This window comes from Rhea americana, unplaced genomic scaffold, assembly GCF_003343005.1.
Source record: "Rhea americana isolate MKP2758 unplaced genomic scaffold, rheAme1 scaffold_2, whole genome shotgun sequence".
NCBI lineage: Eukaryota > Metazoa > Chordata > Aves > Rheiformes > Rheidae > Rhea > Rhea americana.
Window position 1 is genome coordinate 12,172,380 of NW_028186149.1, and position 72,089 is coordinate 12,244,468.

General features: G+C 37.8%; 3 protein-coding genes across 3 annotated transcripts in view; 1 reads left to right on the top strand and 2 right to left on the bottom strand.

The window, feature by feature from the left end:
- MCOLN3 (mucolipin TRP cation channel 3) overlaps positions 1 to 4,049 on the bottom strand; it is a 14,273-nt gene extending 10,224 nt beyond the window's left edge. Inside the window, exons 1-2 of the mRNA XM_085303721.1 lie at positions 3,822 to 4,049; positions 1,855 to 2,022 (exon numbers count right to left, since the gene is read on the bottom strand). Coding sequence (XP_085159847.1) covers positions 1,855 to 2,022; positions 3,822 to 4,049 — 396 coding nt within the window. The remainder of the gene's footprint in view (positions 1 to 1,854; positions 2,023 to 3,821) is intronic.
- A 3,766-nt stretch (positions 4,050 to 7,815) lies between these two features.
- DNAI3 (dynein axonemal intermediate chain 3) lies at positions 7,816 to 36,797 on the top strand. The gene is made up of 23 exons (XM_085303504.1): positions 7,816 to 7,829; positions 13,689 to 13,822; positions 15,104 to 15,145; positions 18,388 to 18,569; positions 19,102 to 19,206; positions 20,059 to 20,217; positions 22,001 to 22,200; positions 22,494 to 22,610; positions 23,298 to 23,488; positions 24,435 to 24,559; positions 24,660 to 24,749; positions 25,347 to 25,436; positions 26,077 to 26,205; positions 28,055 to 28,128; positions 29,792 to 29,939; positions 30,692 to 30,779; positions 31,720 to 31,844; positions 32,624 to 32,687; positions 33,127 to 33,257; positions 33,916 to 34,120; positions 34,667 to 34,758; positions 35,827 to 35,949; positions 36,532 to 36,797. Exons 2-23 carry the CDS (start codon positions 13,705 to 13,707, stop codon positions 36,676 to 36,678), a joined length of 2,745 nt encoding a protein of 914 aa, XP_085159630.1. The 5' UTR covers positions 7,816 to 7,829; positions 13,689 to 13,704; the 3' UTR covers positions 36,679 to 36,797.
- A 4,447-nt stretch (positions 36,798 to 41,244) lies between these two features.
- Positions 41,245 to 72,089, bottom strand: part of SYDE2 (synapse defective Rho GTPase homolog 2) — a 36,908-nt gene continuing 6,063 nt past the window's right edge. Inside the window, exons 2-7 of the mRNA XM_085303498.1 lie at positions 69,867 to 70,595; positions 59,512 to 60,614; positions 56,723 to 56,849; positions 50,734 to 50,915; positions 48,816 to 49,047; positions 41,245 to 44,109 (exon numbers count right to left, since the gene is read on the bottom strand). Coding sequence (XP_085159624.1) covers positions 43,607 to 44,109; positions 48,816 to 49,047; positions 50,734 to 50,915; positions 56,723 to 56,849; positions 59,512 to 60,614; positions 69,867 to 70,506 — 2,787 coding nt within the window. The 5' untranslated portion in view covers positions 70,507 to 70,595 and the 3' untranslated portion in view covers positions 41,245 to 43,606. The remainder of the gene's footprint in view (positions 44,110 to 48,815; positions 49,048 to 50,733; positions 50,916 to 56,722; positions 56,850 to 59,511; positions 60,615 to 69,866; positions 70,596 to 72,089) is intronic.

Here is a 72,089-nt window from a genome sequence, read left to right on the forward strand (position 1 = left end):
CCTTAACACACCAGACCCTCGGTATATTAGAGCTCATATGGTAGTACATACTTAATTGCCTTCCTGCTTCTAGTATAGGCAAAATAGTAAGATCAAAGTCTCTTTAGGCTTTACCTAGTCTTCCATTAATTCTCCGCTCTATTTAAAACCTTATTAGTTTAGCCCCTGTCTGTAGGCTTCAGTCCCCTGCACAACAATCAAAGACACAGTATAGGAAAAGTAGAAAAACATTCCATTCTACCTGCATTGCATGTTCCCAGACTAAAGCCAAATTTTYACTAAGTTTAATTTATTCTTTAACAATTTTTGAGTTTGTCCCATATTCAGTGATAGCTGGAAAGTCAGTACAATAAAATTTGTATTATTTAATATCAAGAATAAAGTAGTAGCTTGTATCCTCTCCTTCCAAATGGCTGTAAAAATTTTTGTCTGTCAGATACCATTTTTTCCATTTGTGTGTTTTGTAACTCTGGAAGAAATATATTTTTGTGTTTAATAATTTAGTAATTTACTGTATCTTACTCTGCTGTCCTCACAGGAGTCTATGTGTATGTAAGCTCTTCATACATCCAGATCTTTGCATTAAATCCTCACCTCTCTTTCCCTGAAGTAAGACAGTATTGTTATCCTTATCTGTGAAATGAGGAACTGATGTACAGATTTTTGTATTTACCTCCCTAGGACTTTAAGACAAATAAATATTTAGGTTTAAGAGAGGTCTGTGCAGAAGTAGCACATCTCCATATGATGGTATATTCTGGTGCTGTAGCACCTGGGATGATTGTCTTCTTTTTCAATCCAGCAATATCCACTTCAAAATTTAAGGAAGATGAGCTAAATTACATGTTCTATAAGGTATTAAAGTCACAGTTTAGATACCTATCTGACAACTGCCAGGAAGCTTGGGATTAGAGAAGCATTCTCTGGCAGCTGAGTGCTTCACATGAATGTCACGGTAAGATGCAGGTCTGCTTGTTACAGACCAGCCTTTYGCATTTGTGATTAGAAGTCACTTGAGCAACAAATTAGCCATCAAAGAGTTTTATGCTTTATTAAGCACGGAGATTTGACAGTATAAATCAGGTTTGTTCACTAAATAGAACCAGATTATATTTTTTCTTTACACAAGTACCACAAGCATTGACTGTTAACAGGTTRTCTAATGATACACACCACACAAAAACTCTGTAGTGTGTAGGCCAAGTAGGAAGATCTGTATTACTGAATCTTTGCTTATGTAATAACATGCTCTGACCTGTAGTACTAATTTCTAGACAACTCAGTGAAATAGCTTAAGAGAAAAAGCATTACTGATTTGTTTGTATCTAAGACAACAGAGGCTGAATCGTTTGCACCATCAAAAAAAAGGAGRAGCAATCCAGAGCTATAGCTTTGTGTGTAACTGGTGCTATTCATTATCTGGTATCCATTTTATTTGTTTGTTCAAGTTTGAGTGTGGTTCCTTTGACAAATGTCTCTAGATGGTCCCCCTTTGGAAAGAAGGAAGATAAGACTGCTCAAGCCCAGGAAGAGTCAGCTCTGGAGCAAAGATGTGGCATGAAAAGTTCAAAGTTCCTGCAAGGAGTCATTCTGACTTTCTTCTTTGTTTCTTTTCCTTTTTTTTTTTTTTTTTTAATTAGTTATTCTAGTTTTTATTCCAAAAAAGCCTAGCTTATTTGGAATTTAAAACTTTTCTTTGAGGAGTCCTCTATAAAAAAAACTGAACAAGTCAACGTTCTTGTTTTAAGAGACTGGTACAAGCTCAGTTTGAGACATAGTCGAAGAAGRAGGAAGAAGAAAACGTTCAGGGGTAAAGAGCATGTGTATTATATACATTGTAGCGACAACTCTTACCTGGTTTATTGCAAAGAATATCTGGTCATAAACATCTATTTGTGTGTATACAGCATATGTRTCATCCATTCTGTCCATGTATCCTTTCAAGAAGAGATGTTTGAATGCTACAGTGTTCTCTTCCTTGAAAGCAACCACCATTTGATTGCTCAATCCAAAAACCACCAGCTGAAAAAGACATTTATATTTCCTGTTTGAAGACAAAGTTGGCTTCTGGATTAAAATTCAAATACTGTCCCACAAACAGTCCCTCTTTCATCACACTAATAGACACAGCACTTACTTACATGCATGCTACTCCATTTCACAGCAGGTCAAAAAACTTCAAGGAAACACCAAGTGTCAAGAATGTTTCTTTAACACATTTAACGGTAGCTTAGCCAAAGACTCACCTTTTAAAAAAGAAAAGGATACCACCTCAAATCCAAGCTACCCAAATACTGTTACATATGGTTTGTTAGTTCCGCCTGACATTAAAATGACTTGCCTCAGGGAGTATCAGTGTTCCTCAGCCAAAAAGGTAGAACAGGACATAACCAGATCCCACTTTGAAGTCCTAACTCCAGTGTAGAAAAACAAAATTAAGAACATCTCAGAAAAGCAAACATCTCTCCCTCAAGTTTGGGTGAAAGGTGCTTTGAGACTGATGAACTGATGAACACTGTGCTTGTAACAGGCTAACCTTTGTAGCTGTTAAAAAATATACTGCAGCTGTTCATGAAAAGTTAGCGTAAAACCCTGCTAAATATTATCCAAGACRGAAAAGGTCTCTAGAAGAATGTGAGGTATTGTTTGTGGAGACTCACAATTCTCTTTAGTGACCACTGTTTCATACCTATTATCAGAAGTATTATAAAAAAAAATGCATCAGGAGATAAGTTTGAACCAGTAGTCTACAGACTGGTTTTAAGGCCTTGATGCAAACTGGCTTTTCATAAGGATAACTCACTYATAGAGATACTGAAATGCTCTGTGGCAAGTTCAGTGTTGTAGGGACACCAGACTACACTAGTATTCGATAGTGCTAAGATTTAATTACTTACTGGCAAATTTTCTCTGAAAAAGATAAATCAACATTAGTTTCTTTCTTATTTACATTCTTCTACCATCAGATTTTATTTCTAGTTACAAAAAGGAACAGATGAAGATCAGAGGATGTCTATATATTTAAAACAACAGTGGTTAAGTAGAGAACACAAACATACTGCCTGATGTATCACAAGAGAATTAGTATACCTGTGATTCTTCACATCATTCATGCAACTATGGAAAACACATGTTCCTTATGTTCATACTTTCACAGCACTGACACCACCATAAATCTAAATAACATGCAGACAGTTCTGAAGGACTGTTATCTGAGTCATTATAAAGATTATATGAAAAAATTTCTTCTTCCTTAGCCAAGAACTTTGAGACAAATAATTGCATTTTAAGCATCAGATAAATTTGTTAGCTTAWATACRTGGTACAAGGCTGGSTGAGAGGAAGAGTGGGGCAGAATTGCAGGTTTATTCAGAACAAGAGAGTTGATATACCATATGCAAGACACAAGTAAACATCATGAAACAGCTACCAAATTCTCTTTTTTATGACCATGATATTGTAATACAAGCCACTGTTCCTTTCCCACCAACACACACACTYAGAACAAAGAAGGTGCTGCGGGAGAATAGACATGCAAGACATCCTTAAAAAATAAAGTAAAAAGTAAGGTAAAATCCTTAAACATGGTTACCATAATCTCCACTCTTAGGAAAGCCATTTTTCAGTCAATATTTTTACGAGAAAATTATACCGTCTCATATCCATTATACCATCTAAACTGCATATATGCAGCTAGGATGATAGTTTTGCAGTCTGTCCTCTCCCTCTTTCCACAGCAGACCAAGAATAGCATTTTTCATTTGCATTCCTTATTCGAATTCTCATAGACTAAGAACAATCCCGCTTCCAGAGTCACTCACCTGGATAGTCACCATTGCTATTTTGAGCAGCTGAATCCCAAGTTTCCAAGGTTTCCTGCCTCGGGCCCAGAATTTTTCGCATGGGTTCATGAAGAAGAATTTTAACTTCCTTCTAAGYTGGTCTTCCAAAAGCAGCTCCTGTGATACTGATGGATTTTGTTTGTAGCTGCAAAGATTTTCATTATCATGAGCACTGCAGCTGCTCACAAGCACTTCACGATTTTCCATTTCTGGAATGAAAAAAGTCTATGTCAGTTGGAAAATCATGCAAGCATTAATATAGCAACATCAGATCAGTCTGCACTGACTACCTGGACTCCAGGGACGTTCATCTTCTGTGAGGAGTAACTTAAATGTTACACTGAAGTAACACCAAGACTTGACCCATATTGCACATGTTCTGCCAAATGCCTATCAGTAAAAGGTAATTTTGACTAGTCCTTAGATTTACAGAGAGAAGGTCAGGACATTTATTTAATAGTGGAATTTCTGTCTCTTCGGAATTATAGACTCACCTCTGAAAACCACTTCCTCTCACTTCCTAACATCAAGATCATATTTGTAAGACATTCTGACTCATTTCCTTTCGYGTCTAGAAGAGTACCAAAAGTCTCTTATTAGTGTTGACTCTTCTGGAAACTTACTACTTCTATGGCTTCTATGTAGTTTACCCCTGTATCTACAAGACTTCTATCTAATAATAGAAAGAGATGGAATTTTAAAGTCAAACAGCATTTTTCTTAGACATTAGTATTAGCATCGATAGCTCTTGGCAGTGGAGGTCTAGCATGTCAAACTGCAAATCAGATAGATTACCTGAGCATATTAACCTTCATCTAACAAGATTACGTCTATTTCTACAGCTACACAGTTGAATACAAATCAATGACAACCATGAACCAGACAGAAAAAAACCAAAAGGTAATTGTTTTCAAGCCTCATGATTAGGAGAAGAGATTGACATTTTAGGTGAATCTGAAGGAAAAGATTGTAAAATRATCTTATAAACACAGTTTGAGATATTTCTCTCCATAGTATCCAACATGTTTAGGCACTAATCTGTTACTRACTTCACTGATTCCCAGCTATTTTRCAAATGCTTTATAAAGCAAGAACAATTATTTCAAAGAAAAAATTGCWGATACTGGGAACAGAGGAGACAGCCTGAATAAACTGGAATATGTGCCATATTAGACAAATTAATTTTTAAGATGCATGACTGAAGTTTCTTATATGACTCACACAGAAAATCACCAAGCTTGATTTAAAAGAATAGTACAGCTCACATCCACTCTCCTTGAGTGCTGTCATTGTACGCAGTAGAACATCAGTCTGTTTTCAARTACTGTTATGGACCTTTAATTTCCCCAGGTGTTAGACATGCTAAGAAAATTTTTGCATCACCAATTTAACACTAAGAATGTGCCCCTATATAGGTTAAAAAAAAAAGCCCAAACACTTCAGATGCTATTTTATGAAATCTCCATTTCCYAACATGCAAAGGTTTTGAGTCTTCTTCATTACAGTTGATCAATCATTTCTAAGTTAARACTACTCAATCCTGCTATGATATTGCAATACTCCTGTAATGTTAYGCCTAATTTAAAATACATACATGTACTTCTTGATCTCGTGGTATCAGCTTCAGAAATGGTTCAAGATAAACCTGAAACACAGCAAGTATTTTCTTGTTAACCTGCACATAGACAATAGCTTCATATATGAGCTCCAAACCAATGATATCACAGTATCTAGTCTCTGAACCAGGCAGTTACCTTCTTACAGCACAAACACTGTGTTCCCTTCTTCCTCTCTTCTGAGGCGTTACAAGCAGTTAAAAAGCAGTCTTGTCCATTAGTCCATTAAGACCTGCCTATGCAGGTCACAGGAAACAGACAATGGTGGAAAAGGGGGGGGCCCTACGCCGCACGCCTGGTTGCCTCCTACAGTCTTGAGTTACAAGCAGACAGTGTCAATGACTAGACATGTCAGAGACTTGCTTCTGCTGTCATATGCCAACAGTGTTGGCTTYTAGGAAAAAGGCACCTATTTTTATTAAATAAAACTGGTGACCACCTGACCAGTACTGGGCCCTGAACACCGGAATACAAACTGCGCCCGCAGGATCCCCCGAGCCGAGGGCAAGGGCTGCACTCGGTACGTGCACCCGGCACCACCTGCAGCGGGAAGTGGCTGCAGACCACCGAGGAGCACRAGCCCCCGGGGCTGACCCGGCACAGCCCCAGCTGGGTACCGGGTCCCGCAGAGCTCCCCTTGTTGCTTCAACAACTGTCCTCCAGCACCAGCATGGGGGGGGCACCGAGCTGGGAACCGACTGGGATGGCAAATGGGCAGGGAGTCTGCGAGGCTGCCCCCGGCCTCCCGCACAAGCCTCGCTGGAGGTGACGCACCACCACCCTGCCCGCCCGGCCCGGCAGCACCGCTTAGCGCTCACAAGCAAAAGGCTGCGAGAGCTGCGGGCTGCGGGGCCTCCCGCRAGCAGCCACGGTGCGCGCACACGCACATGCAYGCACACACACCTACCTACATACCATCTGTGTGTCTACATATACACACACACATATATAATTGTTTTACATATCTCTCCTGTCATACATGTCACACATCCCTCTGTGCTGTATCTATACTACAGTAATACTGTTTTCAGATTAATTTAGGTTTTTTCATTAGCAGGGTAAAAAAAACTGATTTGATATAACTAGCTGTTTCCAATCTTTATCAACCCCCCCCCACACACACAGGTCACAAAATCATAATTATGAAGGGCAGCCAACAGTGCAGTGAACTAAGGGAACAGCTCGCACTGAAGTAAGGAAGGGCAGCGTGGGGTAGTGATTATCGTCAGATATAATTAAGTTATTAAAGTTATTACCTGGACTTCAAAGAAGTGGTCTCTTTTCCTGAGTCTTTGCCAGTTCCATTGCACGGCAGAAATACTGCTTAGGTATTGCTGCCTCACGTGAGCTACTGCTGGGATAAATCCAGGGATATAATTGCACCCAGGCTCCAGCTAGCCCGTCTAACTCGTGGTACAAGCAGCAATGGCTACAAAGACAGAAGGTAAAATACGGACAAGGTAAAAATAGGGAGAGTAGCAGGATTTTTAAGAAAGAAGTGTGGGAGCTTCCTGGCTGCAGGGAGGGAAAGGGAAGATAGCGAGGGTCCCTGAGCCGTGGACCAGGACTGGCACGTCCCTCCTCAGAGCACCCCTGAGGAACAGTGCTGCAGCTCTACACACACACACAAAGAAACACGGTCTTGTATGTTTTACAATAAAGTAAGGCAAATTAAACTACTTTTAAGCATCTATAACATGGAACACGTGTAATAAAAAATCTCGAATGCTAAAACATGAGGCATCTCCAGGCGCGGGGGCAGAGGTAGGTGGACTCGGGGGGAGCTCGTGTGCTGAAGCAGGGTGCCAGCCTTGGCAAACAAAACTCGTCGCCTTAACCTGCAAAGGGCGCCCACGAAACCGCGTCGCGGGCGGGCGGGCAGCCCGCAGCGCAGCGCCAGCCCCCGCGTCCCCCGGCCGCGCGGCACAGGGGGCACCGGGTGCGGGGCTACAGCGGCCAGAGCCCCCTGAGGGCCAACGCCACCAGTGGCCGCGGGCCCCGGAGAAGCGGGACAAGGTGAACCTGGACCACCTCACCCACCGCCCGCGCTCCCTCCCAGCCAAGAGCTCCGCCACTCCTCCAGCCCGCGCCGCCCCCGCTGGCGGGCCTGGGGCRCGGCCGCCTACAAGCCCCACCATGCTCCGCTCCCCGCGTTCCCYGCCAGCGTGCCGCCCTCCGCGCAGGGCATACTGGGAAGTGTAGTTTTGCTGACCACGTCCTCGCGCAAAGACGTCCAATAGCCGCTTCCCGCCCTGGCGGGGAGAGGGAGAGGCGGGGTTGAAAAGCAGAGCGCTGATTGCCTGCCGGCAACGTCAATCCTGGCCGCCCCGTCGCCATAGCAACAGCCGCCTGCTGGCGACGCGGCGGGCAGGTAGGGGCGGCTTGACGGGGCAGCCGAAATGGCGGGCGCGAGCGGCGCCACCCGAGCGGGCTTGGGCAGGCAGCAGAGGCGGGAGGCTGCACCGGGGACACAAGGCCGGCGCCGGCAGCAACGGGCGGGGTGGGGAGGGCGCTTGCGAGGAGCGGAGAGACTCGGGAGGCTGCTCAGGATAGAGCAAAGCATTCCCAGGGCTGTAGTCGGACCCCTGCGCTTCTGAAAATAACCCACAAATCTCCCCCCTGCCCCTGCCCGCTTACATGATTYTGTTGCAGAAGCTTAGCTTTCACATTTAAAAGATGAGACTTGTGTTTTAACCTCAGCTCACTGCAAAAACTGGAAAAAGCCTGTCTGGTGTAAATCTTCTAAAGTTTCTGGACATGTYGATGGTTCAGAAAACCGTAACCGTAGCTACTGTTTGCTTCCTGCCAGGATCATGCTATGGCAATTTAAGTAGCACATTTATTAACTGTTAACAAATTTGGGGAACACAGCCCAGCCGTCCCGCATCACACCAGCAGGTCTGTCCAGTCCAGCGCCGCCTCTTCAGCTCAGACAGCAGCAAGGTTACAGMTGTGCCAAGCTCTTCCACATTGGTGCGCCCTCTTTCTTGGGTTTATGGCTTGGTACTTCCACAGCCAGATGCATCATGGTTGTTTTCAGAAGCCCTGAGTTGTTTTTTTTTTTCCCTCTTCTATTAATTTGTCCTGTTACGGCTTGAAATTGTGCACTTTTGGCAACTGCCATGCCCAGTGATGGTCTGCTCCACAATTTGACTGACTATTGTGCAATGAAGTACTTCTGTACTGCTTCTGTTTGCTTTYGGACTGTGCCTTGATAGTCACATATGATGCCAGCTAGATCTTGTATTGGGAAAGACCATGAATAATCATTCCCTGTTCATGTTCCCCATCCCTCCCATGATTTTATTGATTTCTATCAGATCCTCTTCAATCATGTCTTTCCCAGGCTACAGAAAGAGCCCTAGTTTATTCAGTCATTCCTGGTACAAAAGATGTTCTATATACTTGATCATCGAGGTTGTCCTATTTTGTACCTTTTCCAGTATTATATTATTTTTGAATGGAAGAAAAGAGAGAAACAGAAGGCAGTATTATACAATGTTATAAGGAAGTTTCCATTTTCTTCTGTATTTCTCAGTAATTCTAAACCTATTTTCCCCATATTGTATTTATCCCAGAGTCTTCTAACTATCTCTGGGTTTTGGTTTTTTAATAACAAAATCTGCAGCTAGTTTATTTAGGCCTAGTTTCATGGAAACTTGCATGTGTGAAATCAGGTACATTCAAACAGAACTATCCATATGTCAAACTGATTTGGCATTTGCCAAAAATCCATCTTTACTTCCTGCAACTTATACAGTGAAGCTGTATTCAAATATGAACAAGCATTATTAAAAATACAAACTTTAGTTTTTTGTATTATTTGCTCTTTGTATAGAACAAAGTATGATATATTTAATTAAAGTGAATACCATATATTAATATATGTACAGATTAGGTCATTTTGAGGATGATACTTTTAACAAGAGCACCTCAATGTTTATAGGTAGAAATGTGACTTTTAGATTGATGGCAACAAAAAAAAAAAAGAAAAGGAAAGCGTGTTTTTGATTATTTGCTTGTAGTGTTTTTGTTAAACGGAAGTGCACTCAATTTTTCAATTATTCTAAATTGTAGTAAATTACAGTCCTAAATTAGTAATGTATACAAACTTGACCTTAAATTATTCACGTGGGCAACTAATGAATCTTTCTGCCTCCTCAGTTCAGACAGCATCTTTTACATTACTGTTAACTAATTAACTTTCTGCTTCTGCAGTACCTAGCAACTTTGTGGATTTATTTCATAACTCATGTAAATGTTTCAGTCCATTAAATAATTAGGAGAACACTCTGATGTTCACTTTTCCCTTTAGCTGAAGGCCCATCTATGAAATAAATGAAGCTACAAAAAGACAAACAAAGTTTTCAAACATTTGCAGATCTACTTGGGCTTTACCAGTTAATGAATGTAACATTGCATTCTCTGAAAATTTGATGAAAATTTTGACTCAACATATTTATTGAAAATTTTTAATGTAATACATTTACTTTTTTTTTTTAATAAAACACAAGGCAGTGTGTGTGGCAAGGACTTTCAATGTATTTTCAAGGACTTTTTTGTATTTTTGCACTCCTAATTGTGTTAATTTAAATGCTGTTTTCAACCTCATTTGTCAATCACAAAATCATGAATTTATACAAATGTTAATTGAAATAAAATAATAATTTGCATGTTTATGAACAAATGTGCATATTAGAATCATTTCTAAATAAACAAAGTAGAAACGTCCCTGAGGATAGGAACAAACCATAGCTGAAAAATTTCCCTTAAAATTTAAGACTTTACAGTATTCTATAGAAGCCACAAAAAGAAACCACTTATTTTCCTGCATCTCGCTTGTTGATCATTGTCTAAAAGCTTAACAAAAGGTGCCTCGTAACATTATGCATAATTAATTTTCTCTTTGAACTAAAAGAGGGCATATTTAGTAGGATGGTGCCGGTGCCTAGCATTATGATATGAGGCGTTATTAAAAATGAGGTGGCTCCTAGCCCATGGCTCTTGCTTACAGTGTGTTCTGTGTTGTGTCAGTGTAGTCAGCCACAGGCACTGGGGTCTGCATGCTCTGTCCCACCACTGGTAGGGACAGCAAAGTATGATGTTACCCACAGCCTGTTACTGGCTTACTAATGTTGCCCAGGAGCTAATGAAGGTTGGGACCACTGGTCTGGTTTAGGAATGACAAACCGTTAGTTCAGTTAGCTGTTATTCTGCCAAAGGCTCAGTTTTGTTAGCTGTTATTCTGCCAACGGCTCAGTTTTGTAACCTAAGATAATTTAGCAGTGGCCACATTTTCAGAGAGCCCTCTTATCTAGGAGCCTTGTTTTCCATGGTTCTTCCTGATATTATTTGGTACTGTGTGTTATAACTTAAGTAACTTCTGAAACTACTAGCTTTTATCTTAAACATTAGGAACTGTTAGAGTTTTTCTTTATTAATTTCCTTTTTGAAGGAGGTGGGGTACAAAAGATTGCTGTTTAGTATCTATTTTAGTTTTTGTTTCAGGGCAGTTTCCCACAGAGAAGCACAGGGAGGTTAGTAGTGTAATTCTGTGTAAAAAGCAACCAAGTCAAACAGCTTTGCATATATACTTAGTAAATGCTATAGGCTTGAATGTGCTTCCACTGAACATTTGGAAGTTCTGCCCTTGCTTTCTTTGGAGGCCTTAACTGTTTTCTAACCACTGACAATTGTGTGCCCACAAGACGACAAATGGGCAGAGCCGATATGTTATTTGGAATATTGCAGGAGATAATAAGTACTTTTCTAACCGTTCTGGATATATCTGTCTGTTTTCTAGTTAGCTAGGTTCTATGCTCACAGATGGAACCATAAACAGTCCTTAATGACTACTGTATTAATTTACAGTGCTTAAAAAGGGACACTTTCTGTATAAATATATGCACACACACCCACAGTCTCCCACTGCCTTCATGAGCACTCCTGTTATCCATATACTACTATATATACCTCTACACCTGATTCTTTCAGTTAAAGAAATTACTTGGAAACCATTTTCACTATTTTTTTTTAAGGAAAAAGCTTTAACTGTTTTTATAGGTAAAATATTTTTAAGTCAGTCAAAGGAAAGGGGATGTTTTTACTTGCCAGTTGTTATTCTACTAAAAATAGCCATGTGATTTATCTCAGGCCTTTCAATGTTTCCTCTATTCATATGACTTTGGGTTTATATTACTCAGTAAAAATAACTCAGAATTTCCAAATTTGCTTTGCTTTGGTATATAATAGGGAAATAGTAAAGTAGGAATATGACTGTAATTTACATAACGAGATGGTTCATATTGTCCTCCAACTAATTTCTAAAATAGCGGATCTCTCCTATCCTAGCAGCATCAACTAGCAGCATCAAGGTCTTCTTTCAAGGTAGAGTAGTCACAGAATTCCTTTATAAAATGGGCCACGAGGTTTTATTTGAAATATACAATGAGGTGGATAGGAAATAGCATCAAGGGGAAGAGAAAAAAGCGAGAACACAAAAATTAGCCTCTTTGAGCCATCTGAAGGGATATGCAGTCTCTAAGTTAGATAGCCCTAAGTTTATTCCAAACAAGTGTGTCAGAATTTTAAAATAAGCATATTGTTCAGTGTAGAGGCTCCCTTTAAATACTATAATTTGACAAATATTAAATGTGAATGTTAAACATAATAAATTTATTGTCAATGTTTGTAGTCTCACATCTTCGCAAAAAGGCTGAGAACAAGGGGGAAGACCTCCTAACTTTCTCCTTACAGTCATTAACATGATTTACTTGAATATTTTTTATTAATCTTCCAAAATCTCTTGCAAGTTTCAGAATGTTGAAACATTAATCTGTTTTGTGCTGGGGTTTTCCTTTTTAGCAAAAACAGGAAGTCTAAGTTGATACAGTTCATGAGATGGAATAATCAAGGGGATCATATTTGCCATAATCACTAGTGAAAAAGACTGTCTGATTCTGCTCTCATTAAAGTCAATAGCAAAACTTATCTTGAATTTATTAGTTATTATTATTTTAATAATATTATTTATTAAATAAATAAATTAATAATATTTTTATAATATTAGCTATTATTAATTTAGGTCCCAGATTGAGGCTATTACATAATCAGTATCTTGTCATCAGTGACCATCTCTAAACTAAAATTTAGATTGGGAGCTAAAATTATACTGCTTACTTCTTGAGTATTTTACAAATGTGTTATAAAACATAGAAATGCCATGTTTCTCAGTCTGGGAATGAAAGACCAACCTGAGCCAGAAAGACTATTGAAATTGCAGATGCACAGACCATGCTGTATTTGCTTTAACGTTCACACTTCTTTTAAGCCTTTTCAATGCGAAGTCTCTCAAGATACAACACTTTCTATAAACTCACCCTTCTGCCTGAAGCCTTTTAATGGTAAATGCACTATCCACATGTCCAAGACCAACTGTAGCTCCTGTTGGAGTTCATCAGAAATAGCTGTTATATGACTTCAGACTGTTTCTGTGCTATAAGTGCAGCCTTGTTATTGCTGTTAAAATTCTAATAGTGTTTGGAATACTGTAAGTGCATTGTAGATTTTAAATGGGAGGCTCCTCTCCCAGTCTGCTTATAGTCTTCACAAAAAGAGTAGGGGACATGGGAGAGGAGGAGGGAAGGGTCACGTCCCTAGAGAAGCCTGTGGCAGAGACCAAGAATCTCGTGTCCTAGTTAACTGCATCTAGGTATTCTACAATAATACCAAAGGAATTTCAGTACTCTCCGTAACAAAATTGGGACCATTCCTATTTAGTTGTTTTATTGGATGCTATACGTTTATCTTCCACATGATGGTGCTGGAGCTGTATTTTGTGGTGGGGTCCTGTCCAGTTGCACAGCTGGCAGGCTGCATTGAGTATTTGCGTGTGGCAAATATTTACAACTACAGAATTTTCACATCTACTCTTTATACAGTAGCTCAGGTTCTTAGWTTTTTTTTCAAGTAATCTATCTTATTTAAAACTTTCACTGTTCTGGATTATCAAATCATACTTAATCACCTTGGATATGAGGAGTGCTTCCATGTGTTACATAGCCTATCTAATTAGATTAAGTTTGGGAGTTAAAATTCTGCAGCATACCTCTGGCTTTAGATGAAAATAATATTTTAATGATGAACTACAGAAAGTTGTGGGCCCAATTTTCACGTATGCTAGGTGTATTATACTATGTTTACAACTCATTGATGATATCTATATTTTTAGGAAGAAGTCTGAAAAAATGTCAAAAAATCTCATATCCAGCAAGCCCTCCTTAAAAAGTCCAAAAGGCTCAGCAAAGAAACAGAAAGATGAAAACAAAGCTAAGGAATCCTCCAAAGGAAAACGAAAACAGATTGGTATGTACGATATTGCAGTAATGAAGCAGTGATCTGGTTTCACATGACAGATACCGTGATATTTTTGCCTCAAATATTTAATTAAATGTAAGAAAAATTAGAATATGCTTCTTTCTTTATATAAACTGAGAGATCTGTGATTACTGATTGTGATTTTGTAACCAATACATGGAACATAACAAAGCTACATTATATATTTACACTTTTTCTTGGTAATTTAAATTTAATAGTTTGTGGTATATGGAAAGAATATGAATGGAGTTGGAAAGCTTAATACGTAAGTGTGAGGAGATTCAAAAATTAACTTAGTCAAGGGAGCTGAGCATCAGACACAGAGAGGTATCCCCAGGAGCAGGAGTTTAGGTGATCACGATCGCACTAGGAAGGTCAGTGGTAGATTTTGAAAACAAACCTCACAATTTAATTGCAGTGCATTTTATTACATTTTTATGAGACATGATGAGATACCACCTCAGTTGTGCCATTTATAAATCATAGTTAATGAAGTGTAAGCTAATGCAGCTTTGCTATATATATTTTTTCCAATTATTCATGCACATTCACAGAAAGGGCAGGAATATACTCTTGCTGTTCCCTCTCTTTCCCCTACAGTGGCAGCCACTTCCCTGAAGCCTGGTGTCTCTTTTCGTTCCAGTTGATTACTAGCTGTTGTGCTGCAGAGAGCACTCYGCACCTCAGTGTTAATCTCCTATCCTACCTCACTGTGGAGTTTGCAGACCCTCTCTCAGGGGCTGGAGCATGCATGACTCCTGCAGCTCCCTGCCATCCCGACCAAGCCCGCCACTGTCAGAAAGGCGTAACATCTGCTCCCTTCTGCACAACTGTCAGTTCTGCTACTGTATGTTACTGAGCCCTGTCCATTTATCACCTCTTTACATGACACATTTTGCATGGTAAGTAAGTGCCCCAGGCAGATGCTATTAGGTAACAGTCAATTGCACTCTTCAAAGCACAGAAACTGCAGTGCGCTACACGAAATGAGAGTTCTTATGTTCAGCATCTGCTCACAACATAAATGAGTTTTAAATCTCTGTAGTTTCAGAGAAATTCTAGCACGTTCTTAACGTACACGCTTTATTTTACAAGGGTTCACTCTTTTCTTGCATTAAACTTGAACAGAATATTTTTTCCTCTTCACAGATCAGTTTTAAATATATATAAATATTTCAAACACTCTCCTGACAAGGAAAGGATTGTATATTGACAGTTAGTTTGTTAGGAAGAAAAATTACTGATTTAAAATCATGTTGTTTATTTCAGATAAAAAAGATGAAGAAGTTAATCTATCTATGGCTAGTATAGGTAAGTGCTATGATGATTTGGGTTTATAGTAATAGTTTTGTAGAGGAACTGGGATGAGGGGAATAAAGATCATTACAACAGAATTATAGGATTGCTTGCATTTAGTAATAGTTAAACAATTGAAAGAGAACTTTGAAATACTTCTCTCATTTAAAATTTTTCTTTAATCTTTGTCAAACCATTGTTAAAGCTGATAAGAAAATGTAGATGATTTGTTTTTTAATCGTATATATCCAATACACATTGATTCAGTAGGATGGCACTTTGTAGAACAAAATAACATCTGCCACAAGATATCAAATGCTTCTTGCCAGTTATCAGCAAGAAAAATGTGGTTTTATTTTAAGTGTGGCCAAAGTTGAGATAAAATATGAAATTATCGGAATTGAAATATATTGCTTTACCTTAAACAGCATTTTTAAAATGTTTCTTCACATTTCCAGTTAGGCTTTTTGTCTGACCTGATTTTTGCAATTTATCCTTATGTATAAAATATAATTTATATTGACATCAATGTAAAATTTATATACAATTTACAAAAACAGCTCAAAGTGTTATCTTCTTAACTAGCTTTTAATGGGGTAGCTTTTGTTGCTAAAAGCAATAATGTGGCAAATGAGGAATATACAAACCAGGTAATTTTTAAAGAAAACACAAATCGCTCTTGCCTGAGTGAAAATTGCACTCTCTAATTAGGTTAATCCAAACAGAAAGGCTGCAAATAATGGAAATGGACAAGAAGTGATCCCTCAGATGACAAAAGTGTTACTTTTAAAATCATATTTATGATGATCCTAGAAATAATTAGTACTGGCTTTAAGAGAGAATTTTACCTCCACCTAGTGGCAAAAAAGTTAGATTTGTATTAATGCATAATTTTTAGAAACAGCAAAAAAAATCCTACTATACAGATACTGTCTGTGCAGGATTTAAACTTTATGCATGTCGGCTCCTTAGCGTAAGTTGTCTTAGAGCTTTTTGTCCCTTTGTGAAGGAATGATAGCACAAAGTAAGAGCCGTGGACTGTTACAAATGATATAAATACAATTTACTAGTATAACACAAAGTGAAGCCTTTTACTAGATGCTACACTTTTTACTGGAAAAAGCAGCATTCAATAAAAATATTCATATTAATAAGAATTCCAGTATCAGTTCCTTTTGTTATAATATAGAACCTTTTAGACTGAAAGATGCTCATTTTAATTCTGCTTTCACTTTGTTTTTAAATTGGATTTACAACAATTGAGCAGTGAAGAAAACATCATTTAGGTCGTGCGTCCTACTCTGTCCTCTCCCCTAATGCTATTATATTTTCCTTAGCTTTATTGCATGCTTGAATTGTTTCATTTAATATTGGAAACTGCATCTATCTGAGAAAATTTTGTAACATCAACATTTGTGGACAAAACCATATTCATCTGAGTAAAAGTAATTTATCAAACAAGCTTCTTGAAAAGCAATTACTCCTGGTTAGAATCTTTGATGTATCAAATAAAAAAATCGGATTTTTCAGTTTTACTTTAGCCATAGGAATATTTGAAAAAATTTCACACAAGGTCATCAAAAACTGTTGTAAGAGTTGGGAAGTTAGGTTTATAAATTTTCTTTAGGTTCTGGCTCTCTCAGTTGCACTAACCATATAAACCAACTGTGGGCCATCTGTGAATGGCAGAGGATGAAAGTCATGACAAGTCATGTTTGGGGCACAGCTCTAAGGTTTCTATTCTCTTGGCTTGTAAGAGCATAGTTGGCAAAGAGGATGCCTTCTTAGTCATGCTTCGGATAGAAGGTACTCCACTATAAGGAATGGGGACTGCTTCACCTCACAGTACTGAATATTTACGCACTTTAAAAAGTAAATGTGATTTGCAGTGCCAGTATATTGACATGTAAAACATACCTCTACTGTTGAGACTTGTATTAGAGTTTCAGTCTGTTTTCTAATGACTTCCTAAAGAGGGATGTGTCATGCCCTTGGCTAATGGGACCTGGGACCAGATCAACTTTTTAGTTTCTTAAAGGAGTGTTTTAAATCACCCTAGATTAAACACTTTTTCTCAGTGTAGTCTTACAGCCAAATTGATAAACTTAAGAAGGATCCAAGTTTTGGACTCATTAGCTACAGGGATTAGATGTCAAGAAGACAAACCAGAGCTGACTTGGTCTAGTCTTACCAATAGTGAGGTTGGACCAAGTGGCCTCAGAGGTCCTTCCCAACCAGCATTTCTGTGATGCTGTGATTCTTGGAAACATCCAGCATCCTGTAAATCACAGAAATCCTGGCAATCTGTGAGACATCAAAAAAGAAAGCAGTGCAATACTGACTACAACTTGCGAAGGGAAAATACTAATAAACTGCACATGCCTATTTTCTGTATGCTACAAAATAACTAGTGAATGCCAAGTAAACATACTTGGAATACTGCAGGGTGCACCCACGGTATCTTAGCATTTCATTAATTTTAGTGGATGATTATGGCAGAGCGGATGCAGTGGAGGAACAGCACTGAAAGGGTTTAAAGGATAAATGTCAGATTCATTGAACATTATGTATTAGGCTTTTGCAGAGATTTAGCTTCCTGGATGATAGAGATTAAGAAGGATTTATTGTTTTGTCAGTTCTAGATGCCTTAGGTTAGAGATGGCTTCTCAAAACATGCATAGCCAGCTGGTCAATATCATCATTTTAGATATATCCACTTCAATTCAAGATACAGAAAAGAAGAGAAATGCTACAGGTGCTATGAATTCAGATAACACATTAAATGCATCAAGTAAACAAAGAAAATAGAATAAAACAAGACAGAAATTATCACAAATAGAATAAAACAAGACAGACAAATTATCACAAATAATGACAGACAACTATTATCACAAAAACAGTCCCTCTCTGCACCTAATCTGGCATTCTTGCCAGAGCTAGTGTGGTTTCTTTTCATTTTCCTTTACCTAAGAATTCAGATTTCTTTCCCCCTTTTTTTTTTAATGAAAGCCTTTTTTTAGAAATAATATAAATTCATTAAGCAAAAGATGTGAGGTAGCATCTTTCCAAAGATAAACAAAATTAGTATAATTTGTGCTCCCTGCCTCCCCACATACCAAAAACTATGAGCCCAGAGATTCCAAGACATTCTGCTAGGAAATTCAAACAATAATTCAGAGATTATTATTAAACTCCATGTTTATATTTAAATAACACACTGAATTCATTTGTCATGCAATTTTGCTTTTCTTTCATAGGCCACCCAGAAATCTTTCCCTTAGTTTTTACTACACAGACCCAAGAAATCTTTAATTGCCGAGTTGATGAAGATGTCACAGAAGAAAACCGTTTCAAACTTATTAAAAAAGAGGACATCATTGAGGACCTGAAAACAAGAGCGGCAGTTTCTGATTTCCACCCTGTCAAAAAAATTGTCCTAGTATGTAGTGTATTTCATTCCTACTTTAAGAGCATACATACTTTTAACGATAAGGTCTGTTCTTGTTTGACCCTTTGTAAACCCCAGTGCTGCAATATCCAAAGGAAATAGGTCATGCACCATTGTCACCTCTAGAAGTTTCTCATGGCTCATCATGCACCTTTTTACCAACATTAGATTGAAATATGCTAAAAGTAACATAAATGTTACTAGTTTTAATTCTGTGAACTTGCAGAGGTTGACATATTTGGGCTTACCATGATTTGTGGCCTACTTATTGAGAACCTGTAAAAAACAGTTTCTTTTCTGTTTAAGTCTGTTTATGAAAAATGATTGCTATTTTATCATGCAGTTACTTTTATTACAAAATAAAGTCTATCTATCCTTTTAAATTAGCATGGCAAATTCTCAGTGAAGACCATTGCTGCTGATTTTACACAAAGATGTTAGTGATAGCTTTGCTAGTAACAGGCTCGTGTTTTTTGTATGTTACTTGTTTTCAATTTTCCATTAATTGTTTTAACTGAAATAGGAGTATCCAGGGGAAGAACTTCTGGTAGTTTTTGATGCAGAATTGCAATATGGACAGAACTTTTATCTTGTTGCTACTGAGGAAGCCAAGGAAAACCTTCTGAAGGTAAGGAAATCCAAAGCCTTTTTCTCTCTAAAAATATTTCAGAATCTTGTCTCAGATATGTTGTTCAGGATTGGTGTTGTATTCATAAGCATCTGATGGGCCTGGCATGCCAGAATATTTCTCTGAAGTTAATACAACCATGAAAAATACACGTATTACAGTAAAAATGCCCTTTTTTCAGAGAAAAACTAAAATGAACTTTTGTATTTTCCTTCAGAGGGACCATTATAACCCTTTGTTGCATTTTTGTCATAATGGATAATTCCTTCTGCCAGCACCCAGGTTTCCAAGCAAGAAATACAATTAAGAGATTACAATGTAGTGGGCACCTTCAAAGTAGTAGTATACGTATTTTTCATAATAATACATGTATGTTCTTCAACTCATACTTAAAAATGTTTTTGAATTCTAAATAACTCCAGATACAAAAAGGATTCCCCTTGTTCAGTGTATCACAAAAGAGGGTTTATGGGCATTTTTTAACGTGACTGCCACCGAGTATCAGGGGAAGTAATAATGTAATAATTAATAGAAAAGCAAATTGCAATTCCAAGATAGGAAAGCCTAATTTGGAAATCACTATAATTTTTTAAAATATAATAGTGATTTTATTTCAAGACTATAGTATCTCTCTAGTATTTAGAAATTAAATGTGTAATATTTATTGGAAAATTCTAAGGCACAGATGGCTGAATGGAACCTAACTGTGCCCTTGGATACAACTGAGTTTATTACATTGTCACACAGTAAAGGCTATGTGCATTATGATTGAAAGCTGAGCTTCTAACTCATACTTACATTTCAATAACAACTTTTTGAACAAGCAGTGTTTTCCATTGTTTGATGTCATAGCCTCCAGAAGCTGCAGAAGAAGAAGAAAAGGACGATGAAGAAAACAAAGAAGGAACACTAGAAGAGTATGTTTATAAGCCTCCTATCCGCAAACCTTGGGTTTCTCTTGGCAGTGAAAAGGAAGTTGAAGAAGAATCTGTTAAAGACACTGTTTCAAAGGTCAGAATCATTGGATGCTACCTAATTAAATGTATATCATAAAAACAATCTTAAAATAGTTTCCTTAAAAGCCAGAAAATTGAAAGTTACCACTGTAGTTTTGCTTGAAACATTTTTTCTTTTTTTATGACTGTTCCCTTTCAATCTTGTAAATAAAGCATGTGAGACTGTGTGGAATGCATTTACTTTTTAAGCTGTAAGATAAGAGTCCTGATGATCTTTGGTCATTAACTGTCTCTGCCACTTTTGCTCAGTTTACTATCTGGACAGATTATAAATTGAATCACTGTGATTATATTCTGAAGACCTCGTTCTATTTCCATGCAGCCCAATGAAATTTGTTTCATTGTATGGATTGTATTTAAATAGTACTTAAAACTTATAAGGGCTCTCAACCTTAGAGTAAATTATACCAATTATCACTATTAAAAGCTGACTTTACAAAAGGGCATAGATAATTAACTACATCTAAATATTATACTTCAAAAAATTTTAGTCAAAAAAGTAGATCCACTCACAGCTGTCATCTATCTTGTGATGCATTTGGAGTCTGTGAGCATTTTAACTGTACAAGAGCGAATTTTACTCATTACCTTACTCTCTGCTCAGGGAACATGGCCAAAATTTTGATAGTTCTCAGCATCTGGACATATTGCTTATACTTAAAAACATGTCCAAGTGTTCTGAGGCTAATTTTCACACACACTAAATTTAAGTCACGTTCACAGTCCAAGTATTCTCTGTTCTGCCATGATGGCAAGGTCCATTCAGTTGTATTCTCAGACCAATCCTGTTAACCAGGCTTTGTATGAAATGGAGTTTGAGGCAGCAATGATACTCTTTCACATGACAAATCCAGCAATTAAAATCTGCCATTGCCCTCTTCCCTCCTTTCCCACCTTCTCATCTTCTTCATCCATGTCTTGATTCACCTTCTTATCCTTGTCCTGTCATAATTTCCCCCATTTCTGGAGGCAGATGAGTACGTAGCCTGCTGGTTTGGAGGCAGAGAGGAAAGCATTAAGGCCTCAAAATTTTGCCCCCTACTTCAACTTAGGGAATTTTAAGTATTTTATATTAAGTATAAATTTGGGAGCATTATAATAGCTGGACTGTCACATAAAAGCCCATATTTTGCTCCAGTTTTGTGGGTGGCTTTGCAAAAAAAAGTACCTGGCTATGAAGCCAAGGCAAAGAAATACTTCCATACAGCCTGGAATCAAACTACCTCTCTTTGAGGGCAGAACTTAAGTTACATTCTTCCTCCTTTCCTAGTTCTCACTATAGTTCTCACATACTAATTTTTGTGGGCTTTTTTCTGTATGCCTTCCTTTCCCTAGGCACTGCAAGGGAAGTCAAAGTACCTCATCCRAAGTTGAGAATTGTACTAAGCAGGAAAGTGCTGAAAAGATAGGTCCTGGAAGCCCTCAGCCCCTGGCTGAGCCAAACTCAGCGTTACATATATCCTTGTGTCAATCAAGCCTTTAGACAAAGGAGCAGTTTTGATATTGCATAAATTAGAATTTATAATTATCACACTAGCAGCAATTGCAAAAGGCAACTTCTTTGTTTTGGAAATACAAGTATATCTTCTGTTCTGTATATAGGTGATTTGAACATATAAGAGAATTTCAAAATTCCAAAATGTAGAAATATTACTAAATTCAGCACAAAGTCATCCACAGAACCAGTTCTGCAATTATATGAATATTGCCATTTTATAGAATTGACCTTCCAAAACCTTTCTCCTCTGCTAATTTCAGAAATATGTATATTTTTCCAGATTAAATATTTGATTTCTCGAGCACGCAGAAAGTTTGGTGCACCAGTTACATTTACTGATAAGAATGCTTCAAGTGTAAAAGACAGTTACATTGAATGTACTTCCTATCAAGACAAAACTTTCAGCATTAAATTGCTTGAAAAAGATGTGGGTGCACAAATAGTTCCAAAAGTAAGAGAAAATAGTACTCAGACAAAATGGTAAGTGTCAGAAATATTTACCAGTTTATCTTATTTATTCACCTATATGCTATATCTGATCTCATGTAAAGTTATGTAAATTAACCCAACTCCTCTGGAGCTATTCAGTTGCAAATTGATTAAGAGAGCAGAATTGGATACTTTGCATCTTTCTTCTCTTGCTCTTCTGTAGACAGGTTCTAGAAAAACTGAATATACTTATTTTTTAAGAAAGAAATTAAAATTAAAAGCTATTTTTTTCTTCAAAATATTTTATATATTTACTCATGTTCAAATTTATTCTGATTGGTTAGGACTTATCCAAAAAATGCAGCCACGCAGTATTTTCCTAGAGAGTTCTCAGAGGAAGAGAAAGAAGAAAGCCTGTCATCCAAAAAGCTGAAAGAATTTATTACATCAGTACTTTTAAGGTAAAATTACTGCACCAATGTATATTAAAGGCTACCTAAAATGATATAAAATACAAGCTGCTGGAGACAGAAAGCTGGCCTGGGTGAATCACTGATCTGGTCTAATAYTGAAAATCTTTTGTTTCTATATATATATATGTATATATTTTTTGTCCCACCTGCCTTGCTTATTATTTTAAAATTTAACACTTTTTTAAAATAAAAACATGAAATTCATACCATATTAAAGTGCATGTTGGTTTAAATAGGTATAGAGCCCCTACACTTAATAGTGATGCATCTTTTCAAACAAGCTGATTTTTCAGTCACTTTGCTCCCTCAAGTAGAGGCTGATGCAGAGGAACACAGGTACTGTCCTGCAGCCTTTAGTCATGGGAGGAGTCCCAGTTACTGACACTTTTCATACAAGAACTGGATAGTAAGCTTCAATTACTTGATCCAAATCAAACTGGAGTCAAATTATTGATACAATTAGTCGTATTGTGTAGCAAAATTTATTTTTTAAAAGAGAAGGTTGTCCTTACGTTTGTGATCTGTCACTGAGGAATTCATACTTCCTTTGTTAATAGTATGTTAGTAATTCTGTGTGAAAAAAAAAAGTTCTCTCTATTGAAATATGTATGATTCTACAACCGAGTAGTCACATTTGAATTCTTGAAAGTGTTAACTGTTCTTTTCACGAAACAGAACAGAGATTGCATTGCAGCAGAATGAAATTATGGATGTTTTTTTTGATGACTGGAAAGCCCTAGCAGAAGATGAAAGCAGCTATGGTAGCAAGTCAGATGTTTATCTTAAAGAATACCAATCGTTTACAGATCTGCACTATCTCAAGGATAGAACCATTAGCTGTGTTTGCTGGCACCCAACCATTTATGGTAATGCAATTAAAATACATGTATTACATTACAGCTATAATATGTGCATCCTTCATGAAGTTAAGTCTTCAAATTGAAAAGAAAACAATCAAAACTGAGTTAGTATGTTTAAATTGTTGGTTTGAGATGAAAGGAAAAAATGATACACACCAATCCTTTGCAGAATTCAAAAAGGCCAAACAATGTGGGCCACGGGTACCTCRAAATAGTGTATAGCTGGAGATTTTAAGAGAGGAAAACGTCTCCCTTATGAGGCCTGTTTAAGTGGGGCTGCAGCTGCGCTAGAGGCTTCGGTTTGGTGGTGCTGCTTACCTTCCTTCTCCCCACAGTTGGCCCTTGGAGCACGCCTAACGCTGGCGAGGAGTATTGCAGGCCACAATGGGATGTGGCTCCACATAGTGGCTCCAGGGAGCATCCAAAGGCATATACAATGTCTCCTCCTGCTCCCTATCCTGCATTACTGCTCTCTGCAGCCATGTTTAAAGGCACAGTTGAGTTCTAGATAAATAGCTGCACAGCACACTAATAGCCAACGCTGCAGCCTCCAGGGGAAATATAACTAGCTACAAAAAGATTTGATTTCATGATGGGTAGCCCCAAGACTATATTCTGTGTCACATCATTTCAAGTTCAGTGTTATACCATTAAGGAATTCAATTCTGCACTGATCCTTCTCTTCACAATTCATTCATAAATAGTTGAATCTTAACTAACAAAAATGATGACCTAAGAGTTGATCTTTTTTAAAAAAAATATATAAGTACATATTTTTTCTTGTTCTTTGGACTGTATCGAAAAGCTTTAATCACTTAGAACAATTAATAGTAGGTTGACAGTTGAGCTTAGCCTTTCTTTTGTGTGTGTGTGTGTGTGTGTGTGTGTGTGTGTGTGTGTGTGTGTGTGTCTTAAAATTTCTCTTGAATTTTTTTTTTCTCCTCACAATCAGGGATTATAGCGGAGTCAGCAACAGAGAGGCTTTCTTATGAAGAACGAGTTGATCTTTCTGGTAAATTATTGTTGCAGAAATCAGTAATTCTTTTCTGGAGTTTCTCTGATCCTCTCCACCCTCAGGTATTTAATTAGGATTTTTTTAATATTCCAAGCATCCAAATAACAAGAGAATCATCAGTGGAATTCTACTTTCTCAACTATTTTTTTTTCTTCTTTCTAGTTAATGTTGGAGTGTCCTGAAGACATTTACTGCTTTCAGTTCAGCCCAAGTGATCCAAATATCATTGCTGGTGGCTGCATCAATGGCCAGGTGTTTATTCCCTCTTAAAGAATAAAATCAGATATAGCTTTCTGTATTATCTCATAGTAGCAAAGGTAAGGGTAAGGTACTCAACAAATAGCTAAGCYGTCGTGCCACAAGATTTCAGAGACTCAAGAGTTCAGAACAACGCTGGTAATAGGATTAAGAAATTTCAATGAATAGGGAGGTTTTCTTTCTAGTTCCTTCCAGTTCTATCAGATAATGGTCCATTTATRAAAAAGATGAAGAATGCATATTTCTTTGTATTTTCAGTGTAAAATAAGTTGTGGAAATTCTGTGATCTTGTACTGCTAATAAGTTATCTTTGATTACTCTATAGTTGAGCCATTACTGTAAAGTGATTCTCTGTATTACTGATAAATAGGTTAAGCGGTACAGAAATTCTGATTTTGTTTGGTTAGGTGTAACATTTTAACTGATKTCATCAGACTGAAGAATCTACCTTAAAAGATCTTGTAAATTCTGGTACAGAAAGTGAAGTAGCTTTTTTTTTCCCTCAAGAAACTAATTATATTTGAAAAGTACATTTATAATGAAAATACAAAGAATGAAATAATTCATAATGATACTCATTTCTCATTCCAGGTTGTGCTGTGGGATATTTCTCAATATGAAGAAAAGCTGCAAAATGCAAAAGCTAGTGCTGGTGCAATCAAAAAGACCGCTGTTAATTTGGTGAATGCTTCTATTCTAAATCTATAGCTGTACAACTATATGTCTGACACGACGGGCGGGAAGGAAAGTTAGAATATAAATTAGTGTGTAAAAATAGGTGAAGAGATCCCAGCTCAAAATATAGGAATAGGTAATCTTTGCAATGAGAGAATAGGTAAGATTATATGCAGACTGATGAGTTAATGAAATAAACACATTATTGAAATATAATCTCTACCTGAACAGTCCAGCTTAATAGCTTTACATGTAGCATTTATTGTTAAAAGTAATACAGAAAATGATTATGGAAGTGTATGGACAGAAAGAAGGCAGCTTGGAAGATGAGAAGAGGATTTCAGTGGAAAGGGAATACCAAGTGGGTAAGCAGAAGAGAGACCTAAGAGCAGAGGAGGAAGGAATAACCTAAGTGGATATGCACTTGTGGAGGCATGCTGGAATTAWTTTTAGAGCTTCATATCCATATTTTGGAGCTTTCCATTTTTCCRAAGGGCTCTGTATTAGACCCCTAGAAAGTTTTATAGACTAATCTAAGATACGTGAGGAAGTATTAACAGTATGCAAAAGTAACCTTTCCTCCTCAACAGGTTTACTACTGCATTTTGAAAATACACTAAAATATCTTCTTTTAAAACATTTCTAGCCATCATTTATACAAGCTCAGCAGAGTGGTACAGAGCCTCCTTTAGTGAGATACTGTGCAGTGTCTTCCATAGAATATAGCCATAAAACAATAATAACAGATATACAGTGGCTGCCAGATTATTTTGAGGTGAGTTAAAAATTTTTTTTTACTGTTTCCTAATCTACTACTTCAGAAATCATACTGTAAATCAYGATAAAATATAAAAGATTAATTTCCCTGTAATAGACCTCATTATTTCTGACTGCATTTTAAAATGTTAAGTAATTTCAGACCACTTGTTCTGTTTACTGAGCTTTACAACTGTGCTGTATRGTACTGTAGAAGATTTCTGTAGCTTTACTCATAATTTCATTATTACAGTCAATCTTCTATATCTAAAATATGTTGAATTTCTACTGTGGATAATCTAGTCAGCCACTAAGAATTGAGACAAATAAGAATGGTGTTATAGTAATTACCTTAATTCACCTACATGTTATGAACCCCCAAATTATATTTTGTCATATTTTTAAAGCTTCATGATATGTAGGGTCTATACAGTTAAAGGGTCCAAGATTTTGCTCATTTGCAACCAAACTGCTGCAATTTGCCCAAATCAATTTAAAATGCAAAGATAATTATAGGTAAAATAATGACAATGGAAAAGCAGATTAAGCTCAAAAAAAATGACACCTATAGAAAGCTTATGCCTTTGGAACCAAATTTTTAAGACTTCATGGATATTACAGTCCTTAGCAACATCACCAGAAAAGTGAGGGAAAGGGTGCATATGTATGACAAAAAGAAAGCTGATAAAACTGTTCATTATTAAATTATGTTGCAGTGGTAGCCATGGACACTAATTGGTACCAGATGTTGTAAAACATAAAGAAAAGTCTTAGACAGCAGAATGCTTTTTTATTATTATTAMYATTTTTTGCCAAAGAAAAACAGAAAAACTGTACTTGATAAAGAACACYGATAAAGGAATTACTTTGTCAATATTTAGCAATGTGTATTAGGAGATATTTTTTGTTATATAAACACATTTGGGATATGTGTTGGCCTTTTCATAGCAGTGCAGTTTTTATGACACAGTTCCCAATAGTTGTAGTTTATTATTACATAACATTAAAAAGTAAGCAAAATTATATGCGGATCCTAATCCACCTTGGCCTGATTGTGAGAATAACACTGACTCCAGGTGGGTGCTCATCAGTGAGACTAGAGTAGAATTTGCTCTAAAAAGTGTGGCTGAAACTTTGTAAGGTTGATAAATACAGTTTTAACMAAAAATAAACATATTTTGCATAAATAGAGATTATGTTTTATCAGGGCATAGCCCGTCATTAGCTGTTCTCTCCCACATTCATGGTATATACGTACCTTTTATTTTCCTGAATAAATTAAACAGTAAATTTGGTCTAAAACAATGACTGCTTAGTGAATGATAGTTACTGTAAAACCTGGAGAACCCTATGTACACAGACTAAATTGTTAGTAATATTTTTTGAAGGTACTACTACAACACCACCGTGGAGCCTAGAGAATAGAATTCCAAATGATAAATTCTGAGAGCTGATCTACTGCGTAAACTTGGCAAAGGTGTATCACTCTCACTATTAGCTGCTTGAGATTAATTCCTCAASGATTTGCAGTTTAAGCAGGATAAAAAAGTTACAAATCTGGCAACCTAGTAAGGGCCTGATTTTCAGGAGTGCCAGTAAGTACTTATCCTGCTAACTTGATCTAGAATTTTAGGAGTTTAGCAGGCACAGTGGAAATCAATTCACTTGAAGTACATTTTAAAATACCTTGACTAGGTTTTTAGATCTACTATTTGGTAAATTCAGATTTTCAAACTTTACACAAGCAGAAACAGTGRCTTAATTTCTAAAAGTCTATTTTATGTATGTTGAAGTAGTTGCTTARCTGACGATAGTTTTCAGCTCTCATTTTCATTTTCCCCTTTAATTATTATTACTGTTACTTTTAGGTCAACAGAATGGGTGCTACTTTTGAAAACAGAGCTGAAATTTGTGTGCAGCTTGTAACCTGCTCCCCTGACTGGTATATACATTACATATTCAACAAGACATCTTCCAAGTTCCTTTGGAAAGCTTCTTAAATGCAACTTATTCTTTCTGTACCCCTATTGTTCTATCATATTCTGATTTAACTAGCATATTTCTGGATTCCTGCCAAGCTATTCCTGAACAGCAGAAATCATGTATGCTGAAGACAATCACACAAAGGTCTTGGCCATTTAAGCTGCTTACAGTGATGACATTAGCGGTTCATTAGCCAAACAATTTTGTTTGAGTTTATATTCTAGATGCACCTTAGGAAGGATGTTGACCACACATATTCTGGCCTGGACAGCCATACCATCACATTTATATTCATTATGTGACTCTTGCACAAAAAGCTATTAAAGACTAAGGCCACAGAAATACTGTAAACTTTTTTCAGATTAGMGTTAGCTGGCGACATTATTCTGTATGATTCTTCTCTTTTCTAGACTAAATAGTTATGAAGCTAACAAGCAAATATGTCCTGTGTGAAAGACTTGTAAGAGGTCAGAATTCAAAAAGTAAAAATAAATATTCAGTTTTGATGATGACAAAAGGCTTATGGCTTCAGAGCTGCATGGCTGGTCTGAATCATAGCTATATCTACCAATTGCATCAAGAGGAGAGTCAGAATAGGAAAGGCAAAATTTGATGATGCAAAGTTGTTTTTCTTAATTAGAAACAGAAAACTTCAAACAATTCAATAAGTTAAAAGAATGATTGCAAATACAATTGTCAATAAATTTGCAATGGAATGAAAGAAATGAAGAAACTATGTTAAACTACTCACACAGAAGGGCTCCAAAGTATTAATTCCAAATAAGGCAGGGGAGTCACTGTAATGTGGTTCATGAAGAGCATGGGTCTCTGYGCAACACTTGACAGAAAAGAAAAAGCAATGTTAGCAATGAACTATTAAGAAAATATATAATTGTCTAGATCAGCTGTGTGAATGAATGTCCAGAGCAGAGCAACATGAACAATTAGGAGGCTGGAAGCTCCAGTAAGATTACAAATTTAAGCAAGTGGGACTGTTTGCTTTAAATATAAGCAAATAAATTAGCACATACAAAAATTAGGTATGAGATCGATTTGGCTGGCTAGATTACATGCTACCAGTTTCAGTCCATTTCTTTGAGCTCCTGGTACTTGGCACAGTCAGAGACAGGATATTGAATTAAATAGTTTAAGATGGCATTTCCTACATTTCCAGGCTGCCTCAGGCGGTGGCTGATATTACAGTAAGTTGGGCCCAGTGGAGTCTTAAAACACTCACTCTTGGGCTCTGGTCTGAGAGTGGATTTCAGCTGTATAACAGCTCCATAACCAACTGCAGAGAACCCAAGTAATTGTACTGTTCACAGGCAAGGGAATTCATCTAGGTAGTTGTCAACTTTCCATAAGCAAGCTGAACGAATGCTATTTAGCTGCTTTGGTATAGTTAAAAAACAATGAAATGATAAATGAATGAATACAAGCCATCATATACAAAGGAAGAAAATTAGTATTTGGTGTTTGCCTTGCTTTTCAAAGTCTTTCTCTATTGCTACATGAAATTTGAAGACAAATGTTAAAAAAACATTTTAAAACATGCTGAAAATTGCACCTGGCCTTGAAACAAACAGGGAATGATATTATACAATTACTTTGGTATTACGCAGCTCAATATTATTCTGGGATGTTCGAGGCACCAAACTTCCTGTCCAACCTTTGTCTGAGAAGGTTAAAGAGGAGAAAATTATTGATGTGCTCCCTGACTTTCCTGCCACTTTTAAGCATCTAGATCTCACCTGGAAACCTCTCATAAAGGTACTGTATACGAACATAGAAGAGAAGGACCAAGCCAAACTGTAAGTATGACAAGAACTCTATAGTATTTTATTTTTATTTGTTTGCTTCCCAACCCTTTATTTTTCCCCCCAAATCTATGTTCCTGTGAATTTCTTCTGATTAGGAACTTCAAAGTTCCTCTGCAGCTTCAATAAAAATATTCTGCAAAGCTAACTCACAAGACCTTTAACATAAACACTCTTAAAAAACTGTAGTAGGTGCAAAAGTAGTTGCAATAATAGTGTGTATTTCTGTCAGCTTTTTCAAGCACTGTGATGTCTATTCCAGTGGGTCTCAAAACTGTGAAGTGTGGTCACAGTCAACTGTAATTACCTAAAATAGAGCAAAGTCTGATGAAAATGGTCATGGTTGTTTGTGGGGGAAAAAAAGATACTAAAAATAATCTGTTAGGTTTTTTTAAAAAAAAAAAGGAGGGTGCTGCTGATCTGTTCTACTCAGCATCGCTTCAGCTGATACAGAATTTGAAAAAGCATGACCACTCACTGGAACTGGTTTTCTGTTAGMAACAGGAGAAAATTCTAAAATGAAAAGGTTAAAAACAGAGATACTGCAGATCTGCATTCCTCTGCCTGCTGCAAAAGCCATTTGTGGAATATTAAGAATACACTGCAGACCAAACACAGCTGTTCAATTACAGCAGGAAGAAATTTAGTCTTGTACCTTGAGGTCTGTTAAAATGAGTTATCAAGTGCTCTTTTTGTTCTGATCAGATAAACCTGTGCAAGAGCGATACCACTGTGGACTACAGTCCTATCAAAATTAGTCTAAGGGAACAGCATTACCATTACAAAACACCAGGTAATATTTTATTACAGTTTATTGGGAAAGAATGTTTTTAATAATCTCATATTTTGGCATATACAAAATGAAAGCTACATGACAAAATATTCTATAGCTAAAAGARTCTAGGGAAAAATATTTTGTACTGGTATTTATCCAAGTATTGTGTGTGTATGTGTATGTATATATATGTGTGTGTATATATATACTGAACAGTTCTGTATGCACAGTAACATGCTATGATTCAGTTAATAGTACATGCAAGCCTCCTAGTCTGTACTCCTGAAATAGTAATTCCTTTTCAGTCCCTATAAAATAATCTCTTCAGAAAAAGATTCCCAGAGTAGCAGTATTTATAGAAGGTATTTCTGTAATGCTCAGGATAGAGGTATTTTGTATTTCACACTTTATAATAGATCAGTTCTCATTGTGTTCCTCAGTGGTATGGACGTATTGCTAATCCCTCTGTAAAGTTGGGAAGCTGACAYACAGATAGCACAAGAGTCTGTCTGCCTGAGGGAGTTGTTGCAAATCATGCCAGCAAATGCCATTCTGGCAGCTCAGAGAGAACTGATCTGTTCTAGCATTTCTAATATAGCTGTCATTGCTGCCGTTCCGTTAACGGGGAGATTTCATGGGGAAACAGGTAACCTGCAGGAGTGCTGCTTTACTTGGCACTTGCCATTAGCTCTTTGTACTTGTAAAATCTCTTTCCCAAAGCTCCATTGAAGGCAGTACTGTATACCTACCTACCTACATATATATACATATATACACACACATATATATATATAATGTGTGTGCATATATATATATACACACACACACAGTATATACATGTCTGTCTTCATTTCCTTGAAATTCCTCTCATTTGTGAACTTTTTAAGACATAATTGTTTGATCACGTAACTTTCAGTTTATAATGAATAACTGTATCTATACTTTTTCCAAAATAAAGTGCAGTCTCTGAACAAACTAGAAGTACTTTCCAAAGAAAGCCCATATATGGAGATAAGTGTTCCTTCAGGCAAAATTCTGAGAGTGCTAGAGAATATCTCCACCAACTTTTTTGTTGGAACTGAAGTAAGTGAAAGTAATAGATTACTGCAAAATGTTAATCAAAGATATTTGAAAGACCAAACAATTATATAGCAGAGTTTTCAGAACTGTATGGACTTGCATGTTTTCTGCAGGTGTTAATCAAAAAAAATGCTCTGGACATGCCTTTTTTTTACTCCTGTTTTAATGCATTTCACTCCTTATTTAGAACACTAATAAAACCTCATATTTGGTAGACCTTGAATGCTTGTATCAAGAGCAGAATTGGAAACCCAGCAGTACTTTCCAGAACCTGTAAGATTAGTAGTATTTTTTCTGTGCTTCCTCAAATGTCAGGTGAAAAAGTTATTTCACTACTATTTCCCTCGTAACTTGTTTCTAGTTTTGGAAGCCCTACCTATACCTAGTCCTCTGTCTGCATATATGAAAAATGTGATCTAAAATTCAAAAATCTTTCCCAGTTTTGAGTTCACATGGAAACATTTTGCATTCAACCACCTTTTTGTTTCCAGGCACCTTTTCTGCAAATACTAGGGCAAAGTATGTGCTGTAAATACAGAGTACCCAATTCTGCTTAAATATATCATAATAAGCAAAGCTGTTTTGACAATGTAAAACTGAAAAAATGACCAAAARTTTTACTACTTTTTCAGTCATGTTGGCTGCAAATTTTTCTTTTAATTTACCCAGAGCATATTTAATAATGCTTATAATTAAGTAAAGTCACAGTTTAAAAAAAGCAAGTTTGAGATACGTCACCAAGCTCTCACACTAGCATTTATTTGAATTTTCTGGCGTCACAGGATGGAGAAGTTATTTATTCTGACTGGAAAATGGAAAGAGATAGTGACTCAGGAAGACTAATTAGTAAGTTCAAGTTTCCTAATATATTTTTAAACCTTAAAATATTACTAACTTTAAAATCTTTACAGTGATCCTCTGCCTTTCTAATACTCTTGCTCATCTGCTATAATACTCTATTTCAGTGATGACACCAGGATTCAGCATTAGGCCCTCAAAATAACCTGCTGTTTAACTGCCATGACAGAATAGAAAGAACCCTCTCCAGTACCACAGGTGCACCGCTACGTGCCTATTGACACTAGTCACACTTCATAGTAACTAAATTCTGTACAACACCTGAGGCATTTCCAAAGCCTGTATATTACAAGCAAAATGTTGAGGCTAGGATCCTCAAATCCTGTGCTGGATCCTGCACTCCCTTTTATCCCCCTGCATAACTCCCAGCACAAAGACTATCACTGAAAGCACTAATTACAAGCAACTGTCTTTTCCATTCTGTTAGGTCAGAAGCCTTCTCAGAAACACACTGTCCATGATGGAATCGTACATACTGTTCAGCAATCACCATTTTTTAAAGACATCGTTCTAAGTGTTGGAGGCTGGAATTTTGCCATTTGGAAAGAAGGTGTTGCAGTAAGTTACTTTAAAACATAATTGGTAGAGATAAAAGAGCCTCCGAGGCTTTATTTTCAGAAGTGTKGGTAAATCCCAAAGCCTGAAAAATTTAGAAATAACTTGGATAAGAAAAGCTTTTTTCGCATCAGAAGAACTATTTTTAAACAGCATTTCGTAAACTTGCCTTTTACAGAAAGAAGGAAGTGGCCTTCTCTAATACCAACCTTGTAAATCCATGGCTTCTCCACAAATTATTTCTGGTGCCAGAGAAGCYGAAGAATAAAGGCAGTGTATGCTAACTAGGTCTGAAGAACTGTTCATTTAGGATGCTGTCTTTTCATCAGCTGAAGAAATAAAAAGATATTTTTTAGTTTTGTCATGTAAGAATCCAGGTTAGCTGCACCTAGCAGAATCTTAAGACCACAGATTTTAACAGCAAACAGACAGATTATCTTAGAGTGGGAGTAAGATACCAGCTTTTTTTTTTTTTTACTCCCCCACATTTCTCCTCTTAATCTGCAAAAGGTGATACTGATTTGGAGACCAGTATCATTTTTGTAATAGGATCATTTAAATTGAGAATGTCGTCAAATGTCAGGAGGTTAGTAGTAGTGAATGGAGCGCACACTGATTTTTGTGTCTTTTTTTTTTTTTTTTTTTTAAACAAAAAAATTAGGTTGGACCAATCCTTCAGTCAAGCTGCTCAGCAGTAAGATACACTGTGGGACACTGGTCCTTAACAAGACCAGGAGTTTTCTTCATTGGCAGAGAAGATGGAAATATAGATATTTGGGACTTACTGGAGAAAACTCATGAGCCATCTCAATTCCAGAGCATCTCTATCTCAATGATCACTTGCATCAGACCCTGGATTGCCTCAGGTAAGATGATGGTGATCACATTTTACTATGCCACCTTTTTAAAATATACTATACCATTTCTTTTAAAATATACTATGCAATTCCTTCAAAGCACAATTTAGTCTTAATTAACACTCTAAATTTTATAAAATACCTAAGTGCTGTAATAAATACATAATACTTTACTTCCACAAATGTAACTGCACTGTGTACTGAGATGCATACATCAGAGTCTGAATGTATTAGTAAGAGAAAAAGCAAGGCAAAATGTTTATTTTTGTTTTTAAAAACAGTARTTGAGCTTGAAAAAGTAAAAAGTTTAGTTTTTAGTTAAAGTGAATTTCCTTTGTTAAGAAAATAAGGCTTTATTTTTGCTGCAGTGAACAGAACCAAAAAAAGACCACCACAACAAAAGTGAATCCTTTGTAGCCCTTTACACTGTCTGCATTAAAAGACGATTAGTTCTTATATATTATCAAAATGCAGACATGTCATGTTTAGGTGGGGAATGTATTACTGTTGGAATTTAGATTGTTTATATGTTTTTTGTTCTTAAATATCTTCCAGCAAAGCAGCATTTTTTAGCTGTTTCTGATGATTCTGGAGTACTGCATATTTTAGAAATCTCTTGGACATTAAGTCACCCTTCTAGCAATGAGGTTTGTAACAGTTTCTACTTATCTCCATGACTCTGTATCCTATAACYTCCAAAACAGAAACAGGCGTGCCTGAAAAATGGGTGATGATTAATCTGAGATCAACATGAACCAGGGCCATGTTTCCCAGAGACCACCTGTGGCAAAGCTGGCTCTGTGCAGAGCTCAGATAGGAGGCACCTGAAGGAGACTGGGGTGACAGAATTCCACTGCTGCTACCAAGCTGCATGAAATCCACAGTAAAGAGGTCAACATTTTTGACATGTGAATAAAATGACCCAGAGTTTCCTTGATTTTTGCTATAAATTTGGCACAATGCAATTTGTGCAATTTGTAGGATCTGGCTTAACTTATTTAAAGCACATTCTGCAAACTGTTACTAACATTACCAYTTGTTCATTCTCTTTGAATAAGGATTATTTGTAGAGAAGGGACCTGTGAAAAAATGGAAACAACATTTTTCATTTCTCTATTTCCACATCACTTTTAGTCATTCTCTACCACCTCTCCCCAAAGACAAGTTAGGGTCTTCATCTCATCCARTCTAGCAGTCTTTTCTGATACCTATTCTGTTCTTTTTACATCCTARTATTTTCTTCCCATCCTATCCCAGTTATAAATTTTTCCCAATTATTCCTGTAAGTAGATTATAAACTGRAAGTGATATGCAGAATCTCAGATAAATACACAAATTAATACTGGACCATGTTTTTTTTTTTCCTTGTTTTCTGCATGCCTGAAGATGGATCAGGAAGGATTTAGCCTGTTTTTGACCTGATTCGCTTAAATCACTATCCTAAAACTGGCTTAATTATTTCAGTGCAGGTTCCTGAGGGGTGATCTACTCAGAGTCAATGTAATAAAAATGATTTAACCACTTGTATATTTGTATCCAAAAATCAGTTGGTTTCCATCCACACCTTTTTATTATTTTGTTGAGAATGATTTGGCAATATATGTAGAAAGATCTATATTCCCAAGAGAGATGAACATTTAATACCATAAGGATCATCAGGAAAAATTCTGAGTTTTTGTACTTGTAACAAGCCTTGTTTGTCTTTGTATTAATAGCATGCCAGTGTACTTCATTACTTTGAAAGAGAAGTCAAGTACCTAAAATATTATGAACAACGACAAGAGTTTCGAGCCAAAGAAAGAATAGAAATGGAGCTGGAGGCACAGAGAAGGAAAACAGTATGTTATATTTGGAGTTAGATAAACTTTTTTTTGTTTACTTGGATCTTTAAAATGTACCTATTTTTGCTATGCAGACTTTCATTTGCTATTTTCAAAAAATCAGAATATGCACCTTTAGAATAGCTTAGCAGTGCCTTATTTCATACTTACCATTTTTAGGAACAGAATAGATGGTCCTGGTTCATGCCAGTTCAGCTCTTAGTGAAACAAAACTCCTGCAAGAACATTAGAGCCTATAGACATTAAACAACTCCAAATTCGCTTTTCCTTTTACTTAATGCTCTTTCCAAAAGTTAACTTTCTGGTAACCTACTTATAAAACATTGCTCCTGAAGCATAGGAGAGATTCCATCCTTTCACTCTTTATTCACATTAGGATTTTGCCTATCCATTTGTTGATGAATTGTTTAATAATAGCAGCTTCCAAGGACATGGCAATTCAATTAATGTAGCCYCAGAAGATACCTGTTTCCAGTCATTTCTGATAGCATTGATACTATCCACTGAAAAGCAATRGAGTCATATGCATGTTGGAAAGCTTAACAATGAATTTTTGGCTAATTCGTATTTTTCCTTCAGACAGCAACTGCTCCACAAAAATCCAGAGAACAGATGGAAGAGCAAGAAAATATGGATTATATGGAGTTTCTGGAAATAGAGAAGAAGGTACTAACAGATCTAGGACTAGTAAAGGGATCAGAAGTATTTTCCTCATCAGATGCATAGAGCACAACATTATCAACCTTAAAACCTGTGGGCAGTTCTTTTTTTCAGACCTCTTATWTTGCTTTCTTATGAGATCTGTATATACGTAGTTCAACATATGATTCAATAGAACATTTTAGTTTCAGAAATTAAGTATCTTTTAAAGTTTTTTAAATAGGCTATTAACTGCTGCTCTGTATCTGCCCAGGACTGTATAAGCGGTGAAAATCTTAAACTGCAGATTGGGGGTGAACACCARGGGTGAACACTGCAGCCTGTCTGACATGTTGAGTTTAAGATTTTCACCGCTTATACATGTTCACCCCTGCAACCTGCATTTTCAGAGAGAAATGCACTCTATTCCAGTAGTCATATTCACAGAGACCGGCCCAATTTGCTACTTAGCTGCAGCAAGTGTCTCCTTCATCATCCCGAAAGCGGTCACTTCTCCTGAAAAAAAACAGGGACAAGCAGTAGTTTTTGTGGTGTCCAGTCTGGAGATGTGGTGACAGAACGTGCTGCAGAGTGCRAACTCCCACAGGAGACTCACAGCACTGGGGTGCCTGAGCTGCTGCTGCACAGGGGAGAAGTTGTGGGTAGGTACCTAGCTCAGAGCTACCCCTATAGCTTCCTGCCATAAAGGCTCCAGTCTCATCTAAAGGATTTAAGACATCAAAACCAGATCCTAAATTACTCTTCTAAATCAAYGAGCTGTTAAAGCTCAAATATTCACAAACTATTGCTTGAAGTGTTTTATTTATTATTTAGTACACTTGAAGTGAAGGGTGAACCTCTTGCCTTTGCTGAATCCATACAYTGAAAATTTAGGGAAAGATTATGTACATTATTAAACAAATTTCAGATGTTGCTGAGTGGAAAGCACAGATCTCAACACACTTTTTAAGCATTCCAAATTTKGGAGGCTGAACCAGTTGTATTTGCCATCACAAGATCAGAAAATGATTGTTACTTAAGCCTGGCAAATGTTTAACAAGCAGAAAGCCAAACCCATAAAATATATTGTTCTCTTAAAGACATTAATGTTGTTTAAAAAAACAGCTTTTACTATGCATACTGTGGCTGTTGATTACTTGCCTTTCTGTCAAAAGAATTATTCTTGAGAGATGCTCAACTGTGTTAAATAGCTTTTAATATTTACCAGTGTAAATGAATAACAGCTCATTAATATTAATGTTCATCCTTTGCCCACAGAGATGACTCTTTCCAAATACAGTGCCCTGCCTGTTGCTAGGTTTCAATAGTCAGGTCAGACATCATGTAACTGAGCAGAGCCTGCCAAGTGGAAATTAAATGTATCGGAGGAGAACAGATTAAACTCCATACGGATGAATTCACTCTTTCCGTGACTCATTAAACTGCTTGAGGGTCACGGACTCCTGTCAAACAAATGTCCATATGGTCACAGGAGAAACTAAAGCACAAAAGACAACTGACACATGGGGATTTGCAGGAGGAACTTTGCTGGCAAGCAATAGCCAAGTTCCAGGATTGGTAAGGCCTCCTGTGTCCAACACACATTGCAAATAGGTTTTTAGGTGCTGTTACCAATATATCCTTTCAGTTTCCTAAGGCCAGGCTCCTGCTATCACATACATATAYCATGTTGGCTACACTGGTCAGATTTAAGGTAGGTTTATTGCCACTGGATTGGACTCTGTGTCTGCTGGTAGACATTAAAAATAAAAATGGAGCAAACATGTTTGAAAAATATTTTTCGTATGTTAATTTGAAGTTTAAATATAATATTCCTTGCCTCTACATATTAAGCTATCTCTACGTTAAATCTAACAACCACATCCCTAATACCTGCAATATGGTGTTTGCGGTCAGAGCTCAAACGAAAAGAAAACACAATTCTCTTGCTAAACCAATATTTAACAATCTGGTTTATATGGATATGTAAATATCCCCAAACAATTAATTAGAAGGCCAAGTTCTCAGTTATCAGGCCTGGATTTCATTAGAACAGCACATCACATCATCTTTCATGGATTTTTGAATAACAGGGCTGAGAACTACAAATGCATTGAAGTCAACTCCATGGTTGTGACTTATCAGGAAAGCCCCAGTCGCCTCCCTTCCTCGTAGCTCTGCAGCTACAACACGGAGGAGCGGCAGCGCCACAGTGCCGCGCTGCCCAGGCCACTGGGACCTGGCGGAGCCAGGCTGCCCACCTGGCCCCGGCGCTGGCTGGGACAAGCACCTTGCATCTGACCCTCCTGGAGCTTGGTTAATTCATTTATCCTCCCACGTTCCCAGACAGGAAAATTCCTAAACCTGCTGACCACAACACTGAGAGCACAGTTCCGACTTGGGAGCTGGGCAGGAGCAGCCCATCTCCACTGCTCTGGAGGAAACAACATGCCTGAGAAGAGGAATTTTGTTACAACAAAGCATCACCGTGTTAACAGAAATACAGGCACCGCAGATGCACTCTTCAGAACTTGGGTAAAAATTATTTCTGCCAGTTAAAAATCTTGCAGTRTTCTTAAAAAACACGTAGAGCCCCAGGGCCTGTGCTCAGCAGCAGCTCTGCAGCACAGCCGACRGTGGCTTTGGCTTTGCCAGCATCAGTGCCCTGGGCCGGATCGCAGCCGGGCAGCTGCCGCGCTCCCTGTCTACGCCCTGAAGCATTAGCTTGGCCACTGCCATTTCAGTGGGGCTGGGAACCCGCCTAGAGACAAATGCACACTGCAAAATAAGCCCCGTTTGGCTGGCTGGRAGACAGGCAGATTTCAGCTGGATTTTCCTGACACAACGGGAAGCAGGAGGCAGTCGATCAGTCAGCCCAGCAGGGATGAGAAAAGCCTTGAATCCTGTGCTCAGCTGCCTGACCGTGAGCAAGACCTGATGTTTCTGCTGTGGATGGAGGTCCCCAGTAGCCTAAGCCAACCCAAGCTCATGCTACTGTTCCCTCTGCTCCACACCCCACACAATTCCAACCTGTCTCCTGTGCTACCYTGTAATAAGCCAGTTTGGGAAGCTGAAAAACAAGAAGGGATACGATGCGAGCTGGATTAACAACCCAGCCCAGCTGGGCCCACTAGAGCCCAAGCACGCTGCTCTGGGAAACATCATTCCTCTGCGGAGTGGATCCTCACAGACCCACTGAGGACAGGGTACTCAGAAGCAGTTTTGGGGCATTAGAAGCAGCACTGATGGCCAAACACAGTCACTAAGGTCTACTTAACTGCGACCACCTCTCCAGCAGCATCCAGTAACCGTGCTTGGGGGAACCATAAAAGGCACAAAGCAGGCACAGGATGCTATTCTCCTGTTAGGGCCTCTCAGCTCTCCCCAGTCACAGGCGCGAGGGTTTCCACGGCTGGCAACAGCTTTTGGACAGTCCTGTTTGAACAAACAGCGAAGGATTAAAGCTCCACGAATTGGCCTAACTCACTCCTGACCCCATTTACACTATGYTGGGACAATACGGACATTTTGAACTGTTTTGGGACAATATCAAATTTATCCTTAATAAAGGAGAGCTGCATGAACCTATGGAGGCATTTCTTCTCTCCCATAGAGACTACAAATTAGGAATCCTGGCTGCTGCCCAGCCCAGCGTGTGTACATCGCTGGCCAGACCTAAAAATACCCCAAATGCCCATACTTAGGTAGAACAGATTTGTTGGTATGAGATTTTGGTGGAAGTCTTGGAGCTGCTTCTGTAAGAGCAGCTGCAGAAATTTACTTTACCTCGGAATATTGAGGCCACACCTGAAAGAAGTCTGCACACCGCAAGGACAGCAGCTCTCTGAACTAACCTGCATGCTCTACCTTCTATTTTTAACCCCTTCTAGTAGCAGAATATAAGCTACTCTTGAATGTCCAACTCAAGTTACACTAAAAAGTCAACAACAAATATTAGTACAGTAACCAAAGTGTCTGGCCTTGCCCACGGGGCTCAGGAGGAGCTCTGCCCTGTGAAGACCACATGGTCCAACCACACCTGCAAAGCCTATGCTGTCCTTTTGCATAAAAAATGCTCACTTCTATTTTGGTAGAAGCAGGCTATTCTTATCTCTGCCTTTAGTGTTTCTAGATTAGAGTAATTCCTCCAGTAATCCTCCTCCTTCAGAAACTGTTACAATCCTAAAAAAGATGCAACTTGACCAGATGTTATTATGACCTATCTTATATGAAATATAGTAATATAAGAAAAAAAAAAATAAGGTACAACATAAAATACTACTTGAGAAATGTCACATTCGAAGACGACTCTCTAGGATACAAAATGTACTCTACAGGTTGCCACAACTAGCTTAACAGATAATATTTCATTTGAATAATGTGAATATTAAATTGGCTTTGCTTATACTATATTCCGATTTAACTCATTAGATTGACATTAATATAGTTTATCAGGTCATTGATTTCTCCTGTTGTAAGGTTAAAATTTACAATTGACAGAACAACATATTGCTGCACTGAGGCTTCCTGCAGAAAACCTTACATCAAAAAAAGCATAAAAAATTATTCAAAGATGCTCATTTACATGATTTAGAATACTGCACACAATGAAAATTTCATACACCGTTTATCAAAGAACTTTAAATACAAACATCTTTTAACTAATTTTAATGAATTTACATGCTCAATACAGGAGACAGGCTATATCCAAAAGCATGAGAATCTCTCTGCAATACGTGAAGAAATGCTGTCAGAACACTGTGTTTGAGTAGTTCCTTAAAATATTACTGTTTTTGAGTTAAAATTGAGTAGTTATATTTTAATTATGTAAGAGAAATAGTGGGTAAACCTAGACAAAACATCACACAAAACATCTTCTGAAAAATCAAACGTCTACAAAATTAATTCACATGTGCTGCCAATGCATATTGACAGCTAAGACTGGCTTTAAATAACCACTAACTACGCTTAATCAAATTTTGTTCTTAATTCAAATTTTATTTAGAATTAAAATTTATAGTTTAAAAAGTATGCGCACTCTGTAGGTATAAAAGTTTAAAAAAATACATTGATTTACTAATAAATGCTTCAGGTTAAATTTACATTTTCATACATTATCATTATATTGCAATAATTGTTTTGCATCTTTTAACACTTATAAAAAATAAATTAATGAGATTGAATAAACCATTTGAAACCATGCTAAAATAATTTCTTAAAAATGAGTGATGGCATTTGTCATAGCAATTCTTAATCCCTTGCTACCGTAAATAAATAACTCTACAATTACGTAATATATTGAAGTATGGCATTAGCAAAAAAAAGCACTTACCCACATGGTAAATGGAAAGCCACGGTGGGATGTCAACACTGTACCAAAAAGGGGGGAGAAAATAAATTCTATCCTGCCAGCTGACACAGATTTGGTGTTTGAAGTCTCAAAACAAAATGACCATCTAGCCCTGACCCTCCCAAATCCCCTGTTCCTCACTGAGGGTGACCTGCAAAGGAAAAGCCATGAGTTTGTTTCTTTGTTACGAGTGACTATCAAAAATCTGTAAGCAACTTAGTATCTATTTTTGGTTAAACAAAGAATGTGTTTTGTTAACATGAAATGTTTAATTATTCATCATAAATGACTAAAGATAAAAGGTGATCTGAGAGTATGGCGATAGCTGAATCTAACCAAGTCACAGCAGGTTGCAATCCCACCCACAAGCCCCAGACTCTGTAAAAACTCAGATTTCCATTTTTCAGAGACTAATTTAACTAAAAGATTCAGAGGAAAAATAATTGCTTTTGTATAGGATCCGAGACCTTCATCTTCTCCAAAGAGAGCTTAAACACTTAACAACCAGCAGTCAAAGTTRCCTCAGCAAAACTACCTGAAACTGGAGAAAAAACAAGTATCAAAATATCAGGAATAAGGTAAGAGGTTACAAGGACAAAGCCAAAAGTCTTTAAAAAGTAAACACCTACCAGGCCTTCCTTAGCTATCAAAAATCGTGGAAAAAAAAACTTAAAAAAAAATGAACAGTACCTTCATCTCCTTACTGTGCATATTTTGTTACCCCTTAAAGACAGCAGAACAATTCACTGCTAGTAATCCTGGAAAATTCTTAAAATTAATCTGTGGTTTTTTGGGTTTTTTTTAGTATAGTTAATAGTCAACACCTGTGAACTGATGCACCTGCAACACGCAAGGTCATTTACATTAATCATTCACCTTGCCTTCTCTCTGGACATATTTCTGTGTATAAATCAAATGCTATGTTACTGAAGTGGTAACTTAACCTTGGCATCGTTAAACATGTTTTCTTAGAAGCRGTACCCTTACGTAATTTTTATTCTTTTCCTTTGCAAAAGGTGGCTACAGAGACATGCACATTTATACATAAATATATACAAACAAGGTTAGAAAAATATTTAATTCTTGCTTGTTTAAATAATTACTGAAAAGTGTTAATACACGAATACATTAATATTTGTACAATTAAAACTTTATATATAAATATTTTTTATATATATATATATATATATATATATATATATAAAGCATTTCTCATAGCAGCCATTGCATATATAGTAAAATGAGTCTATCTAAAGTTCATGCTGCAAATCTCAGGCCAAGCAGCGTTAATCCTCTTCTGAGGGGAGCATCTGTACCAGAATTAARATCTCAGGAACAAGAAGTTCTATTATTATTGTTGTTGCTTTATCTTCTGTCAGATATTGCCCAAACTGCCTAAGTGCATAGTATTTTTAGGGAGAAAATGCCACCACTTTCTAGAATCACTTCGTTCTCTGTGTTTCTGTCTCAAACACCAGAAGGTCAGGCCAACGCATTCTTCTAATAAAAAATGATGAAACATAATGGAATGTCTTAAAGCGGATTTGTTAATTCAAGGTGGGCCTTATGACAGTGTGTTCATGGAAACCAGCACTCCACACACCTTAATGGGGAGCCAGGTGAGGGCAGAGAAGTACTACGAGGAGGTATCACACAGGACAGGAGTCAGTAACTCATATTTAGTTTGTTTTTGTTGAGTTCCCTTTCCAGGTTTCCTATCAGAGTATCAATACTTTCCTGCAGGTCTTTGAGGTTCGCTCTGCGGTCCACTGCCGAATCGATCTCTTGCATTGTCAAATAGCTCTGAAACGTGTGTTCCTTGGGAATGGACTGCGGATGCTTTATCAGGCTATCCGACCCATCAACTTTGTTGCTATCATCCCCACTTTCTGTGTCTTCCGAAGGGACGTCATCATAGTCTGCTTCATTTGGGCTCTCTTTGGGGGTTAAGTAGTAGTTTTCCCCACAACTACTCCAGTCTCCCGCGTAGCGGTTACTTGAAGGGCTGTCTAGACCTGCTGGTCTTGGCCTAAGCACCCCAGACATTTCAGTACCACTTAGATTCAGCATCTGAGGTCTTTGCTTCTTAGGTCTCAGGTAATTCAGGGACGATGGGTGCTCTGAAAATGCATTCAGATGCATTGGGTCTTTGGCAGTTGAATGATGTACTAGAACAAAGAAGTTAAACCAGAATCAGCTGAATTCGTATTGCAACAAGAAGCGAAACATGAAAGAACGCCCATTTTCTTCCCTCTACATTACGCCCTAGGAACATGCATGAATACATGCAAATTACAGCCAACACATTCCACTATTACGTTTTCTGCTATTGTTTGATATATTTAATTAGAAAAACTACTGTAAAAGCTCAGTTTTGAAGATTCATGCCAGATTCAAACTGCAACTGAGGAAAGTCCACCTAGAAGTAGAAGCTTCCAGAGCACTGATTAAACTCACTGCATGAGTTAATCACTATCTAGCTCTGGTTCAAAGAGAAGCAAACAGCTCAGCTCACACACCTCTTCCAGGCTAAAAGGAAAAACAGAAAGCAAGCACAGCATAAAGTGGTTAAAAACACAACAAAAATACCAATGCTGAAAAACACCTAGAGAAGCTAAAGACACACCAGAGCTGAACTCTTGTGTTTCTCTTTCGTTCTAATGTTCTGCACTATTAATAGAAGCTCATTTGCATTAATTTTTCTAAGCAGCCACAACCCCGTGTCAAAAGTACACTCAAACAGGTTTGATGGTCATGTTACCTGAACGCATGATTATAGAGCATAAGTTACTAATAGTGTCCTCCACTGTTACCGGCTTCCTATGGTAAACAGTACAAATACTTTTACTGGTCTGTGCCTGTTGAATGTCTGAACTGCAAAACTTTTGGTTTTGAGCGGGCCATAACCTCTTGTAATTAGATACAGAGACTTTCTATTCCAGTTCACTGCTGGAAACATAGCATACATAAACACTTAGAGAGCAGAATGTCACTTCGTTGTTGTTGTTGTTAGATTCCTTGCATTTAAGCATAAAGCTTAATCCTGATATGCCAAATGCTTCTCTCTCTGGGTCCACATTACAGGTCTCCCCAGAGAATTTTAGTCTTTGTACTTTGCACAATAACATGAAATAACTATCACTGTTTTTTTCCCCTTTCTTTTAAAATATAAAGAGGGCTTTCTGTTTGGACTATGTTCCATTAAGATGAAGGGCCATGGGTTAACAATATCTTGCCAGTATTACATGTTCTAACTGAACAAGGACCATTTGTTTTCAGCTGGAAAAACAAGGAAATTGAAGTATTGCACAACATGTTTATTATCAAGTTGTCTATAAATCTACAGGCAGATTAAATTTAAGAGACTAGCCTGTGATCTTTTCCAGTCCAATTCTTCTGTTTACATTATACAGGCACTCACTTGTTTACACTTCTGCATTCATATTTTACTTCAATTTTAGCACAATCTGTCTTGCACAGTTCTTGCAAGCCAAGGGATACTATTCAGCATTTCTTCCGGGGTGAATGAAAACTCCACCACTTACCTTTTGCATCATTGACAACAAATGTAAACTCCTATGTATAAAGCTACATCTAGTTGCTTTTGTCTCTCACAGCAGTCATAGTAACTAACCCCAAAGTTTTGTGATTAGCTTCTGTGTTGTATCTGYTGCCCAAACAGCTCCTGCTTTCCCTTCTTACAGCCACATTTCCCACCTCTCCTGCACTGGCTCTAGTGGTTGTGCAGCCGCCTGGTACAGSTGACTCCAGCGAGCGCCCTCAGCTCACTGATCTGACTGAAAACTGCTAGATAGCAGCTCTGGGGCTGCACCAGCYCTACAGCTGGTGAGGGAGGCAGCAAGAAACGTCCCAGCTTGCCTCAACTCAATCCCGAAGCTGCATCGTAAGTCAAATTAACTTTCCTCTTGCTCTTATTTTCAGAGTTTTGCCCACTGCGGTCGCGTCCTAGGGAGCCCCCGGTCAGGGCCAGCCCACACTCCTTACAGCCGGCAGGGTGCAATTGCGGCAGGAGGCGCTTCCAGGACACGGTCACTGCCGCATCAGTAGAGCGCAAACAAAATTAAAAAGCACCGCCATTTACGTTTTAACTTGCTCAGRGCTTTCAGATGGTGATGTCCTCTCAGCACTTGGGTCTGAATTTACAAGACTGGTGGAAAGTAACTCACTCAGCTGAGAATAGCAGCAGAGTAGCTAACGGCATCTATTTGGAAGCAAACTATCATAAATCAAACTTACAGAAAAAAATAGACAACACAGCTGAGACTATCCTTAGCCTTTTTTTTTTTCTTTCCTCCTCTCTACACTACATTAATTCTCTACATGGACTTTCTCGCCAAACTCACCTCTCCTGTTGTGAGGATWCAGAGACAGAAGCAGGTGCTCGCAGCCAGCTGCTTGCGGCAGCGGCTCTAGGCCCTGCCGCAGCAGCACCGCCTGATTCACAGCAGCTTGCTGCCAGTGATCTTTTTGGCAGGAGCAACAAGCCAAGCGATACTCTCAGGGTGGAAACTATTGCTTGCAATAGGAACGAAGAAGCAACCCGTGACAGCTGAAGTCACTGACTCATCCAGCACATTCTTGACACACACTGCACCACCAGAAACCTTGGGCACTTAAATGACTTCAGTATAGTATTCACAAACTTGTCAATTTTGTTGTGCTGTTTCAATGAGATTCAAGTGAATTTCTTCTGTATTTTCTTCACCTTTCTTAATGCTTTACATTTCTACCCAAGAAAGGGTTAAACCCACTCCAACAATTCTTTTATCTTAAAAAAACCATATTTTTTTAGATATTTTTAAAAAATCCTTAGATTTAGAATAAGTCTATAGATACAGATTTAACCAGAATTAAGTAAATCTGAGATTATGTAAGGTGATCTGCCATAAAAAGCAGGCAGAAAGACAAAAAACACAGTGTAGATTTCAATCCTTTCTGTAATCACAACCCCTTCTAATAATAATATTTATTGGGCATCTTGTATAGTTTGATTATAAAAAATACTATGCTGAAAACCACATGTTCACATGTCTAGCCTGCACTTTCATCTGCTACAGCTTAATCATTTATAGCTCATGTCCAGGAAGTGACAACAGACYCAGGACCCCCCTCCCCTTTTTTTTTAATTTAATTTGCCAGAAATAATTCCTTGCCAATCCATGCTTATAAGTCAGGAGCCCTTCAGAATAATATGGCTCAAGTACAGCCTGGTTAGGAATGGGAATCTCTATGTTTGTGGCAGGAATATCTACTCTGCATTCACAAATGAATTAAAAATGCATTTTTGTATGCTATATGTTTAATAATTATCATTTACTTCTCTTTTCTAGTCTGGAATGTAAATGCCTTRGATCAAAAATCTCCCTCTCTCTCCTTTCTTAAAAAAAAGGGGGGGGCTCAAACAAATGTAAGTGCCTTTACCCAAATACTCCTTAAATGAGTTGTGAAATATTTTACGTACTGAGCATAGGGTGTCACAGAGTCCCTCTGACTGTCTCAAATGCAGTCACATTGTAAGTAATGCAGTATTGCCAAGTCTGGCCCTTCTTGGCCCTCCCCATCTCCCAGGTACCTCCTATGTCTTGTAGGAAAAGCCAGCCTCCTGTTAAATTTTATTTTTATTCTATAAACAAATCCAATTGGATGTAACTCATTTGGATTAACTGTAATTTTGTTTCATGTTTCAACTGGTGCAGAAAATCAGCAGAGATGAATGTTACAAAACAAATTGGTTCTCCACACCATCATTAATCAGACCACTGTGAAAAGGAAGATATTACAACATGGAACAATGGATCCATCTTCTGTATGATTAGGTAACTTTCAACATTTACTCGGCCAAAGAATATCTCAAAACAGTAATAACAGCTTTGAATCTAATATTGTTTCACTGTATTATCCTCAAACTCTCCATATTACTACWGAAAAGCAGCAATATCTTAGCCTGTCTTGTGAATTCATGCATGGCTTGTGTAAGAGGACACCACAGTTCAATACTTAATTCCCAAGCAGAAGAAATGTAGAGAAACTCACCCTGGGCTGAAATCCAAGGCTCACTGATGTCACTATGAATATTTCCACTGACTTATGCCTCTCTGAATACCAAGGGAAATACGAACACTGGAGAATTATTTCCCATTCAAAAACGAAACCTTAACAAAAATAGTTACCTTCACTTCTACTTTGGTCACTGAGAGAATCAGAATTTCACCTCCTTTCTTACTGTGGACTGATTCCAAATTGTGCAAGAGCACATGAACTACTCAGGTTAAGAAGTAGGAGCTAAAAGCTACTTTTTTTCTTAAGCAYTTTTTATGCAGAGCTCTGGACAAATGACTTGAAGATGCACAGCTTCTCGCGTAAGAATGTCATCAACTCTACCAAATTACAAATGCAAAAATAAGAAAAACACTTTGCGCCTCTCAGGCACCAAGCTAACGAATCCCACACCGTCTCTGAAATCGTCAAAGCAGGAAAGCAGCTTTAAAACAAACGAACAAAAAACCAAACCCTGACTCTAATTAATATGTGGAAATATTGTCTATGGATTTGTCTTCTCTGGTTGTTTTACTTGCATAAAGCACTTTCATGGCTTTTTATATTATATATTCAAACTCTGTCATTTGGTAAGGAAGTAATTAACACTGCAAAATTCCCATTAAACAAAATGGCAGAATACAAAAAGAAATTATATAATCATCATGTTTTCTTTACATTAAGAAGTTATATTWCCTCATATTTTAAGAATCCTGATACTACTCAGTTATCCTGTGAATTAGTCTACATTGTCACACACACAAAAACACACAGCAATAGTTTGATACTTAGCTTGATCAGATTCATGAAACATTACCTGGCCACAGCTGGAGTAAGTAATGAAGAACTTCTATGTGCTTTTTGAAGTCCAGAGCACTAGCAAGTTCTTCCGAGTCTGTGAAGACTCTGTTACTATGACTGCTGGTCTCCTGCCTCTGGCTCAGTAAAACAGGACCAAAACATACAGCTAAATTCTGGCATGTCATCTTATTTATTTCGTGGTAGGAAGCCACCAACTTCAGGTGATCCAATAGCATCTTCAGGGTAGCCTACAAGAAAAAAATACATTTGAGGAAGCAAGATATTAGACTAATTCAGTGTTATCATCCTAATGTCTTTGTCTAGAGGGACAAGATTAAGGTTGCTAGTATTATAGCTAAGGTTTTTCTACCAACACCCATCAATGCAACATCTAAGTCCTGAATAAAAAAAATGGACTAGACTCCATCACAGTACCAACTAGTTAAGACAGACTGTCTAATAAAACTTAGCTTGTCTCTTACCTGATCTCAGTTTTATGTGGATGAGTTTTCTTTCAGTGGAGAGGGGACATCAGGGAAAGGAGAGAAGCTGCAGAGGCAGCACAGAAGATCCATTTACATTAAGAAATAAAGAAACCCTCAATATGACTTCAGCACTAGAACAAACCTCCAGAAGTCAGTTTAGCTTTATCAAAAGTGACTTCTAGCTAGTTTTCTGGTCACCCAGTCTGCTGTAAGTGGAAATGATTTACATGAACTTTAAAAAAATAGTGTAATTTTTGCAGAGATAATTTGTGAAGGTACATTCTATTTTAATTAATACAGAAATAAAAGTTATATTTTATGTATGTATATATTATGTTGCCTTTACGCTTGGTTGTATAGCACAAAAATATCTGTACTTCGGGAAGAGAAATTACATGAAGGGTATGATATTATTCATCATTAATACAAATACCAAAARGTAAAGCAAATTCTTGATTTACTCATCCTTCAGTATATCCCATCCTTTGCATTGCTAGGAATATTTACAGTAGGTCTTAAATGAGGAAATCCYTATCAAGTGAAAGTTTGAGTGTTTGCCCCAAATTTACAAGCTGTCCTAAATCAGAGGACAGAAATCAGATCAGAAATACACCACCTCAGACAACCCAGCAAATCCTGCTCAATGAACCTGTTGCACCCAGAGCACTRTAAAGTGAGATGTTAGAAGAACTGAGAAAAGCAATATCTCATGATATTTGTTATAAATATAGAAGAAAAGACTTCTATCACCGCTTAAGTTCAACTTCATCCAATGGAAGGTGAGCATTCATTCCACAGTGCACACACTTTTTTTTCTTAGCATGTCCATGGAGGACTTTGCATACTTGCAAACATGTAAGCCAAAAGACAATAAATCCCCAAACCAGCATTATGCGTCTGGTACGCAACAGTTTTTAATAATGGYTCTGCATGCAAAACTTATACAGAACCCATCTCAAGCTACTGCGCAGTCTTTTCACTCTCTCCTTCACAGTAAAACTGGTTAACTGTGGTTTTCTCTGTAGTTGGATTTGGCAACTATCTAACAGTCCACAGCATTATTACATTGCATAATATGGGAAGCTAAGAGTTTATTGTACATATTTAGGAAAAGGAATGCATTTCCTCATTTAGTCTTGGCATAAAGAACAAAGAGCTCCACAGAAATGTAGCATGACCCTGCACGGGAATCATCTGTGATCTAACATTTTAAAAAATGGCATTCACAGTTTTTCATTCAGTTTATAGAGACAATATAAAAATCTATAATACAGAGCCTGAGATTATTAAGAGCATGGAAGTACTTTCAGCTAAAGAGGCAGGGCATCAAAAATCCAYATAGATCTTTAAGTCAAAATGTGTATGTCTGTTTTCTATGTCCAGTGTAAAAATGTTTCTTTATTTTCTAAAGTTCGTTATTTATCACTTGAATGTGCTAATACTGCTCACCTTCTCAACATCTGGCAGGCAATCCAGGAGGGCTGCTGTGTGCTCAGAATCACTTGGGTCATTTTCACAACCACTTGCTGTCATTTTCAAGGGATTTTTCACCATTGCATCCAGCACTGCTTCATACAGCTGTTTGGTTATCAGGGGAGAGGGCAGCTCTCTCAGATAATCCTTTAGGACACCTTCACAAAAGACACAAAATAGTTAACTTTAAACAAGCTGCAGACTTACTTTTCAGAATTGTCTGGGAGTGATAAGGCACAAACTTCATTCATCTCACCAGATGAATCACCCACATAAGCTACAAACCTCTCACTTGGGAGTGAGGGATGGGAAAACAACCTTAAGGATACAGTAAAGCATTGAGAGATTATCATAAAGTAACCTAAAAGCTGTGAGGTCCCACTGCAATGCCCTCACAAAGCCAAAAAGCAGCAGCAGCTCTGCCTTCCAGCTGCATCCTGCAGCACTGTGAGCCTCAGCAGCTCCTCTAAGATCACACATAAAGAAAGGCTCATGGTGACTAAGGTGCTTTCCAGAGAAGATGGGTGCATGTAGGGGCTGCTGCACATGTGGAGGTAGATAAGCCTGCTTGTCATTCTCTCCAGGCAGGTGGGAGAGCATTTCTCCAGATCTTCCTCCTGACTGGGGCAAGAGAAAGGCAAAACAGGGCTYTTGGCAGTCCACCTATTGTCCAAGGAAAGGAGCTGGTATGAACACCAAAGCCTCAAGCCTGACAACACATCCTGCTTTTGATATGCCTGGCAATTAATTGCTGTTTATTTTTAATTATAAAACTATGTGCAAATGTCTCAGTGCTGGTGTTACACACTGCGAACCACACAGGGTTTTCTCATCTAACAAAGCACAAACCAAACATCTTCCTTGAGAAGGGAAACACCAACTCACCCCTGCCTCACATTTCTCTTTCCCCTCCCAGATACACCACTTACATCTGCTGTGGGAGCCATAAAACAGATCTGCAGCTACAGGACACGTTGGCTAAAGCAGCTATTCACTAGCAAGCCGCTCCACGTAGCTTCATCCTGGGCAGAAGAGCCTTCAGGTGTGGGAGAAGCAGAGCCATGTTGTTCCTACCATCTACAGCTAAGTGATTTGAGACATGCATGGTGGGGATCTGTCTGCAGGAGCAGACTTATTTCTGCAGGGAAATATGCTCCCTGGAAAAAGTGACTTGTGCAGAGTCATTGCCAGTCTCAGCACTGAACTCTTCCCACCTGCAAAAAAGTACTGCACTGTGCTAAAAGTCCCAAGRAGTGCTAGGGCAGAGGCCATTTCTATGGGATGCAACAGCCGGGCAAGCACTTCACTAGACCTACGCTCCTAATGCAGACATAAACCAACGAGAAGCAACCGAGTTGAGTGTTTGCATTCTCCACAAACCGGTTTTAAAGGCTGGCTGATACTTCGAGTGGGGATTGTAACAATAATAAAAATAATAAAAAATCTACGGGAYCTCTAATAGGAGCCCCTTGGAAAGAATACAAACGTAACTCTATCCAAGGCAAGATATCCAGTAAAACTAACAAAAATCATTGAAGAATTTTTCTCCGCCTCCCAGCAGCTTTTCTTTCCCTTTTAAACAATCAAGACAATGCACTCTGTACCACAAACAGCTAATCATTTCAGCTATACCACAGATAAATTTAAATACTTGGTTAAGAAGAAACAGTGGATTACAAAAGCCCTTAGAAATCCCTGTCCTCAGGCACCCATCCTCTGATAATGGAAAGTTGAAAAGGGGGAAGACGGAGATTTTTTGGTATGCTCTCCACATAGCCTTGTAAAATTCCAAATCACGGCAAATACCATCGATTTCGTCTTATTTAAGAAAAYGACACTTGTTGTTGGCTCAGTCTTTATGACCCAGCTGTAAACTGAACTGCATCAGCAATGAGCTTTGTTACGAGGTCACTTCTAAAAAGYACGCGTTTTCCCCTTCATAGCCATGTTCACATGTTCATATTTGTAAAAAAGGGTGACACAACTGTGTCAAGTGCAGACAGTCAAGTAATATTCCAAGAACAGTGCAGGATCACCCTCTGGAGCAGCCAGACAATCTCTCCCCGCAGTTTAAGGAAAAAGGGCAGCAAAACAAAAAATGTAACTTTGCAGATCACCATACAGCACGTAACAATGCGCGCTGTGTTTAAAATGGGAACGTTCCATCAGGAACATGAAAAATGAGAACACCATCTGTATATTTTCCTGAAAACACACATTTTCTCCTTGCTCCCCTCCCCCTTGTGTGTGTGTATATATATATGTGTGTGTATATATATGTGTATATATATATATATATTTTAATAAGTGGAGCAGTAACAAATATGGCATATTTCTAAGTGGCTAGTTTGATCACAGTATAGCTTGTTAAATGACTTACGCTGAAATATCTCCCTCCCCCCTTTCCTTGTTTTAGAGGTCAATTCCATGTGTGGATTAACTGGTTAAAACATTTACAACACAAACGTGGCAGAAGTCAGTGCTGCACATCATGGTTTGGGATGTTTTCCTTTTTCCATGGGCAAAACTAGGAAGRGAGGCTCACTTTTATCAGGGCTTGTTTCAGCTGTGCTTTTTTGAAAGAAAAAGTCTGAAATCAGAATTAGCTTGCAGCAGGAAATGAGGATAAGGTCGTGTCTTAATCATATCAAGTTTATACTGTTGCAACACTTGCAATCAGCTATCAATAACTGCTTAGAAGGACTCCATGTAATACCAYCCACAGGCACAGGACTTCTCCCTGCCAAAGGGCTCTCTCCTGTTTAACCTGGTGYAACAGGAGAGTTCAGGAGCCCTTTGACCTTTCTAAAGCCTTTTGCTATTCACTCTAAATTACCCCTGCAAGACKCTGCAGTTACTTTTTTTCTAATGAAACTATGCTTCTCCCTCCTGACTGCCACCTCACTATCACAGTCTCCTTGGCACAACCGCCCACCACACAGAACAAATTTGGACAGCAAGCAAAAATTCACTTCACTTCATTAATTCTTCATTTTTCTGACCCAATGAACCTTTAACAGCATTACATGCTTTATTCAGAGATATGAATTCACATGGATGAGAACAGATGTGATGCAACAACATTACTGCTGGTTAGCTCCTAAACTGGCAGCASATGTTATTTTGATGCACAAGCACACTCAATTGTGTGTAAGTCTGTGCAAGTCCCAAGAAATTTCTCAGTGAAGAATCACTAAATGTTCATTCTTTAGTCTTAGGAAAGCTGTCAAAACAAATCTTTAGAAAAAAGCAGTGCTATTCAAATTTCAAAAAGGACACAATAAGGTACTTCTCTTCAAAGCACTGAAGATTTATGCTGAGGATTCATATTTTATGGAACATGTGTTTTGGCTTATAGAAGTATGAATCATGTGCATCTGCCCTAGCATTGCAAACACAGCAGTAAAATATTAGGGAAAACATTCTGCATCTACCAAACATACATGAAATAGATTCTTTGGGCGCTTTTACTCTCGGTACTAAGCACAGCGGATATCTCAGGTCTGTGGGCACAACTTGCTGCTTGCCTTTACATTGAAATTGCACTATTTACAGTTAATCAGAGAACTCGTTATATTTCAGTATGTGGAAGTTATTGGCGCAAACAGAGTTTCCCCCCTGCTCCCTCTAACATACACSACACCATTTGGATTAAGTCTTGCAACGTGGTATTCAAACACAGGGGCTAGTGGAAGTTACACAGCAGAGCTGCAGTGGTAGTAGAGGAAACATGCACTTTTAAATGTGTTCCTTAAAATAATGTTTCCCTCTAAGTAAGTAAACTCTTGCAATCTAACATACAAAAGCACATCCAGTAGTCTTTACATCAGACATTACAGCTGTATGCTTTTGACCCTTATAAAACAATCTGGTTGCAAAAAATTGTACGGCACCAATACAAACCAAAAAGGGACTAAGAGTCCAGGAGATCTTACACATTCACCAATACCTTCCTGCCATCACCTTCAATAAGGCCTACAGCAATGTACAAYGTAATATTAAAGTGCACTTTTCTATTTCGTCACTACATCATAGACTCATGATAGAAAGAAATCAGACTAGTGCAGCCAATCCTATTGGGGCTTTTGATTTATAGTGAGCACTGTCCGAGGTCAGATTTCAGTTTCAATCAATTATGGTTGATTCTGAGCTTACAATGTACTCAGAAGCTCAAAATACTTATGAAATATCACTTCTTTTTTTTTTAATGCTGGTAACAAGTTCCTATACCCTCTCCACCATAAGACTGCATCAGTTCTGCAAATACTGCTTCATCATAGATAGCTTGGGAGTGCAATGCTATTTTTATTATTCTCTGTGCCAAAAACTCACATCAGCAATGTATCTGTTTGACATTTGTCTACTTACATCAACATCATACCGTTCCTGCTGTTTGGCACAAAGCAATAGAGCATCTTTTTTTGGAGYTGATTTATGAAAATTGGGAAGAAAACAGAACTTCAATTATTTCATGGAACAATCTGATTTTAGAAGTTATCTTCGCTTTTCTCACAAATTTATTTTTAAAGAGAAAAAAAAGAAGTTAAAAGATCTTTTGAAGTATTTACTATACACCTTCTCTTAATAGAGAATACATCATATCAGAGTGAAACGTAAGCCCAATATTCTGCTTCTGGGAAAGACAGTRCTTGTGAGGAAGTTAGGACCAACACTGAAACCAGCCAAATCAAGCAAGATGAACGAGGTAATTGAAAACTCTTTACCACAAGGTTCTTATCAAAGTGAATGTCACCGTGCAGTATCTTCAGTTAATACTTCTTGTAATTATAAAATATATTAATATAAAATTTACTCCGAATACACTGAGATGAAATAAATCAAACAGGGTAGAACTGYCCAATTCATCTGAACATTACAGAAAGTGCATTGGCACAGGAAATTTATACTCTGGTTACTACTGTTATGTCTCCCATCTCTGGACAGGTATGAAACAAATTTCCTTGTCCAGTTTCTTGAAGTAATCAGTTTAGTCTGCGATTCCTGAAATCATATCAACTTTGATTTACATAAAAAAATATTATCAATACTTATGAAATTGTTCCACTTTTAAGCAAAGAAAAAAATTCAACACCTTAATTTAGTTGTGCAGTGCAACTGCTGCGAACACTCTCACTGAGAAAGATGATGCAAATGAAGGCATGCTTCATAAGATCTTCTATTGTCGCACTCCAAGACATTCTCACCTTTGCCAGAAATCTTGCTGTATGACAGCAAGCAAAGGGCCACTCCAGTTTGCACAGGTTAGGCTATTTAATAATGCCTTAAAAGATGATCAAATGAGGGTACTTTCCTGCAGTTCTAACCAGGCTGTGTAAGATGATGGGAAATCCGTTGACCTTAAGGATAGCAAGATTTGCTGAACAGCTTCAACCCTGTGCACACTGATGTTTTTATACTAAATTACGAGTGTTACTGAAATTACAGCATGTGGACTCAAGCGCAGACATCTTTGCTAGACTGTGGCCTAACATCGTAACAGCAAACCATTTTTCTCTTTACTTGTGCCCTCTGCTTTTTCAAAAATCCTACAATCTTCAACATAAAGGGATGACAAAAGGTGGATCTGAAATGGGCCCATGTGCTGCAGAGTAACTACCACAACACAGTTCCCGATCACAATTGAATTTAAGATTTACTACAGTACAAACTGACAACAGAGGTAGAGTCTGCTCCAGGAACTTTTGTTCCTTTCAAACTCCCATTTTTCTCTGTAACTAATAAGGTAGGTTTTAAAAGCTGCTCTTTTCATACCCTCCCTCTAAATCACTTATTTATACATCACCAAKGTTACTGTACTCATTTTCATTTAACCTTTGGCAATAAAAAAGTAGCTACTAGCTTGTTAAATGACAATAGAAAAATAGTTAAAAAGTCACCTTTTAAAAAAATACTTTATAAATATGTCACAATTATACATTAAAAGAAAAGCAAGTAAATTTATTACCTGTTATCACATTAATATCTGGGTACTGGTTTTCACAGAGAGAAACAGCCTTGCTATCTCTCTCAAATGCCTCTCGAAGCTCTTTCTTAACTGCTGCTGAGCCACATAATCGATACAGGCCCACAACCTAGAAGCAAAAACAATGGCYACACATCAATTATTTTCCTGCACAGAGGATAACAAATCACATTGTTTTGTCTCTTCTGGGAAGCATGACTAGCATTCAAACAAATGTTAGGAAACCTAAGTTAAAGAAAGCAAGCAGTGACAACTCTTAACATCAACTAACAATGCGCGTATTAAGCTCTACAAAAGAAATGTAGTTGGGACTGTAAGGAGCAAGTGAATGATATTAATGTCTTCTGTAATATCAAACATTCTGGGCAGTATTTTACTGAGAGAAGTCTATTTTATCCTACATACTCAAATTACCATTATTTTTCTTAGTATAATTGCTTAATTTTACAACATAAAACTAGAACTTGAGCAGAAATAAATGAGGAGAAAAAGTATTTTGAGCTTAAGTATACCAGTAACTATACCTGTAATAAGTATAGCATATGAAAATAAGTACAAGTTATTAATCATTAGCAGAAAAAAGCAGCCACACTACCTAAGTGACTACCTAGTAAGTGGTAATACAAAATGCTATAAACCAATTAAAAAAAATAAAATAACCATAAACATATTTTTACAAAAATAAACTATACAGTAAACAAAATTTATATTATATTTGGTATCACTTATCAGGGTTTCAAGAGAATTATGGATACTCTATTATTACATCTGCAAGATATCTTAAAGATCACAAGGCACAGTCAAGTACATGTTTAGTACTATATGAAAAGCTTTATGCAAAGGAGAGGTTATTCAACATGCTCAAGATGACAGGAATGAAACCCACACCATTCTTGGACCAAATTACTAATTTGGTCATGGGCTTCCATGCACTCTAATTTGTTACGTTTTATCATTATTATTTGCCTTTATCACTATTATTTGCCATTATTTGATTTGCCTAACCACCATTTGCATAGAGCACTTCTTAGATCTTAAGGAACTAAGTCCTAAGTGTACTAATTATTTTTAATAATCTTTACAGGCAAGTGTACTGAGCAGTAAATGACTAGTCCAAAATTACTGGAGAGTCAAAAAGGGTAGAAATGTGAATCTAGGTTTGCAAACAGGAGTACCTGTCCAGTTATATGTTAATGAGTACTGTACAATGTGGATATAACTCATTTTTAAATATAAAGTTATCTAATGGAATTTGTACTCCCTCTTCCTGAAGATGGCATGATCTTGTATTTGCCTAATGCAATTACTGTTAACCATGAAGTTTTCTAATTCCACATCTGAATTGCAGGTGGAGGGGGCACACCATAACAGCCAGTAATCTGCAGTCTATAAGAAAGCCAAGTCTCAGCCAAGTTCACAGGCACATGGTTAAAATGAGAAGTTAACAGTATATTTTGCACTTTTTGTCCTCCCTGTGCAAGTGCACAAATTAAATTTCATGCTCAAAAGCATGAAGTACATGCAGACAATTCACTCTGAATTGCTTGATTACCAGTAATATCTTGATTACCCAATATCATCTGCATGACTAGGTGCTAATAAGCCCAAAATAAAATGCTGAAGACATGGGACATACACACTGGAAAGAATACTTGTTRTAACAGCTTTTCTACTGATTTGCAAAATGTTAGAAAAGCATTCATAGTAAGAATGAGTCAAGTAGGCATTATCAGTAATGACTTCTGGCAAAATAATTGCATAGAAATACTATTTCCTATCTCTATTTTATGACTAAGGTGATAAGCAGCAGTATTAAATCTTGTAATCATGTAACAGTAACACAGGTAGGTGTGACTACTTCTCAACTTCACTTGAGCAAGTGCATGTGTCAGAGAAACCAAGGGCTCATGCTCGTTGTCTAGCAGTATACGAAAGTTCTCTCATCAACTGCAAATGAATTACCAAGGGGAAACATTTGCCATCAGGACTGTGCCTCTTCCTTCCTATCAGATTCCTTGTTTCTGTAACTAGGGATTGGCTTTCAGATCTCATTTCACATACCTATTTTTATCCATTAGATTACATTGCCCAATGAACAGTACCAAGAGGAAGAGAACACATCACTAGCCATTACTGTCTTATACCAYCCATCTTCTCTAATCTTGAAGACAGACAAGGGAAAGCAGCATTAGGAAACATGCTCTGTTCAAACTCCAAAAATCTACTCCCCGTCTTAATGCTGTGCACAGTAAAAGCGATGTCAGAGTCAAGTCTTGTGATATGGGAATGTGAATGCACATACGTAAGTAAAGGTTAGCAGAAGAACTGCTGTGACCACTTTGCTTTCAATGGCAAGATGCCTCAGTTTTGGATAGGTGGGAAATCAAATGAACCATATCTCAGGAATCAGACGTTTCCAAATTCTAATCTCAGTTCTGCCTTATTTTAAGGGTCATTATAACTGCTGGAGCCTGCAGGTTCATTTATCTATTCCTAGTCTTAAAACACTACTGTGAACAAGTGTACATCATCTTTACAAAGGCCAACCTGGAAGCATGATTTCACATAGTCCTATTACGCTTCTTACATTGCAGTGATTAGTGTTTATCAAGCAAAAGGAGTAACAAAGTGAAAAAAATCCACTGTGGAAATACGTTTTTAGTTTCCTCTTTCCTTTTCACGCTCCCGAAGTTAACAGTACAAAGATAAGCAGCCACAGACATACTGACATAGAAATGTTAACAAAAAACAGAATAAAGTATGTACAGTACCTGACAGCCTCTCTTTTCTATCTCCAGAATACACTTTTGCATCAAAAGCGGTACCATCAAGCCTGCATTTTCCTTCTCAACAACTTTTCGAGCATCTACCCCGAACATCACTGGCTCTCGATCTGCATCTAGACCATCAAGAGAGTTCTCCCACTGTTCCATGAGCGACAGTTTGACATAAATAAGCCCTCTTGGTTCCAGTTTGACAGCCAGTTGATGTGTCTTTGTCACTCGAAAGAGAGTAGGAAGAACCACTGTTCCATGACAACAAACACGGTTTTTGCGTGGGGTGGGTTCCCAACTGAACACTACTAGTTTTAAGTGCTGAGCATTTTCAATTTCTATGTTGAACGTATGGTCCATATCTAAAAAYGTTGTCCTACATGTAAGCAGGGCTGTTCTGGCTTTGTTTACTGAGTCAACTTGTATTGCACAAAAGACATCTTTTGAGTCTATTCTTGGTGGTTTCAAATCTTCAGCACCATAGAAGTGAATGCTCATGAGTCCAGAGATGTACTGAGAACATTTAGGTTGATCAGAAAAGTTGTAGTGTCTAAAAGCATCAATATCTATTTCCTGTTTGCTACTGTTGCTTGGAAGGGTCTCCTTTCCTTTCCCAAACTTGGTTTCATGTCCATGTTTCCCCGATTTTGTTACAAGTTCAGGAGAATCACCATCACTGAGGTAACCACCTTTGCTGGAGGATTTGGAACTCCTCGTGCTTTTCTTTTTGTAGGTGTGTTGCGATGACACGCTGCTGTCGAGATGGTAACGACTTATAACATTTCTGCTGGCAGCTGCTGTTGAGTTTCCAGAAGACGGCAAAGATGTGGTATGGCTTGTATCCCGACAGTTACCTTTCAGCATAGAAGGAGGATTATCAGAAGAACTACTATGGCTTGAAGTTCCCTTGACGCTCAGCTTTCTGCTGAGCTCTGGCAGCTTTTTCATTTTCATGGAAAGTTTCCTCACAGTTCTGGGAGATTTAATTCTATCTGGGAAAGGCCAATTGATTGATCCACCTTTCTTCAAAGGACTAGGACTTGGAGGAGAAATTTCTGCTGGTGGTATGTCAGTCTTGGGTGCAAGTATGATTCCGGATCCTGTAGAAGAGAAGGAATAAATAATTTTAAATAGTTCATTATCTGCTGTTTGAAGTAATACAAAACCCTTTCAAGCTAGGGGAAAACATGCTGATTTGTCATAACTCGATAAATGTGATTCATTCAAACAGCCTTCATTCATCAGTCAGATGTTCATGAGCATTAAGTAAGCTGTACTCTGCTGACTTGTTCAGCCAAATTTGGCAGTTCACAGTCAGAAGCCTGATTTGTTCTGCTCTATGGAGATGAAAGGGCCAGAAACTATATACAAACAAATGACCTATTCCGCTTAATTGCATTCAGCTATCCATTTGTGTTACATCCCTCACAGAAGCAGACATGACAACATTTCTGGGACACAGGTGTAATAACACTAATATTAAATGCGAAGACACTGGACCATGACAAATATACTTCTGTCTAAGAAGCTGTCTTACTTGATAACACAACAGTGCTGCCCACTCCYTTGAAGCCTAAAGGAGAGATGCTCATCTCTAATGAAAAAGACAGCTATGTTCTTCAGCGTGTCTCTGTTACCAAAATAGCCCTAAATTTTACTCATGTAGATGCAGGCAAGGTGTCTCACATTTTTACTCCATTTCTCTCAAAACATCTTTTCTGATGCAGGAAGGAGGAGGAGGAAGAATACAACAAAGATTCACTCTTTCCAAAAGCCACATCTTGCAGTGCTTCATATGTGTGTCTTTCCTGACATAACCATCTTGTGACGTCAGTTGAAGTAACCCAAACCCCAGGTGATAACCACATGGGAAATCGCTAACTTTTGAAGGTACAAACCATCAATAGACACTAATGCCAAGGTGGGGGAGAAAAGAGAGAGAAGAATCCCTCAACAGTGAAAGATAACCAATTACAATCATGCATTAACCCAGTACAGCAGAAATTTCTGCACCTAATGCACAAAGTCTGGACCTGTGGTTCCCCCCATGTTGGAAAACTCGAGGAAATCCAAATCTCAAGTTACAGCTCAAATCATCTCACTTTCATCAGCATGAATCAGGAATGACTGCAGGAAAGGCAATGTATTTACATAAGTAAATAGAACATGCAAGAGGGGAATTTGCCTCAGAGTAATAGATACGAATTAAATTACATGAGTACTTTCATTTACAGTTACTTTTCTGTCCCTTGAGAAACTGATGGTGCTTCTTGATAGAAACACTACCACATTAATTCATCATTTTGCAAACTTCAGCAGCTCTCAACAGGACTTGTGTAGCCTTGCACATACATACTAAGGTACCACAGAGCCCCTAAACATACTGATCCTTGTTTGTTGCAATTAGCCCAAGCAGCTCATAGAGATTCAAAACATCTATATGCATCAGTTATCCCTCATTGCTAACAAGGGGGAATCTGTTTTCAGCATGTAAAAGGCAAGAAAGAAGTGCTACTTTTACGAGATACTTGGCAAATCGTATTTCATAGCAGTTTCTTTTACACATTTTTCAAAGGCTTTCTGTTTTTATCTCTAAATTTACTACTTTAAATCAAAATCACCATACAACTAAAGTGCTATTTAAAATTCCCCTGTTCATCCAAATTAATTTTTCATCATTTAACTATTACTTTACTTTTTATACTTCACTTAGCTTAAACAGTAAAATCAGGCAACTTGGTCTTTATCATAACTTTGATGAAAATGATTTATCTTTTTTCTTCCCCCCTCCAAATCCTAAGACTAGTTTTAATCCCAATGTCCGTCTGGCTTTAATAACTTTAGCAGACAACTGTTTAAAATAGCATCTTCATAAAAGAAAGTTTTGTGTTGAGGAACAACCCATAGAACTTGTTTTCCAGAGCAACAGAGAAAAATCCATTTAGTCCTGCATCTCGTTGCAGTAGTTCCCTTACAGGGAAAGCACTATTTCTAGCATGCCTGCTGTGCTCCTTTGGCAAGCAGCTAGTAAGAAATGTGGTGCCTGATAAAGCTGGACAAAGCCTTCTCTTGTACTGCAGATCACGGCACGGTCCCACTGGTGGGCTGGCCTGGAGCATTCTATAGTAATCAGTGCCATACTTCAGCCTGCTAACATTAATCTTCCTTTTCTGTCAAAGTCTGGCACAGGCTTAGAAAAGCAGGCCAGCATATTAAACTTCCCTCCAYCTCATTAAAACTGAGGAGTCAATCTAACATTCTGACTTTTATGTGTCCAACTTCTGCTGTTTTCAGCTCCAAACAGTTAAAATGAAGTATGTGGCTGGAAGAAACTTAATAGTCAAGTACTGTGCAGGATGGTATTCCCATCAGTATTGAGCCACATGTTGTTCCACAAAGGCCAGAAATGTGCTGAGGTATGCACACAATTTTCAAGAGTGTACACACTAGACAACTGCACAATCTGCAAAAAATAACTGTAGCACAGTCAAATAACACTTCACTTTCAAACCTACCCATTTTACACCGCTTTCTTGTGATGATGCTGGAGGAATTAAGTTGCTTCTTGTTACTTTTGTCAAGTGCCAAGGCAGTTCTGCAGGCAGAACCTGAACTACCCCATCGCCGACTTGCTCTACCACACACCACCTCTTACCTTAACAGCAGCTACACTTCAAAAATATCCCAGCGGAAGGATGGTAGGAGGAGAGGAAACATAAGAGGCACCTGCTGCTAAATAAMTCCCAAAGCAGCAAGGGGGAAAATCAGTTTTAAATTATGCAGCTGACTTCCTGCATTTATATTACACTTTCTGGAGGCTTTATCAGTACAAGTAGACAGAAAAAGTACCTATAGGATAACACAACTCAAAGACGGACAGTTAATCACTGGACAGGTCAGCGATTACCCTGAAATGGGACTATACGGAATGAAGTGACTTGACATCATAAGCGATTACTTCTATTAGTTGTTTTTTCAGTTTTATTAGCAAAGCCAATTTTTACTTCGTTCATTGATATGGCTGCCTAAAACATTAAAGCCTTTTTTTCTTAATCAATTAGACACAGCCCATTGGAAATACAGTTTTTCACAAATTCAGACACCCCCCCMCACACACAATCATATCCCAGGCTTGTATATAGAAACATTGTCCATTCAATCAAGCAGGTTATCCCTGACAAAATTTATACCTACGTAACTCTGCCCTAAGGGAAGAGATGGGCTTAAAATATCCTAAGCATTTCAGCACAGTGCCTGCCAGACATATACAATGATTTAGTACAGTAAGAAAAAAAAAAAAATCAGTCTGACCCTGCTTAACACTGTTTACGTGTACTTGGGCATATAAATCACTGTCACACTGACTGCCAACAATGCCTGCTATTTTACAGGCAGATTTGACTGCCTTATTCTACATGCAACGTTCCTCATCACTTTAGGTTGGATTTCTGAGTTATTTTAACATTCATCTGAAAATCTGTAATTTATTTTTGGGACAACAAGTTGAGGTGGATGAATAAGTGAAGTGACATGAGTTCCTTACTCTATTAAGCTACTACAACATCAAAAAAGCCACTTTGCTAACTAATGGAAATGCTAAGTTAAGACCAAACTAAAGTTGATATGTAATTTATTTTTTCCTATTTTTTTCCAGAAAAATTTAATGGGTACATCACATCAAATACTCAAAGTTTATCTTGAAGATAATGGTGTTATTGTTGAAGCGCTAAGACAGCCATTTTGTTTAAAAAGAAAAACAAAAAAATTCCAAACCAAAGTTTCCCTTACACCTTAACTTTTCATGCCTTTTTTCCTTTTCTATTTTTAAATCAAACTAATTCTTACTTGTGAAAAATTATTTTTAATAATTCACAAATGAAAACAGAAAAGCTCAAATACCTCAAAACTGTTCTCATATCTGACTGAAGAGTGAGCAATAAAAAGAGCAACTGTTCCTCTATGCTCAATTATACAAAGGTATTGATATAGATCCTCACCTGACACAAACTCTGTAATTCTAACTCACAGCAAAGACTGTTAATTTAATTAGGCTCAGAATCTGGCCCATTAAGTCTTCTTGCCCCCAGCTAGTTCCAGACTTGCTCTGATATAAACTTCGCAGTAGAACTATAAATAGCACTAAGAGAAGAATTCACACTACACCAAAATTAATCAACTTTAGTTAAGATACAAGAGAAGTGTCACTTTCATCCACTTATTTCTACATAACAACAAATTATCTAAATAAATGCAAGAATCACCTCTTTTAACTTGTAAAAAAGACCTAATTTTTTGGCCTCTACGAAAACTACTATTTTGACCAGTTCAAATTCAGGGTTCAATCCCACATATTTTTAAAAGCAAAGGAATGGAGAAATTACTAAAACAGTTAAAATTCTCTAAGAACTTTATTATTGCAACTTGTTTTCTTAAAATACTATCTATATTGATAGTAATTAAGCTGTGACAAACCTATCCACTCAGGGATCACTTATCTGCTGGCCCAAAAGGTAGAAAATAAATTACTTTAAATAGCGCATTAATTAAAAGGGGAAGCGACTCCAAAGTAACCTCCAGAGGCCAGACGTGTATAACGAGCTTAGCCAGCTGCACGCTGCCGGCCCTTCCACCGCGGCAGCGATTTCCACAGCAGTCTATAAAGCGTTATTCCACTAGCGAGAAGAACAAACATGTTTAATAGATTTATAATTAAATCCCTGACCAGACTCRAGAGTTCACTACCTACTAACAAGAATGAATTTGTTGCAAATATTTCAAACGGTAGCGATTCCCTGGTTCACATACACCACGTTAGGCTTCATGGAGTTACTGGCATCGTACCAAGACATGAGCAGTAGCACTAAGTGCTGACAACCAAGCACCATTCATTTGGGCCAGTCTCGTGAAATTGTCCTTCCTTCACTGCTTCTTTCACAGCAAGTAGCACAAAAAGTAGCTTTGCCTCCAGTTACAAAGAAAGATGATAAAAGCAGTTACTCAGCACAAATAAGAAACTGAAAAACGTGGWAACTGTTTTAAATTAGCCGTTTCAATTGCACAGGGCTACATAATTTTGCCTCTTTCATCAGCAGGTCTTTAAGGGATTGCCACTTGGTGGATCAAAGCCACGCACATGAAYAGGCCCTCAACCTTCCAAAGCGTACACACGCTCTCCAAAAAAGCCCACTGACAAGCTGGTTCCAGCTCCACAGAAGACAGAGGAAGCCCTTCGCCGTGGGCAGGGTGGGCAGTGTACCGGCAGGAGGCGTGATGCTTTCCCCAGCCGCTCTCCTTGACTCAGCTTCCTTCCTTTGGTCCCCACACCACCAAAACAAACACTGCTACAGCTACATCCCCTTATTCTTCAGGGCTCGGAGGCAACTGCATCACGTTTGAGAGTCAATGGCATTTTATCACTGATCAGCGGATGGATCTCTCCACCACGTGCCAAGTCATCTTGATAATTTGGACATTACACAAATATTTCACATAAATTTTTTTTTGCCTCATGAAAGCAAAGCTCCTTGCATAGCTAAATCACAAAGCATCTTCCATCTGAACAGAAACAAGCAAAAAGTATTTGCAATATATGTTCAAGGAAGTTGGGAGGTAGGATCTGCTGCTCAGTATGCCCTGTTAGTACTATTAGAAGCTCATTTGCAAAATCTAAGCAAGCAAAGTATTTACCCACATCAGCACAAGATCTATCTGTATATCAGGGTAGTCATCATGCTGCAAATGAAGAAAGAGCACTTTGGGTCTAATTTCATTTTTGGCACRCTCCAGTTGGCACATACACATATACCCAGGTGAGTGCAAACACAACCTTCACTCAATCTTAACTCGCTGCAATGCTGAAAAGAAATTATTTCCTATGATTCTACATCCAGACAGCTAACACATGCATGTTTTTAGTAGTAAAAGCACAGTCAAGATCCTAGCCAGCTATTATTCAGATATCCTAATACGATATCTTTGAGACACTCATCTACTCATTCCACTGATTAGCTAGGCACCAACCCCAACAGTAACCTTTTCCCAAAAGCAAAAATATTAAATTCTTCAGAAGAAACTATTCAGAGTYATAAAGAGCTGTCATTCCTCAACTATTTTGCAGATGACATGCAGCTATAAAAACATACAGTTTGAATTCAATCTTAAACAGTTGCATTGCAAATTTTCTTTAGCATTTTATATATGCAAAAAACTGTAAGTACAATATGAAAAACTCAATATGTAACAAAAGTGACAGTTCTACAGTTGTAACCATTTTGCCTTAAATACATATAAAAACTAAAAACATCTGTCTCAGTCTTTTCCAACTTAACTTTTCTCCAATGGATCTAAAAGCATGAGCTGACACTCTATGTTTCTACATTGTTAATTCAGAATCAAACTATATAATTCTTACTATTGCCTTTTGTGTATTTGTCATAAACAAAATACATGAATTATTTTTTCAAGCTCTGATAGAGCAGTATTTTATTTTTAGACAGTTTCTGTTTAAAAACGAGCATGGTTAGAATTATTTACTGAGGAATTACCTGACAAATTTTATTAATATAAATGGTATTTATTGGAGAAAGTAACCTGATTAACAGCAGAAACCAACAAGGTAAGTTAAGACTATAGGGCAAATCAGCACCTCTGCAATTAYGACCCACGTTACTAACAAAATTTACAGAAAATATCTATTTGCTGCTTTGTTTGGGAAAGCTTCCAATAACTGAATTTTATCATTAATAATTTATATTACTCTTTAATAATAACAACCTTTCAAGAAATTAATGAATAGAAAACAGATGAAAATCCATGACCACTTCTTCTCTCCAAACTTTAAACAATGCTGCCTTATTCGATTTCAAAGTTTAAAGCATTAAACTAGTTGCACTGTCCAAAGTAGTAAAAGAACAAAATGAAAAAACCCTATATATTTTGTTGGCTTTAATAGCGCCCCACTTTTTTWAAAAAATCTTTGCTTCCTAAGATCTCTCTACTACTTCAAACTCTTGTACTAACTAGCATTGACATATATAAACTTATATCAGTAAGATTGAGAAGCAGACTTTTCTCTGAGCATTAATTAGGTATGCCAGGTGTTACTGCTTAATGTACACAGCTCTAAGAATACAGACATCTATTTCACAGCAACTGTGTGTGTAATTCAAACTCTGTTCTAATACAAATAAAGTTAAATTGGCCATGTTGCCCTTCACACAGTAATTTTCTATGGATGAGCTGTCATTTTAAATTTAAGGTGTCCACAGTTATTTTCAGTTAACAGGATTAAAAAGAACTAAACTACCTCTCTGTAATAAAGCCAATTACCAAGCAGCAGGGACCCACTTCATCAGTCAATCTATTCAATGTGATCACTGTTCAATGCACACAAAAGGAGAACTGCATTTAAAATAGCTTAATTAACTCAATATATAGTATTGAATAATACTTAATACTAATAAACTAATAAAAAGAAATTCTTTTTTTTTTTTTCCTGACTTCATGAGATGCATTCAATGGGCAATTTTCCTTTCAGGAACAAATGMTTCTTCAGAGTGAAAAATGTAGATAATTTTTCTTCATATATAAAGAAACAGTCATTCAAAAGAGGTGGAGTCACCTATGTATCAAGAGATTCATCTCCTAAAAAGGGGGTCAAAGAGTTAGCAGAAAACACACATGGTTTTTCTAAAAAATCATGTTTAGTGTTCTTTCCGAAGCACTTAAAGAGATCTACTGATGAAAAAGTCTAAGAACACCGTATTCATCTATCTTGAAGCAAATATAATCAGCCTAAGCATTTAATGCAGCTGATAGAGCAAACCTTCTAAAGAGATGTCTAGTTCTTAATATACTTTGTGACTAGAAGTACCATCGTGTTTCCACAAAAAGAAAATATGAGCTCCTAGAAGCAACACAGCCTTTTTCCTCCCAGTTTGCAGAAGCTGTGGTGCACCTTTATGAATAGATCCCATTTCCAGCAGTCACTTCTGCACTTGTAATCTAGGCAAAATAACTTGGGCATTCACAAATGCGGTCCCCGAAGTCTGCCAGCACTTGGTGGAGGCACCGGGCGGGACACACAGAGGGCGAGTCCTCCAGAGGGCAATGCAGGACAGGGATCTGGCTCAGATKCTTCAGACCCTCCTTACGATGGCAGCAGAAACATGGGCTCATCAACTTCAGTGTGCTGTGCCTCCACTTAGCTGGAGCCTGAGCTCACCGGAAAGCACGCTGTGCCACTCACTCCACCTCTCTCCACCGCCTACACAGCAAGGCTAAGGGAACGGTCTTCAAAGCACAGGCAGTTAAATAACTAACTGTGCAATATGAACTTTCATGGCTTTTGATTATAAAAAATGTTACATATCCAAACAATTCAGAGGATTATTATATGCCTGTTTTGTAAATGAAACAGTGMTAATGTTGGAATATTAATTATTCTATCCAGAAACAAATCAAATAGATGTCAAGCAGAATCAGGAATTCCTCACCTCCTGAACTTCATGCTAAGATCATAAATCTTAGTAGGATATTAGACTTAAGGTCAAGATACGATAATATAATACACAACAATAATGGAAAAATAACACTTCGTTGGAAAACAGGGTTTGCCTCATTTTATTTGATGTGGTTTTATTTTTGAGTTCTTTTGTTTTTAGAACAAACTGAGAAGAATCTTTACTAAGTTGCTGAAATGAATCACTAACGGAAACATTAAAATAGGACTATCAATCATTCAGCATAAGATAGTAAAGAACAAACAGGTTGCTTCCATATGTGAAAAACAGTCAACAGGACAGCAAGTATTGGAAGTGATGTAATTAATAGGTTTATACAAACATCCAAGTCTTTGTAGAAATCACAGGCAGCAAATAAAAGAAAATTCAGAAGACATTAAGTAGTTTCAAGACTAGAATTCAAGAGCAGAATTCAACACTAGCTAACAGAAAAGATACCAAGTGTGTCCTCACATTAACAAGTCTATTCAGCAAACTCACTTTTATACAAAACTTTTGTTTCCATCTAGGTGGGGGGGGGGGAGAAGCACTCTAATTCAAGTTCTGAGCTGATTCCAGAGGGATGGCAGGATGGCAACTAAGGCAGTGAAAAACTGTAATACCGGACAGGTGAGATGAACAARCTGACTGAGAAATCACTGTGCAGTTCTACATTTAGTAGACACTGACATCTTTATTAGAGTAATTTTTAAGAAATTCTCAGGTATTTCCATTGGAAATTTGCTTCAGAAAGATAAAAGGAGAGGAAAAAGAAGAGAGGTATATGAAAGATTTATCACTCCTTTAAAAGAAAACAGAAGACAACATGTTTACACTCCAGAACCTTCTTACCTGGTGGAGAACATTTAAACGCAGAACTGTCTTCCACGGCTGGCCCACTCTGGCTCTTGCCCACAAACCTCTGCCTGTACAGCTGCGCATGCTCCGGGGGACACATGGCTCCAGACGGATTCAGCTCACCAGGCTGAGCTATGTGACTGTCCCCTGCGTGCTCTGGGCAGCGTGGGGGACCTTCGTGGGCCCCCTCAGCTTTAACCAAGTCACTCCCAGGCAGGGTTTTGTAACTGGCAGCTTGGGAGTCCACCATACCAGAGCTATTCACAACAGAAGAGCGGACTCTCGGGAAGTCTGGCTCGTCATCCTCAGGGATAGGATTGTACCATATTTCTCCTTCATCATCTGCATCGTTATCCTCACTGAAGTCTAGAGTACAGTTTCTCAGTATGAAAGAGCTCGTAGTGTTTGGAACGGCGTCTGCAGAACTGTAGGCTCTTGCAGTATATTCTGGCCCTACGGGTGATCTGGAAGGAACCTTCTGCATTTTGGGTTCAGGTAATGGACTGGGAGATTTAGGCACCTGGATAACAGCCCCTTGCATTTTCTTACACGTGTTTTCCTCTTCCATATGAGGAGACCTGTGAGTGCTCTGGTGTAGCCAGTTGCGTTTCTTCGAAACAGTAATGCTGGTCATCTGTGGCCTGTGTTCAGGGACTTCATTTGTCTTAGGAGTTTTAAGTTCTCTCCTGCTTCTTGAAGCTATGTAAACATTTTCAATTAAATCTGTTGCCAAAAAGAAAAGCATAAAAAAAAAAGGGAAAAACAGATGCTCAGAATATCATTCTGCTTCTAATAACACAGAGAAAAACATATGCCATCAAATCACATTCATGTTAGACCTCATCTAGAAGGACAAGTTGATACTATCATAAAATTAGATTTCAGCCTGTCAAGGCAGAACGTGCACATAATTAAGAAAAAAGTCAGACTTCTTTGGCTGTATTTTTTAACACCATGTAATTTAGATAAATGCCAGTAAAATAGCCTTGCTGAAAGGTCATACATACTTGGATGAAAATAACTGCTTTCTGTTCTGATAAGTACACATACAATTGGTTTGAAAAGTTGCTAGGTAGTAATTCTACGGTTTACTTACGCCAGTGAAGAAATAGCCTCTAGCTTTGACACATCACTTAAATGATCTTAAAATAAACATGCAGATTTGCTTCTAGATTTAGATACCAAAAAAAGGCAAGGACGTCTTTTGGGTAGAATCCTCCCAGAAAGGACAGCCTGATTCTATGATCAAGACAGAAGCATTCCCTTTAAATTTAAAAATAGTGACAACATTTTACCCATTAAAATACCGATTTCCTGAGAATAAAACCAAAGGCACAATCATAAGGAGGGAAGGAGGAAGAACAATTGGGGCCAAGTTTTAAAATTTCACTTTACAATAAAACTTTTACATAGGAACTAATCAAATTCTTCTGCTACTTTTGAAATTTGTCAGAGAATTTCATTAAAGCAATAGCTAAGCATTTAATACACACTGAAATGGTCCCTTGATTTTGGCCATTTTGTCAGAGTACTTTCAAGAATCCTGTTTAGCAAAAGTTCCCTACTTGATGTAGGCTGCCAGAGGCTGTACTGGAGGTACCTGTAGTAGTGCCTCATCCTGAGAGTGGGACAACACAAGGAATGTGCTAGCAAGTACTTGTCAGACCAGGCCTGCTGCTAGGACTCAATGCAAAGCATCCAAATTGGAAACTGGAAGTCATATAACAACCTCCACTGTAAGCCCAGTTAAGGGGTTCCCATTCACTAAGATTGGACATGGATAACCAAGTTTTCATACAACAGATACTTGGTTTAACACAAAATCCGCTGCAAATGGGGATTCCGAACAGGAACAGCTGTCTCATACTGCTTAAACATTGTTTCTAGCAAAAAAGTACTTACTCATCAACAATACATTAAAATACGGACACTTCTCTGAATGACTCAAGGAGTAGCTCTGTAAATTAAGCTAAGTTTACTTCAGACAGGGAGACAGGAAAAAGACTTCCTCTCTCAACACCTTCCCTTTTACTCTCCTTTTACATTTGCACACTATGGACAGAGGAGATTCCTGTGAGAGATAAGATCCCAAAGACCTGATTCATCATTTGGTGATTATTTTTTAAAAAAGGGGTTCCTTGCTTAGATGAATTGTGATATGTTATGTATGTATTACATGTGATATGTAACTGAATCCACTGTTTTGGATTCAAAGAA

Coding starts and splice junctions, on each gene's coding strand:
- DNAI3 (XM_085303504.1), top strand. CDS start 13,705: ATGTCAAAAAATCTCATATCCAGCAAGCCCTCCTTAAAAAGTCCAAAA. Junction 34,121..34,666: donor CAGACCCTGGATTGCCTCAG/GTAAGATGATGG, acceptor AATATCTTCCAG/CAAAGCAGCATTTTTTAGCT. Junction 35,950..36,531: donor AGGCACAGAGAAGGAAAACA/GTATGTTATATT, acceptor TTTTTCCTTCAG/ACAGCAACTGCTCCACAAAA.